Here is a 72,089-nt window from a genome sequence, read left to right as displayed (position 1 = left end):
CATTTTCTTTATGAAATGAAGCCTTGTGCACACCAAGAAAGTTGTCAGGTTGAAATGAGTGTGAACGCTCTAATCTACTCCAAACCGGGAACAGTGTTGTACTGTGCAACACAAGAACATACTGTAAAAATCAGTTGTAATTGGCTCACAATCAATATACTGAGGCACAAAACAATACATGTAGTCATCAAAGGTACCAGGATTATAATTTAGTACACCAGACGCGCGTTTCGTCTACATAAGACTCATCAGTGACGCTCATATAAAAAAAACACGCAAAAACGATAAACAAACAGCACTAAATAAGAAACTCTCAATTGCTGAAAGCTAGATTAAAGCAAATGACATTTAACAGAATTATCATTTTCTCTCAGACTAAGGAATCAATCAGTAGGCACCCAACGGATTTAATGCAAATGTGTCATAAACAGTCTGAGAAATGTATGTAGGATAACAATTTCTCATAACTAATACGGTAAATTAAGGTTGTAAGTTTTCCTATGGGCACCAAATGCAACCAAATGCACCCCTTTTTATAACACAAGTGTTATATTTTTGTTATGAATAACTGGTTTTTTTTTCACCAAACTCAATTAAAAACGTTTTAAAGCTTAATTTTCATTTTCGAGCACTAGTTCGTTACCGATACGGTAAAATTGTTAGTCCATTTTGATACCATCGATTCTGTGGAAATTGTTTCGGTATTGATAAAATTTAAAGCATATTCAAGTTATATAAAGATATGCTAAGGAAAACGCATAACCATAGGAAAATATCACAACGGACCAAACACATTCAGTATTTGTAAGTATGCCAATGATACGAGAATTATTGTAGAATGATTCATCTTGACGTATATTTCGGGTTTTTTTTAAATGTTTTACCTTTGTCCTATACCGGAGCATTTTATAGTCTGCTTAACCATGTTAACGGTATTGTTAAATGCTGTTTGATTGCATGCTATTGTTGATACATATCCTTTATCCGATTTTAATGTACATTCAAATTAGTGGAAATTTTTCGCTATTTTTGAATTATTTTTATTTGGTGCTTGATTATTGGTTTTTTTTTCTCTCTCTTGTTGATAATACTATTTTCATTGCAGAAACTATTGGAGGCAGGAAAACTTAATCCTCATAAAGTATTTCAATTAAACATGGCACCTGAAAAAGAAAAATGCGAATTAGTTAAAAAGAAAGAAGAATACAAGTGGTTTAACACGTACATTTCTACACTTTTAGCAGATATTTCAGAAAGATGGACTCCTTTGCTAGATGTTTTATTCGTAGATGAGGACAAACATAATAGTCAAGGTTGTTATTTACAGTAACATTCGAAGTGACTTCTCCTGTCTTTATCAATCGCTGGTTCTGATATCTACTATCTGTAACTTTTTCATTATTATTTGTATAATGTAAAGGAAAAGAATTAAGTAACATGGACTTTGTATTCGTAAAGTATATTTTGAAGCCCTTGGTTACGACTCTTTTTTTTTTAAATTTGGCAGTCAATTCAGTCGAACACTCGCAATAATTTTTGACATGTCAATACGTTTTTGACAATTTATTAATTTGCCATTTTTTTCATGTTTTTAAATATAACGAATATCTCATTCCTGAAGATTCAGTATTAATCTAGTAGCAATTGTTTCACAATTTGTTTCGTGTATACATTCAACTCTTCGTCATATCTATTTTCCTTTCATTCTTTAGTTTATTTTATACATATTCATGTATGTTTTATTTTAGCCTTAGAAATGAAAGTTCCAGTATTGCTTTTGGTAGTGGAAGGTGATATGCGAACTGTCCACCAAGTTAAAGCTACAGTTAAGAAGAATATACCAGTCCTGCTAATCAAAGGTTCTGGTAACGCAGCAGATTTAATATCGAATTATTTAGATGAACCACTTCAGAGGTGTGATTGTTATAGAGAGTTTTATAAGATATTCGTTAAAAAAGAAATTTATTAAAAAAGTGAACTCCAGTTTTTTTAGAACATTTATAATAAGGTTTAAAGACATTTGATATTTAATTGATATATACAAATCCTTTGTATTTTAAAGTTTTGCTTCAAATATTTCCTCGCTTTGCAACTAGTATTGTTTTTCGTACAATCAAACCTTGAAGTGATATTACGATAATTTAGTACGTGAAATGAAGATCATTTTGATTGTGGCGATTATAAATATAATAAGTTGACGCTTTGCGTAACGAATATCAATTTCTGCATATATATTTTTCAAACGAACTCAACAACCCAAGTTGAATTCGTACACATGTATTCAAGTGAAGATGCAGAATAAAAATTTCATGGTTTCCTACTTTGAACTCTGTCTTGTGTAATCACAGTTAAAAAATAAATTTCATGATATTTGCATCTACTTGGAAAATGAAATAGAAAAAAAAATGATACCTAAAAATCTATTTCAAATAAACTCAGTAAAACACATTCAAAGATTGGTTTGTTTATATGCCTTTCAGTGTTTCTATGTTACATAATTATTAATTATATTGATTGAAATGATTATAGCTTAATGTTGACTGATTAACCCTTGTTTTTGACATTTTTAACTACAAGTATTATGTGTTTGTCAATATAATGGAATATTATGCGAGTGTCATACAATTAAGAGGTTAAGCTATCAATAAAACCTGGTTAAATTCACCATTTTCTACAAAGAAAATGTCTATAACAAGTCACGAACATGACAGTATTCATTCGTTTGATGTGTCTGAGATTTTGATTTTGCCTCTTGCTTACTTACTTTTCGTTTTGATTTTCCTCGGAGTTCGGTATTTTTGTTATTTTACTATTTACAATCAACGTATATAACACTTTTGGAAAGGCCTGCGTATTTACTTCATGCATTATATGTATAATATACAAGAAATTGTATACTTATCTTGTTTGGGAAAGCTGAAGAAGTTATTTATAGTCAATGGAATATATAAATTTAACTAGAAAAAGGACTACATTAAATAAATTGCATTGCTTTTCAACTATCATTGAGACCAACTTATCAATATCGTCACAGAACAGCTTTGACATTTTTCATTACCATTTTAGCTTTATCTATATGAACCAATAACACCCCAAGATCATACATTGGTCACCATTTTTATTTCAGAGATCGTCTGCTAAACAAGAAGGCGCCTTTGCTATTCGGAACCTATTTTTTGAATGACCGCTTCATGAAATTAAAAAAAACGATGGAAACCATTGCAAAATTTGATCATCTGGTGAGTTTGTTTGTAGAAATGTGCATCTATTGTATAGGCTTTATAAAACACCGATGGAAAAAGCGTACTAGTATACTGTTGTAATGTTAGATATTTTCAGTTGTGGACACAGTTTTCAATCTTTCCCCTGCTTTTGAATTAGGCTTGCAACATACAACAAAACGCCATGTATTAAATTGATCTGCATCACTCAATAATCATATCTAGACATTTTCGGAGTACTTCTAAAGTTTTGATCAATTATGTCTTCTTTTTTCTGCCTTTAAACTGTGTGCATTTTGTATATTTTTATTTTGACATCTCTAGTATCGGCTTTCACTTCCGTATTCAAGGCATATTTCGAACTGTAAGTGAAATTAATCATGGTTTGATGAAGTGACGTAATTTAGAAATGAACTCTTTAAATAATGAGTTTTATATGTACGACTGTAGTATACGTAAAAATAAATGTTTAATTCTTCAGATCACGATATATGATGTTAACAACGACGAAGGTTTAAAGATGGAAGAAGCAGTAGTCGAAGCTATAATCAAGGGGTGGTCACTGCGGGATTTAAACAAGAAAAGTATCTTCTTGTCGTTTCACAATGAGAATAATGATTTTTGTTTACATTTTTTTTTATATATCATTTATCTTTTTTGCTTAACATCAAGAAGTGAATAAATACTTTATCCACAAAAAGTATACGTAAATGAAAACAAATGCAATATATATGGTTTTCTGAGCTTGTAGACCAGAACGAAAGGCGGTACATTTTGACTTTGAACGAGGAAAGAAAGTAAAACAATTAAATAATATTTATGAGATATACGTAAAATATGGACGAAAGATACCAGAGGAACAGTCAAACTCATACATCGATAATATACTGACAATGCCATGGCTGAAAATGAAAGAGACAAACAGACAAACAATAGTACACATGACCCAACAAAGAAAACTAAAGAATAAACAACACGAACCCCACCAAAAACTAGGAGTGATAAGTGAGCGAGAAAAAACCATTCCGAATATAACATAAAGAAAATATATAGGGCAACATACAGAATTTATCATATTTGAAGCTTTAAATCGCCCGGCTTCTTTAAAAGATGAGGAGAACATTATACATATACGTTTTAAATTTTCATTTACACTTCCTTCAAATAAAACAAAATAGAAAATTTGACATCGGATAAATACTGATGAAAATGCATTGCTTGACTCAAAGACATATTATAATCCTTTGACATATATGTTCAATCATGATTTGTTATATTAATGATGTAAAGAGCAGCTATAAGTATTATCAGCGGGTTTTTTTGACGGAAGAGGTTTAGTTTAAGAAAAGCTTAGTTGAAAGTCAAGCAATATTATTGTCAATTATAATCAGACTAATTTCAGTGCAATCGTAAGTTAAATTAATTTAAACAGATAAAATAAAATGAAAAGACAGATAAATTGGTTCTTTTAATTCATAGTATTGGGCTTTGAATTCCTTTCAGATGATAAAGTACATGTCGGAGAAAACGAAAAAGAATTTAATCCTGGTATGTATTGTTTTCATCGTTGATATCTTAGTGGCATTTTATAATATGAAAACGATAGTAGATATGGAACTCATTATAACAAGTAATCATAACTTGACTTGCGCATATATTATAGATTTATTTTGTTTAAGAATCATAATTGATAATAATGATTATAATACCATTTATTTTAATATATCACATACAAAGTAAAGTGCATTAACGTAAAGTCAAATACTGTAAAGCCATTAATTCTATATATACATTTCCTTTATGCGTCATTGTATACCAATGTTCTACAATGGAGAAACTAACAGTAGTAACCCCATATTTTTCGTCTTAAATTTATCTGCATATTGATAGATGTAATAGGACGTGACACGCAGTTAAATATTTTACTATGTATGAATTAGATTGCTGTAGTAGTTCTTTATTGCAGATGAGTTGTCTGTTGAATTTCTTATAGCTCAAGCCGGTAAGTGCATATCCAAATAGGTATAACCTCTGTTATGTTTTTAAAAAAATAGAAGATACCAAATATATTATCTACAATATATGTCTATTTAATAAAAATGCGTTTTCTAAATTGCATGTAACCACAAATGAAGATAAAGGCAAAATGTTAAGGGCCACCAGAGCAGCAATTATACAAGACCATAACGTTATTTGACTATCGTCAGGATATTTAAAACAATATCTCTGAATTATCATTGATATGGTTTTATCTATAAAAGAGAGACGAAAGATACCAAAGGGACAGTCAAACTCATAAATCTAAAACAAACTGACAACGCCATGGCTAAAAATGAAAAAGACAAACAGAAAAACAATAGTACACATGACACAACATAGAAAACTAAAGAATAAACAACACGAACCCCACCAAAAACTAGGGGTGATCTCAGGTGCTCCGGAAGGGTAAGCAGATCCTGCTCCACATGCGGCACCCGTCGTGTTGCTTATGTTATTACAAATCCGGTAAATAGTCTAATTCGGTAGGTCAAATTCATGAAAGGGAAGGGGATTGTAGTTACGACGTAAGGAACATATCCGATATCATTTTTGAAATGGTTATTCCATAACGGTCAACCAACTCGTGATGGCGTCCTTAAAATTGACGAATTGATGATTTCAACTTCACCATTCGGAACTCTTGATTTAATAGCTTCCTTGTGAGCAGTAACCCTCTATCAAGAAAATCATGATAGGAAATGCAAGCACGGGAATATTGTATCAATTGAGAGATATATACCCTGTATGCAGGTGCTGCTGGAATGTTGCTACTTAGAAATGGAAAGTTCCCAATTGGATAGCTGAAATCATCTCTTTTGTCGTAAAGTTTTGTCTTCAACCGACCCTCATTGTCAATTTCTAGATGTAAGTCAAGTAAATTAACTTTTTACCAAATTTAGAATTTTTGAACTTTGAGAAGCAAATAATCGTTAACTACTTTATTAAAATATTGTGTAAAAAAGTTGATTATGAGCTATGAGAGTCAAGTGGCTCGAGCATTTTTCTTTAAAAAAATCAAAGAAATATTTTTTACAATGGGTTAGCTTTCATTAGTCTTCACTATCCTATATATTAGCAACTTTTGGTTATATTTATAATTTAAAATCTTCATTGAAGGTGGAGCACGAATGCACAGTTAATCACATATATTGATGTGCCATTTGTATACAAGAGTGACATTCCTTTGTAGTATGTGCCAATTCGAAAAAAAGTTATAACAGGTTCATTTTTTTATAAATAGGTAAAGGTTTCTGATATTATTTTGAATAATTACAAAATGTTAAAATTCAATATATTTCAGTTTTTGTTATTTGTTATCAAACAAAACAAAAACATTGATGTACGAATATACTTTTATAAATGGAAAGGTTTGAAATTAGTACATACCAGTATAAAGAACCGTTCATCATTTTTGAAAAAGACTATAAATGGAATTCGAATTATTTGTCTCCCCTTCATGATAGATTGATTGGCAAGTTAACAAGAGTTATATAATATCAATCACAGAGAGGGACTAGCATGCAATTTTTAATTGAAGCCTATTTTAAAACGTTAAAACAATTTTCCTCTGTAAACGAATGTTACTTTATACAAATATAAGGACCTTGTTAGCTCAATCCACAAATTTTATAAGATATTATGAACTTTTCTTACAATAGATTAATATGCTAGATATTGTCAGTTATCTATATTATTGTGTACAAAAATCGAAAAGAGAGCAGCTACGTAAAGCATAAAATGTAGTGGTACACTAAAATCAACGAAAACAAAATGACAAACTGCCTAATTTCTTTGGGTTTTTTTTGTTCTGATTTTTTAATTTTGTATTTTGAGTTTGAATTTTAATTGTTGTTTTATTCAATAATATAATGAAAAGACCAACTATTGATGAATAAATAACTCAAGTTTTTTTTTCATAAAGTTATATATTTGTTTTGCAGACATGTTCCAACAGCCACAAGAACAGTACACAGACAAACCAAAAAAACATGAAGAACATCGAACACCAAATACTGTCACATTAAACATAGTAAATGACAAAAAAATAAGTAAGTACTTGATATATACATTATTCAACAATAAACCCTAATTGGTGTGCCTGAAATGAACTACTAAACAATACTTTTATGTATGTTTCGTCAGCTAACTACTTGTATATATTAGCGGCAATAAGTGAAATTAGGCATCACTATTCCATATTTGTTTAAACGGAAAAACAATGTTTAACAATGCAAAAATGATGGTTGAAACATGACCATATATATCTGTTAGCGGCAATAAGTGAAATTAGGCATTAAGCTTAAATCCTAGGCAATAAGCTAACGCCTAGGCATTAAGTTATTGCCTGAAATTTTCAGACATTAAGCGTATTTCCTAAACACATATGGAATAGTAGTTTCATTTGTTTCACCTTACATATAATAAATGTATTTTTATAATAGGAAAAAAATCTTCTTCATCATACATTGCATACGTTTATATTTAACGCATGAACGTTTATAAAAGTATCAATATAGAAAACAAATCTTTCCAAACAAGGGGTACATACTATTGATTTAAGATGACAAAGTTATTACATATATTGCAGATATTCAAAGTTTGATGAAAAGCTATCAACTGTCACTTTCACCTGGATCCTTGTCTTTGTACTTTTACATTGCATATCAGTTCATACAGGAAAAGAACTACGAAAACAAAGACAAAGTAAGAAATACAAATGTAAAGTAAGATATACGATCTGTTTCCATATGAAGTTTAGTCACACCCTCGACAAGATTGGAAGTATGAAACTGTTTTTAACAAATTAGACCAAACAGCAATTTATTATTCAGATATTTATGTAAATTTGATTTGCTAAGAAGCCACCCAAGTGCTATGGATAAGGTAATAAACATAGTTATCACAAAACAAAAACGTTCAGAAGTTTATTTTTTTAGAACATTAATTTTTTGCTCAACAACTTTGTACTTGTTTGGCTTTTACAAATATTTTGATATGAGCGTCACTGATGAGTCTTATGTCTTATGTAGACGAAACGCGCGTCTGGCGTATTTAAATATAATCCTGGTACCTTTTATAACTATTTGCTTATATAAGAATCAAATGCTTATATTTCATGATTTAGATTATTAAGTCACATTTCATACATGACATTCAATTTGTATGTCCTTTTTCTCTGTAAAGATTTTTTTTTTAAAATACATACAGAGATATGATGTATTATTTGTTCAGAAAGGGTTGTGAAGAAAAATTGTGAATGAAAAGATTTTTTATCAGCAAGAACCAGTTTGTCGTACATTTTAACCGCTTTACATGCCTTCGGAATTTCAAACAGTAAATACAACCGTTTTACAACACTTAATGACATATCAATAAAATACAGCATTTCATCTTTTTCACTTTTGTTTGAAGGATTTACAGTTACTCTTACTGGAAGCTATCATAGCAGATCGTGTCGATTATGTGTCAGCCATGCTACAGAATGGAGTCGAATTCAATTACAATCACTTTGAAACATTATATAATGAGGTTAGTGTAGCTTAAGGCATGTATTATTATGATCGTCAACTGTCATTAACGTATTTCTGAAATTACCAAGACGGTTGAGCAATAACGTTTAATGTTTAAATGTAAACACGTTATCAATTCCATTCGTCCCAAATGGTGTGTTTTTTTTCTGAAAGCCAAATTGTATAAAAACCAAATACGTTCAAGAGGTAAAACCCAAACAAAAAGACCTAAAAATTGCCAAATGTAAATCACAAATAAAAATCCTTAACAATATGAGTTAATTTCCTGTAATTTTACTCAAGGTTCGAATAAGGTAAACATAAAATTCAAGAATCCACAAGAAAAAGGTCACAAGGGAACTTCGTAGAAGGGTTTTATAAGTTTTTCGTATACTCACCTCTGGCGGGACTTGATGGTTCAAAATATTTACAAAACAATCCTAAAATTTAAATCACCTCATTAAAATTAAAGGGGTATAAGTTTTCCGGTTCTTTTCTTTTTATTGTATATAAATTATACATATATAGGCACATCTCGAGGGTTCATCGTCCCTTTGGAACACTTTTTAAGAGTTAAACTATTTTTTATAATTGTAAATTTTTTTTCACATCAAAAAGTCAAATCACAAAAATCTTTAACTGCTAGTAAAAAAGACAGTCTGCTGTTTGCTTTTACAATGACACACTTCTTTTTTTAAGAAATTTTCGAACAGATTAAACATAAAATTGTTTGATCTAAATAAATGAACTAGCAGAATATAAAGAGATGCGATATAAATGTAAATAAGACAATAATCAACTTGATCGAGAAGAAAATAAATGACATGGTCAACCGAAGACCAAATGACGTGGATGATCAAATGTAGTAATTGGGAGTTACGGATTGATAGAGATGACCAGGATATTGACGAACGAACGTACGAAAGCGTAACTTGACGAATCGTACGAAGCGGGAGCGGTAGTTTATACATATTAATGTATTAATCCAACATAAAATCGTCGAAGTGAAAGAAATTGCATGGGCCTTCATGTAGTATAAAGAAATGTTACCTGTATATTAGCTTACTCCAAGCATTAATAATTTAATGTTTGCTACAATAGAAAAAAGGTGCACTCGATATACAAGACTCTGTTTTAACATTTTCGGTCCTGAAAGTGTTTTGGAGGGGGTATAAAAGGGTGAAAGCATATATATCAAAGTTTATCATATTGATATAATTCATTTTTGATTTTGAATCTTGTTTTCTTTTCTGAAATTTATCTATATTCGTTAGCGTATGCCTCCAGACAGGCAAGATTAGGTTGATAACAAGGAACCCTGATCAAATAAAAGAAATTATTTTCGAAATATTTTGCATGTCTTAAAAAAGGGATGCTACAAATATAAATGTTAAAGTTAAGTACTAATATATTGATTCTTTTGATATTCCAATTGCAGTTGCATCTTTTATGGTTATTACATTTCCCGCTCATTTGATTAGTTTATTCATTATAATTGCAAATTTTTACGAACACAAATAAGTTTACAGACTGCTATTAATCAATATACCATATCATAGGATGTGCATACTGAAGAGGGTCCAATCTTTGAGTACTAAGGGATATAACACTAGAAAATTGGACCAGAGCATCCAACTCACGCACAAGATGGCCCTAAAGTACGTTTAAACTGGCTGCGTATCATATTATGGCATACAAAAAAATAGACAATATATATAATGAACTGCTATTGCTTCATGTGAAAATCGAAAATTTAGGACAAAGCTCTATTTTTTTTATTAACATGTACATGATGTAATTACCGGAATTTATAAGATATTGTGTACCTATTTTTCTACACTAAGTCAATAGGTATATTACTAAACAAAATCCTCCCATATTTTAAACGTCAAAAAATGACCTATGGACTTGTGAGGCTTATCATTGTGAAGAACCGAAATGCATTGTTTTCTCGTCGAAATTTGATGGACTGCAATATAATTCCTCCATGTAGCTAGGTGTGTAAAAGAGGATCGACCCACCCACCCACTTTTACGTGTATCTGAAATCAATTTTAATGAGTTACGATGCTAAGGTTTATATTATAAAGAGTAGAACTCCAAAGTGCAATAACACTTATAAAATAGTTTCCCAAAGTGACTTGTCTTTGGAACTTTGGCGTATCACATTTCAAAAGTCAGAGGTTGACAGGTATGATAAAAGACTACCATTTGATTTTTAGGGGTGGGTGTTTTTTTTTTGCTATGATGAAATTTGAACAAAGCAGGACATGAGTAGGGGGTAAAAAAAGAAAGGCCTATACAATGATCGACAATTCATATAAAAAAGTCAGGACAAAAATATATAAAAAGGCAGGCCCGAATAGAGTGAAAAATAAAAAGGACAGAGATTACACTAAACAAAATGCAGAGCAACATTTAACATACTAGCCTTCCAACCCCCCTCCTCCTTTTAATTTTTTTTTTTTGAACGGGTTATAAAACGATATACTTTTTATATATAAACTGATCGATGAGATTACATATAAAACTTGAATAGCCAATTAAAACGACAGATAAAGAAACAATCCCTCAACATTACATTTACATATTGTTTCAGAGCATCTAAATTATGCAATCTTATCTGTATGAGTATAGTAAAAATTGTCGGTGTACTCGAATACTCATGTGCGTGATGTACATTTCAATATGCGTTCAACAACTATATGATATCGTAACATACGTAACACTTTTGTACGTCTTTTATCGATAAATCATATAAACCATTGAAAATTAGTATATTTAATGCATTTCTCTCTATTATCGTGATTGCATCCGAAAATAATTCAAACATATTAAGCATTACATAGCAACACCTTTTTCTTTAAAGTACGTTTGAAAACATACAATTACCGCTCCTAATACGTTCGTTCGTCGAAATAGGTTCGTTCGTCAATATCCTGGTCATCTCTATTAGTACGGCTACACGGTATTATTGGCTATTGGCAAGCAAACAATTGAAGTCATACGAAAAAACTAATTGTTCAGGTCATCCAACTTCTTTCAACAAAGCGCATACAGTAAAACCAGTTTTAAAACGTTTATTAAAATATAAAGCACGTATCTACGAAACGTGATAACAAGTCATGACTGTTTATTGCTGCTTGATGCAGCATAGCTTTGTGTATTCAAGTTCTTTAAATCTTAAAGCTACCTTTTTTTCTAGCATAACGTAACAAATATAAAAATAGAAAGCTGTGGCGTGATTGCCAATAAGACAACTCTCCACAAAAGACACAATGAAATGTACGTTTACAACGATATGTCATCGTAATACATTTACCAATGAGCGAAACCAAACCTACGCAGTCAGCTTTATAAAGCCCCGAAATGACAAATGTAATACAATTCAAATGAGAAAAGTACTGCCCCCAATTATGTACAATATAAAACGTAAAACAAAATGACATTCAGCAATATACAACAGCCACTGAATTATAGGCTCCCGAATGGGACAGGAGCATACATGTACAAAATGTGGCGGGGTTTGTTGGTACCAAACATTCATTATAAACTTGTGTTGGTGTTCTTATAGTGCAACATAAACGCGCGTCGGGTGTACTAAATTATAATCATGGTAATTGTGATAACTATGAACAAACTATAAAATCGGATAAAAAGGCTTATTTCATCAGACCGACACAAAGAAGAAAATTATGTAACAAAAACACATACCTTCATTTCAGAGTCTTTAAAAAAATTAAATCAATATATATAATCTTGTGAAATGATAAATAATAAATGCTTAAAGTTTAAAGTGCCTTCCCTTGTAATGTTTATTTTTTACAGACATTGAAATGTGAAAACTGTCGAGCAAAAGACTGTCGCAAAATTCACTCCATTCACCACGTAAGTCATTTCTTAATGTACACGTCACTCTAAAGTATCTGTGGTGACCATGTGAGCAGACAGATATGATGCTAAATAGTATATTATTTCATAAGTAAAAATAGGGTTAGATTTTTCCGAGTATGATTAATTTGTAAGTATGTTTTGTCATGCTATTTCTTATTTCGTTTACATTTAATCTTTTCATGGTATTGTTTCTGACTGTAAATTCAGTTTACTAATACATTGTCTCATTTCTATCGAAAACAGTACTGCATGTATGATCTTAAAGTCTATTGTATATGGAATGTTGATTTATTTTTATCCGAATTTGGAGCTTTTATATTAATTTTTAGAATTAATAGATAACTTCAACATTGTACGAATATTGAAAACTAAACCCATTTTATGGTTTTATTTGTATAAATCTTTTTTATATGTTTACTAAGAAGTTAAATGCTCTCTAATTTGAAATGTTTGCCTCAAACTTGAGTTTTTTGCGGTTGTAACTTGATTCCATTCCGCTTTATCGAGAATGCCCTGTCATTAAAAAAATCTAAGGTTCGGTGACTATGTTGAAGACATCTACCCCATTGACCTTGAAACGTAGGATGCAAACAAGTAAAACAACAAAAATATCGAGCTCCTAAAAAAATTCCAAACGGAAATTCCTTGAGCAAATAGCAAAATCGATAGCTCAAACACATTAAACGAATGAAGAACAAGTTTCATATTATTGACTTGACTACAACTGATGCAGCTAATTCTGCCTCATATATAAAAATTAATAACACGGTCGGTTGAAATCAAAATTTAGCGACACAAGAGATTATTCCAGCTTTACAATTGTGAATTTCGATGTAGCGCATGCATATAGAGAATATATGTCCCAGTTAACACGTTATTCCAGCGATTGCATTTCTTATCTAGATAACCTTTTCAATGAATCATTAAAGCAATAGTTCCAAGTACTGAAAGCGCATTTATCTCTTTCGCAAATTTTATGTACGCCACTTAGATTTGGTTGATCTTAACGGGATATCTGTTTCAGAGATGACGACGAACATATTTATATTGTCCATATCCTGTCCTCCCTAACCAAACGTGAACATTTCTAGTAAAAAAAACGTGTTCTTGCGATTAGATATCGTTATTTAAAATACATAGATGTTTTAAATAAGCATATTACGAAAAACGAGCAACTAGTTTTCTATATGTTCAAAACGAAAATAAACATGTATATGTTGGTGTATACGTAGGAATTGTAATTGTAAGTAAATATTCTTGGTGGGGAAATTGACATGACTTGGTTTTTTTCTATAAAGAGAATAAGTGCAGGAGTTTGTGAACAAATCTGGTGTACATGCTACGGAAAACAGAAAGGTAGTACAGAGAACGGATCTACATATTGTAAAAGACATGTCGCGAGATCTCTAACAATCTGCGACAGTGGACGGCTTATGTGTCAACAGTTACTCAATTACGCCACAAGTAAGATATTATTTATTGCATGTACTAAAAGACCATTTGATTCTTCAAATAAGTTTAAGAGATATTCGGATTAAAATGAGTTGAAATTGTTTTAAAGGGAGGTCCATTAAAACTTCAATCGGATGGATGATAGATGCTATAAAGCTACAGAATAACTACTAGTAAACAATTGTCATATTACTACCTCTTTTCAGGCAAATTCATGAGCATTTTGACGATTGAACCTGATTTTATACCCAGTTTACCATACAACGTATATGATTATTATTTGTAGTGCTGTTATATTATAGAAAATAGGTAACCAACAGAATGATATTTGTTAGGTTAATTTGATTTTTATTGGGATACAGCAGCATAACGGTAACAAATACTAAATGAATGAATTTGTTGTTCACAGTACGGGAACAGAAGTCAAAATTTATCGTCACAAAAAATACTTATCAAAGGTGGTACCATTACAATTAGTGAGACAAAATATTACTCAAAATATGATTTGTTTTTTAGGCAAATCGTATTAACAGGTCAAAATAACATGAATGTACGATGACTTGAGAGTTACTGAAAGCAAGTTTAAAGCCAAACACAGTTAATAATAAAAATAAAATCATTCATCAAAGAATCACTTAAAACATATCCCAGTAATTTATTGTTCATCTCCATGGACAGTCAAAGAAGACATTAGTTGTGCAATACAAAATAAAAGTATCGACAGGGTTAAGAATGGTTAGGATTTAACATTAATATAAATATTTATCATGTTTCATAAGATACACAATCTCTAAAATGAACTTGTACTTATAGGTCCCATAAATAATTAAAAATTGTCTCTAGAAATGAGGTGGAGGAGGCTGTATTGGTGGTATATTTGAGATTCGCCCAACCTAAAAGGATATAGAAATGCGACCCAATCAGAAAAGGTTTAATTGTTAATCGAAAAAACTTTAGCAATATACCAGTATGTTAAATCAAAATATCTAGTTTATTTGACTTTTCTGATTTAACATCAGGTAAGAAAAGTAGTCCAGGAGAGATGTGCACTTGGTTCCAATTGAAAAGCAAACTACCTGCTTCAGCATACTGGTCACTTGTTCTCTAGTGGAGCATGTTTTATTTTCGAGCTATATAGGAACAAAATATACAACTTTATATTCCAAAATAATACATTTTTAGCGTATGGAATCATTTTCATGGCGGAAAGCATTACAGATTTTAACTACAATATAAGTTGTAAATGTGGCATGGCGATGTGAAGGGAAGAGAAATCGCATATATATCATATTCTAAAGAGTATTAACTTAAATGCTAAAAGTTTTATAGACATATGGAAAGGAACAATCAGTCATTGACAGGTCCAATTGACCTACAATGCTATCCATGTTTTTTCTAATTTCTCAAACTTTATTTTTTGCTGTTTCAGTAACAGAAAAAAATGAAAGAAATGAAGTTAATCTACTTGCGAGTTCAAAATAGTTTTCCGGTAAACTTAACTGGAAGTTTCCCATTTTGCTTTCGCACAGTAAAATACAAAATGAAACTCAAGTTTTCCTAAAACGTATGAAATAAATTGACATTTATATTTCTTATACCACTACGCCTATATTGTTTGTTCCAGTTTTCTTCTGTTCAAAACATTTAAATGGCATGTTTACCTTTTAAATATTTTTTACATTGTTCCCACATCGGTATAATGGAATTTGATTCGGGGCTTTCGGGGTTTTTTTTTTATACTTTTCGGGTTTTTTATTTGTAAATTTACGCTTTTCAGATTTGAAAGAAAATTCGAGATCTCAAATAGCAAGATGTAGATGTGAAATATGAATTGCCAACTGTTGGTAAATATGTTTCGATAAAGGTAACTCCCAAAATACATAATTAATGAGTTTGAACAATTTTATTTATTAACAGTAACAGGTGAAATCAGACCTGGGAAAGTACATCCACAAACACTTGACGATGAAGGTAATAATATATATAGAAATAAAACAGGGATTATCTTTCTTGATTTTCGAGTTTTCAATTTGAATTTTGAATTATGAATGATCTTTTTCGGTTTTCGTACATAGTTTATTAATTAAGCACTACTGAATATACATATACAAGATTAAGTTGTATAAGATAAGACAGTATTTCAAAGATACAAAAAAAACTCTGAACATATAAGCATGTATAATTTAAATAGCATTTTATTTACAAAGTTCATAAACTGAAAATTTTATTATTTTTTAAAACTCATCAATTTAACAAGTATTTAATACGATGCACAAGACGAGCATTAAATTTTCGTCTACATGAGACTAATCAGTGACATAAATTTTAAACCGTTCAAATTCGAAATTAATCGCATTGTTAACCTTAAAAGTAAGCAAAATAAGTCTGTAAAATGCCACGACATGGAATATGTGTTATTTTACTGCATTTATTTAACAGTAAAATGACAGATATTCCAAGTCGTGGCATTTTACAGACTTGACTCGACATGAATATATGTATTGTCAGTAATCCTGTCTGGAACTTATAAGGTGTTATCCCATTTACGATATTGAAGAAGAACAATAATTCTTGCTCTATTACTGTTGTGGACGTTTCATCTCCGCGTGTATTATCAGTCCATTTCTCAGCACTCTCAAATATGGCGATGATCATTGTGTTTTTAGTAAAGGATAAGTTCAATTTTGTCAGTGAATATAATAATAAAAGATCTTCAGACTTATCTTAATTTCATAGATACGATTAAAGTCACCAGTGTTTATCAATTTTGCAGGTATTTACTTATATCGTTTTGAATTTACTCAACAATATTGCAGGTTATTTTCATGATCTGTTGGCATGGGCTTTGTTCACAAACAGGGTAGAAATAGCAGGAGTGTTTTGGTCAAAGTGCAAAAACCAATTACGTAAGTTATATGTTCGTATTCTTTAAATATATATAAGAATATGTGGTATGAGTAAACCATTAAAGGTCAAAGTACAGTCTTTAAAGTGACCATTGGCTTACACCGAAAACCAAAACACAATACATAAAGAGCCCAAACAAATTACTAGTGTAAAATCATGCGAATGTAAAAACCAACGGTCAAATCTATATAAAAACGAGAAACAAACGAGAAACACTTATGAACCACATCACCAAACGACAACATCTGAACATCAGGTTCTACAGTTCATGTTGGGTATGGTACAAAATCAATTCATTATTAAACAAAATAGCATAAGGTTTCCATTTAGGTTCTTAAGCAATACAAAAATGCTAATTTGGTTAACAAAACAAAAGAAAATAGGTTAAGCTCTTTACCGTTCCAGAATGTTACAAATGTTTTGATGAATTTATAGACTTAAATTTAAAAAACTAAAACCAAGATGAAATCAGAAAACAGAAAACAACCAGTGTAGAGGTCCTTGTTTAGTGATAAGCAATATGACATTTGTTACACGCGCTGGTTTTTTTCTCACTTCCGATATATGAATTAGCAAAAAATATATTGATGAACAGTAAATAGAAATCGATGTAAAAGACAAGTTCATGTACAAAGTATTGTTTTGCATTTATTCAATCTAGTTTGTACTTTAATGATACAGACTTTATTGTCCTCTTCTTTTCCACAGACAAATGGTAAGAACATGTTTGCAGCTTCTTAGTTAAATAGTTGTTTGTTTTGGTTATGATTGCGATTGTGAAACAGTAATGATTGCTGTCTATTTTTATAATTTTACCTAGTATGTCTCTTTTGTTCTCGCATCGTTATTAATATATAATGCGACTGTCATACAAATGTGAGGTTTATCGCTTTAAAACCAGGTTCAATCCACCATCTTCTACATTTGAAAATGTCTGTACGAAGTCAGGAATATGACAGTTGTTGTCCATTTCTTTTGTGTATTTTACCGTTTTATTTTGCCGTTTCATAAGGGACTTTCCAATTTGAATTTTCCTCGGAGCTCAGTACTTTTGTGATTTTACTTTTTAACAGAAATTAGATGGGAGCTTTTTTATTATCATATGAATAAATAAATAAAAGACAGATAGGGAAATAAGAAAAACAATCGAAAGATCCTCTAAATGAAATAACCTTTTTAGGTCAAATTCAGTATTATAGTTTTGATATCAACGCATCCTTACACTATGCAGCATTTGCATGTGCTTAATTTTTTATCATCACATGTGGCATTTGTTCAATATAGAAAAACTATCATGTAGGTTACCACGAAAAGCAATTGAAATATAACATTAATCTTTAAACACAATGTTTTTGGTGTGATATAATGTTATATAACATGTAATACGATATAGAATGTATTTGAATTACAGTAACAGCGGTGATGGCTAGTAGTATACTGAAAAATATGGCGAACAAAGCAACATCAGCAAAGGACAGGCAACTCTACAAAGAACTCCTAGACCATTCAAGGTTGTTAAAATGTTTTCGAATGTATAACTATAACATTACCCTCAATATATCTTTACAACTATCAAATTAAATGCGTCCAAGTCGCCTATCTGCATTTTTTTTTATATACAATATAGATACCGGGTATAATTACCTTATATTTTATATTTTCTAATAGACATTCCGAGGCAATAAACTTTAAAAAGCTGAAAAGAGCCAGTCAATATATCAGATTTAAAACGTGACTTCAGTTTGAATTATTTAAAGTAAAAAAAATACATTGTACACGTTCATTCATATGAAGTTATCAATGCGGAACCTTCAAATTGCCTTTGAAGCTTTTGTTAAAAATGCACTATTTTCGAACTGACGAACTTCCAATTAATTTTGCTTCATATATGTTATCAGATAACCCTGTATTACACCTTGTTCACGTTTTTAGACGCCACTGTACTTTTTTTCAAGAAAAAATGAGTCCAAATCACAAGAAATCAAAGTGGTGGATGTGAATTATAAACAAACACTATAGTGTTTACCATTTGTCCCTTTAGCATAAGTTCATTTTAGATTTTGTATTAACTATTCCGTTCATGAAAATATTAGGTACTCTACTAGCATTTGCTTTGGGAATTTGAATGACACACAGTTGACCAGTAAATGCATTATCAGAGGACTGTGCAATTGAAACAAACTAAAAAGACTTCAAACGTAAATGTAATGAAAGTAACCACTCAGATTTAGCTACTTACAGGTTATGTTAAATTTATCTTCAACAGCTATCACTTAAATTATGCATTATTTGTACAATTTATTTCTAATTTACAAGATTGATCGTTTATATAAATATACAGCGTTAATTTCCATTGTTTAACGAGAGCGTACATTTTAAATGAATAAAATGAATGAAAACTACGGTTCCTAGTTTGTGCATTGTGATAAAAAGTTCGTATGTATAATTACTTTCATTTGCTTTCATTTGTTTCTTACTCTGTCTTGTATTGTTCTCGTCGTACTATTGCAAATATTCAATTTCATGACTGCATGTTTCTATCAGTTTACCATAGTGATATCACATGGTAAGGTTAGAAATTAATGGTGAACCCTAGTTTTAAGATCCGATTTTCGATTAACAGTGGTAAGGTAATCGTTGCAAAAAATCCTGCTCCATCTTTTGTGAAAGACGGTTTAACTTTGAATTGTTGCGAGGTTTATGTTCTATGTTGAAGCAGTTGTAATATAGTGACCTGAAATACAAGTACTGTTCTATTGAGTTTAGATACATGTCTTCCGTTTCTGTCCCTGACCTATGTTTGCTGTATTCGGCATGTGTAGTGCATCATGCCATTAGACATTGATACGTTATGAAATTTCGTGCAGGACTGCTTAGTGGTTGTTTTTTTTTTGGCATGGAACTCTTGACCAGACTATGACTTTTTGACTCTTGACCTATGCAGTGTGGGTGTATCATCATGATACAGTGTGTTCCTTTGTATATTACCCTGACCAGGAAGTATAATTCTAAATTGACCTTGCTTCTGAATATGTAGCATGAAGATGTATTGTCATAAGATGGTGAGTCTTGTGGCACGAGAAACTTTATATGATCTTGACCTTTGCCCTCATTGTACAACTTGTATATTCTGTTTGAAGTATATGGAGAATCGTCTGATTGCACTCATATCTAATATTTTTATATCGATATTAAATATTTAGATATATTTGTATATTTTTAATTGTAAGATCGGTTTTATGTATTGGAGTTTGAACTAGACTGTACACATTTTGTTAAGGGGCCATCTGAAGTCCGCCGCCGGGCGAGGGATTTTCTCACTTTGTTAAAAACCCATTGGTAACCTTTGACTGCTTTTTGCTTTTTTGTCATGGTACTGTCTCTTAAACACATTTCACATTTCCATTCTCAATTTTTGATATGAAGAATGTTTTGATCAAATGAAAACTAAATCTTTTTATTGCTGTGAAAATTAGAAAGAATATTTACTGCTCTAGTAGCACCATGTACTGCAAGTTGTGATAGATTGATAATTCAAAATGGTTCAATCATTTTACCTTGGATTTCATTTGATGGACATGTTGATATGGATAGTCTGTTTAAGCATCTTAAAAATCACATGAAGGTATACGCATATCAATAAACTGAACTCAGTGCGAAGAACCTTTAAAGTACACTTAGACAAAGAGCTCAATCTAATGAAACACTTTTTTATGCTGGTCACTGTCTGTTATCAAACTGCACCGCAATCCTAAAAAAAATATGCAAGTTAATTTTAATAGAAGTAGAGGCCAAAGGAAGTAAATCAACCGTTTACTGAAATAAATGTACAATATGTCTATGGGCCACATATGCCCCCCCTGATTGTGAAAAGAAAACACAAGTAAACTCCACATATAGAAACAGGATTCACGTAATTTTGACTGTTAAGTGACCATAAGCATTGTGTATAAGTTTCAAAACATTTGGTTGAGGCAAACTAAAGTTAAAGAACAGAAACAACAGATTAAGCATGATCTTTCCTATCTTTAGTCTACGTGTTGATATCTGTATCATTAGTACTAGTACCAACTTCTTATATCTAATAACTCTTGAACAGTAACACCACCCAATATCGAACTTGATAGAGCTGTGTTATGGGGTAATACGCATTACGTATAAGGTTTATAAAATTTGATTGAGTCAAACTTATTTAAAAGAACGAAAACGCAAATTCAGCATTTTCTATGTTTTTAAAGGAACATGATAACTCGTTGAAGGGTAAAAGTGACGCTACCAAGTTTCAAATTCATTTTTTTGTATGTGGAAATAACAATTGTCCCAGGTTAGGGAGATGGTGAAGACCACGCTAACATGTTCAACCCCGCCCTATTTAGTATGCATGTGCCAGTCGCAGGTCAGTGGCCTATACATTTGTCCATTGCTTTCCTCGTTTGAATTTCGTTTTATCGTGTTTTTTTCTATGTTGTGATGTTATAATAATGTTTCATACGGCTGTAAATGTTTGCACCTGTCCTAAGTCAGGAATCTGATGTACAGTAGTTATGGTTTGTTTGTGAAATTTATACGTTTTTCTCGTTACTCGTTTTTTTATTTAGATAAGACCGTTGGTTTTCTCCATTGAATTGTTTTACACTAGTAGTTTTTGGGCCCTTTATAGCTTGTGGTTCGGTGAGAGCCAAGGCTCCGTATGAAGGCCGTACATTGACCCTATAATGGTTTACTTTTATAAATTGTTATTTAGATATAGAGATTTGTCTCATTGGCACTCATACAACATCTTCTATACCTATTTGCTCATTGTTGAAAGCCGTATGGTGACATATAGTTGTTAATTTCTGTGTTTCCTGGTCTCTTGTGGAGAGTTCTTCTTTGGCACTCATGCCACATGAGGTGAAGGGTGGGGATCCTCCTAGCATGTTTAATCCGCCGCATTCTGTTTGTATGTACCTGTCCCAAGTCAGGAGACTCTAATTCATGAATTGTCGTTTGTTTATGTGTTACATATTTGTTTTTGTTCATTTTTTGTACATAATTTGTCCGTTTCTTTTCTCGGTGCTTTTTATAACTGACTATGCGGTACGGACTTTGCTCATTGTCGAATGCCGTAGGGTGACTTATAGCTGTTAATTTCTGTATCATTTAGTCTTTTGTGGAGTGTTCTTATTGGCACTCATGACACATCTTCTTTTTATTTTGTGTATAAGTTTTGTAGTATTTGGTTGAGGTTAAAAGTTAAAACAGCGGAACCCTTTTTTTTTTACGTTCGGGACGAACGGACTAGAGTAACTCCGCAGTTTATGTTCCTTTACTATGGTACCAACACAGAAGTTCTGACTAGTGTGCTGGTGCTACGCATTCCACCAGCACTGTCATTAACACATACACACACAATTTTATTATAAAAATATTCAATCTTCATTTTGATTTGATTCTTTTTGGCCTATAATGATTATATGCATGCCTTAATTTCACAAGTAGTATCAAATTTGACAAATTTATTGTACATATACATTTTTGTTATATTTTATAACTTATTTTTTCAATTAAACTTAAATTGATCATCACTTTCTTTTTATATGTCTTTTAAGATTCCGTTTTGAACAACACGATTTGTTACATATTATATACTTCACACGTATATCTATCAAATCTGATATTATTACAAAGCAGCTATTAAATAAAATGCATTCGAACTTTAAATGTGCATTTAAATATATATGCAAGTCGTCAACTGGTGAAGTGGCTAGATGCATATATCGTTGGCCAATTGAACGATTTTGTTGTTTTAAAACGTCTAGAAATATTAAAGGAAATAAATAAAAACAGAACGACTGAATTAAATAAAATAATGTTCGATATCATGAACCATTTCGATATATTTTTAAAATCTAAACGATGCTTTATTTTTATCTGGTTTAAAATAAATACCTTACAGCTTCTTTAACCGTCGATCCTTAAATGTTTAATGTTATAAAACAATTTTAGCGTCTTTGACCTACTTTACCTTTTTATTCGGATACTTGTGGTTATCTTCTTCAAGTTCAACGGGCACATTAGAATAATCTAGAAAAGAACCCAGATGGAACCAGGAATTCGGTTTGCTATAACCAAACAACCCGGATTTTGAACCAGTTACCATGGTTTCGAACCAAAGAACCAAGGTTCAGAACCAAACAACCCAGATGGAACCAGGGTTTAGAACCAGAGTGTCCGGATAGAACCTTATTGCATTCGGAATTCTCAGGACTTTTTATACCTTCAACGTATTTTCAAAATCATTTATTTATTTAGTATATTTACAAGTTTGATCGTTTATATCAATATACAATGTTATTTCCATTGTTTTATGCAATGCAGGTCTACATAAAACATTAATGCTGCAGCTGATTTAATTAGTTTATTTAAATAAATCATAAAAAAAACTTCGGTTTCTTAATAGTACAATCTGAATAAAATTCGGATCTGTCATAATTTTCAGTCGTATAGTTCTGGACAAAATATTCAATTTCATGATGTTTGATGTATAATGTGTCTCCCCTAGTTCCACATAGTGCTGTCCAATGGTAAGGTTTATGATGGTAAATCCCAGTCACAGGTATTTTAATGAACCGTGTCCCACATTCTTAAACATGCACATGTGAGGGTATAGTTACGTATAATTTCTATACCGTTTTCATTTATTGACATTACTCCACGGATTGATTCTCAGTAAACGTCATTTTCCCCCAAAAATAATCGGCTGAAACCTTTGCTAAAAACCATCTTAAACTTGCAGTGTTGTGATAGTTTTTGCTCTTTGTTAAAGGCCTTGTTGTGATTTTGAAATGAAGAACACAATTAAAGCGTATCGCTGTGATGTGAGATATATGCCCCGTGTTCATGATCTGATTTCTTGTCATGGATTGATTCCCTATCTGCATACATCTGCATGTGCCATGTCAGCAGTATGTAGCTCACGTTAAATATTTTAAATATTTTCTTTTTTTTTGTTTTCTGGTGGATATCTTTATTATTGAGAGATAATCATTTCTACTCCGGTAACATGAATTTCTGTATTCGTCCCATTATCATGTCATTGGTCTGTATTCTTTATTTTTGTTTAATTACTCTCTTTAAATTTCTTTAAACTTAACCACCCTATTAGCCTCATTTTTTTATATTGGGGTATTAAAGCGTATAGTATGCATTTACAGTTTAAGATGCCATAAATAAATTAATATAACATCTGACACTACAAATTCTGTTAATAAGATATTTATTTAGGCGCTCCATATAAATAACATGATAAGAATCAATCAAGGTCATATGGACAGGTTACTCTGACATTTTTTCTATAAATAGAGAATCAGGTGAAAGCTGCATAGTTTCTGATTATAGGACATTAATGACGGCCAGGTCAAAAATGTTCCATAATTAGTAAAGATTGAATCAAGTGCATTTGGTTACTATATATGCAATTATTCTAAAAATAGTAAAATCACGTGACGGCCGCGTGGAGTCGGCATGCACAAAGTGTGATAGATATTAATCGGAACCAAATTGCGTTCGGAAATTCTCTTGATTTTTTATTACTTTAACGTATTCCAATTCATTTATTTATTTAGTGTATTGATATAATATATAATATAATTTACAGTACTTTCTGGAAAACTTCTTGGAATCAGGAAACTTGAATTTAAACTTTTTGTGAACAAATCCTTCATGCTAATGTCAGTATTGAGTGGCAAAAGGCAGCAGATGCGCATTTAAACATCAATGCCTCTTCCGTAATGCTTGGAACAAAATATTTAAAATTGCAAAACCTAATATGTATTTGTAAAATAAGTATGAGTCAAACAATACATTTTTTTGCTAACGTAATTGCTAAAGGGCTTGTGATACCATTAGAGAAATAGAGTCCACCAGCAAAGATATCGACATCTGACCCCCATAAGAAAAAACATTTGAAAGGATATGTTAATCTTTTCTTGTTCTCCTATTAGATTATTTGAGGTAAGAGTAGTTCATATGCAGAGCTCATTGTATGACGAGATTGAATATGATGCTATGTCGCTGATGGAAAAGAAGGATGAAGTATGGGGAATACATGTTTCGCCAATGACATGTGCATATGAACACAATATGATAGAAGTTATTGGTCATCCATGCATTCAACGACATATCAACAGAATATGGTACAATGAACAGATATTTTCCTCTGTCGGTACTTCTGAGGCAGCAGCAAAGTTTCGGGACTGGTTTGGGGTAGGACTTCTTGTTTTTGTGTTGATAGTATTCTTTTACAAAAAATGTCAAATTATGATTTTTCTGTTGATGCTCTTGTAAATAATAGCTATCGAAATTATGAACTATACCTTAAATGATATTTCAGAAAACACAAAACATATAAACTTATTTTGAAACGAGATATCTTTTCATATTTGTATCGATATTGTCCTACTAAACATCCATATCTATATCATTATAATGACGCATTTTGAAATGAATAAAATGATTTATTTTTTTTCAGAATGTGTGTTTCTTAAATGGTCGTAAGCGATTTATCCAGGCATGGTTTTCTCCATTGATGAAGTTTGTAATTCATTATGTAAGCTAACTAATAATCATTCATATTTATATTTAGTTTTATTTACTGGTAATTAAAAACTCTTTTTGTTGAGAAAAATAGGAAGTCTCAATAAAAGTCCACAATACTTTGAAGTTGTTTGGTATTGATGATTTAAAACACACATTTTTTAACAGTTCATAAATTTTAAACAAATGAAAAGACTTAAGTGTTTACCTTTTTAGACGTATATTATAAATGTCCATGTTCCAAAAAGACTTATTTTGTTTATTCCTTTAAAAAACCAAATTCTTTAAAAGATTTAGTATAAGGATTTTTTTTCTGACGGCTCTTTCTTTTGCAAAAAAACAACCTCGGACGAGTTTCAATGGCATGCCTGGTTTAATTCATTGCATACAATATTGACAGTAGAAGGTCGTTATTTTCCCTGATCAAAATTCAAACAGTTTACTAAAACAATTATCTTTTTGATAGTTATTCTGCGTCTACTGTGCGATGTTGAAAATTGAGGTTTTAATAATTCAATTTTGAATCTTTAATAGAGTGAGAAACATACCTTTCCAGCTTTTTATTTTTTCTGAAATTCCAGAAAAAGGAACTATCGTGTACATTTTTCGTGCTCAATGCACATGCTGATTTTCATTATTTCAAATGAATAACTATTGTGTATCAATAAAAGGGAACATCTCCCTACTTTGTTTTGGGTAGTTTAGTTTAAACATATTTATTTATAGTGGATTGGGAAACAAGGATTGCAACTAATATTAGTCCCTTTCCACTTTGCGGGTGCGAGTGCTGCCTTGTAGCGGCATTAGCCTACTCTTTTTTGAAATCTACAAGGTTGTCTTAACACGGGTCAGCCATTTATCGTCCCCTTCCGACGGACTTTCGTCGTATTTTGGTTAATAAAACGACTAGCTTTTGTATAACGTTCCAAATCTCATTTTGTAAGGAAAAAGTCATATAATGCATATTGATGTCATTCTGGTCTTATATTATATTTAACACAGCTTGAGTTGTCAGGATTTGCTAAATAAAGAATGTGCACCTTGAAATAAGCATTACCTGTATCAAAATGAAAGAACGGGAAAAATTCGCATGTATGTTTATCATCCCTGAATTATACACTCTTGGTGAATAGTTTAGGCGAATAGAAGATGATTACATTGAATTTAAATAAAGGGAATTGCGTATTAAAACAGGAATTTCCGATATTTTACAGATTTTTCTGATGGCATTAATTATAGGGTTCAGTGCTTTTGTTCTTACTGACCTAAAAATAATATCCGGTATCAGTGATATTGGAATTTATGAATGGCTACTTTATTTGTGGCTATTCGCAGATCTTCAGGAGGAGTTTTGGTTTCCGGTGAGTATTATGGTTATTAATTTTTTAGTCGTCCAATGTAATTGTATAAATAATGTTATATAGCTAGACAGTTCAACAATGTTCACGGGTTTAAGGTATCATAACTCTGCAATAAAGTTTTTAGAGTATTTAGGAATCTACCTGTCTGATTCAAAATTTGTACTATATTTTATCATTCAATGCAAACATCTTTACGTGAAGGATTTTTCGTTCTTTTATCTTTTTGTCTTTACTTTTCACTTTAAGATTCTAATATACAAATATGAAAATAGGAATGATATGCCTGTACATCGATATTCATAAGTCGAGTGTCGATCCACCTTTGCATGTATATTATAACTGTAGTACGACATTTCTTTAAATTATGATAAATAGAGAGAATCTCCATATAGCAAATGATATGCAAGAGCAGATAGATTTATTGTCATTAAATTACGATTAAAACCAATGTTTTGCGTTATTGTCTATCATAGATATTTGAATATTTGCAAAGAAAATATGATTGACAAGTCAAAATCTACAGTTATATGAAATACTATATCGGTCATCACCTAATATGTTATATTTGCCGGAACTCTACACATCAAGGATATATCAACGCAACCGCGGAAGGTATACATATACATGTTTATTCACCAGTGCATGTATATGATCTATGCATTTTGAACATGGACCTGCTTTGTCTTTGAACACGTGAATATTAGCATTTTATCAGTGGTAAAGAAACATGTTTATCCCGAAGACGACTGCATTTGCACATCAACTGGAAATTCTTCCCGTCGGTAGAGAATTGGTATGGCGGATGGTGGTAACATCTAATTGGCTTGACAAATAAAAATTCAAGAATATTTTGGTAGAGCCTGCTCACGGCGAATAATCTTAGAAAACCATACGGAGATTGAAACACAAATGTATTATCTCCTACTTACATATATTTCTTCCGATATAGGTGAACCCAAACCATTGACCCCATCTCATCTTTTACGCAACGCGAATATTCAAAAACTTTATACAATCACAGCAAACACACTTTTTGAGAGAAAAAGACTTGCATTACACGACTGCGCAAAACGTTGGTCCAACGAATATCTTCCCAGATTATCATACAGCCTCAGGAAAACATAATGAATACGTTAAGATTGGTGATGTAATTCAAACAGAATATGAATCGCCACGACGTTTTTGAGATTATAATGTAGAGAAGACGTTATTAAATGACGTGATAAACTTATCTGGGAAACTAAAGTATGGACCTGTTAGAGGATTAGTTACCACACGACCTATCATATGTAATGTGAAGTTAGATAACCCATATTTCAGCCAATACTTACATTTCATATATCCCAGTGAACTTGAAATTAAGGATACTATTGATACTAGAAGGACTGCTTCATAGCTTGATCTTTTCCTCAATATTGACGCAGATGGATGACTTCACACGAAAATCAATGATAAACGGGACGATTTCAACATCCCATTTATCAATTTCCCATTTCTCAGCAGTAACATACCCTCTACTCCTTCGTATGGTATTTAAATATCACAATTGATACGTTATTCCCGGGCTTGTTCACACAATACGGATTTCATGTATAGGAGTGTGCTCCTTAAGCAGAAACTGCTCCAACAAAGTTATGAAGAGGACAGATTAAAATTGACGCTCCGTAAATTTTAACGGACACCATCACGAATTGGTGGATCCATACGATGTGTCTTTGACCAAACGAGCTAAGGACATTTTTACCACATGGGAGATTGTGGTTTGTTATTTCGTCGTCTTATCTTGTAATTACCAAAACGTGGTTTATTCCCGATTGTGACTGTTTTGCTGAGTGTGAATTTGCATTACTATAAGACGTGTTACGGTACTTATCTATCCCAAATTCATGTATTTAGTTTAAGTGTTTAAGTGTTTAATGTTATATTTGTAATTCTCATCGGATTTTGTCAAATGTAACGACGTCTTTTTTATTATATGCATGTGTTATGGTAAAGAAAATTAATCACCGCCTTCATTTATTAGATTTCATTTTGTTCAACGTAATCTGTACGATGCTTTACGTTTGAAGTTAGATTCAAAACAAACCGGACATATTTATGTTTTACATATTTCTATTTCGTTCATTTTTTTACATAAATAAGGCCGTTAGTTTTCTCGTTTGAATTGTTTTACATTATCTTATCGGGGCTTTTTATAGCTGACTGTGCGGTATGGGCGTTGCTCATTGTTGAAGGCCATACGGTAACCTATAGTTGTTAATGTTTGTGTCACTTTGGTCTTTTGTGGATAGTTGTCTCATTGGCAATCATACCACATCTTCTTTTTATATAGCTATATAACTAGTTAATTGCTACCTTAATTAGTTTGCTATTAATAAGTATTGAAATGTGCATTGTTATTAAATGTAATATTAGTATTTAGTTCAAATATATTCTTAAATCCATCCTATTCTATCTTATTCATTCAAATGTGACTTTATTTTTCTTTTTTTTGATGATCTGTTTTACAAATTCAAATGTGACGTCATTTTTTTTTGGTCATTTTTTACAATTTCAAATATGACGTCACTTGGCGTTGAGGTTTAAACATTATTCGGATGTGTCTTTTTTTTTGTGATGCACTTTGTCGGGTTATTAAATGTATTTCGGTTGTTTCCTGTAATTAGTCAATACTTCAGTTTTGTCATATATCTTTTGTATAGTCATTTTATAAAATTTACTGTTTGCAAAAATATAAATTATTCTAAAGAATAGGGATGTTCTGGTACCTAACAGAAAATCCTGGCCGTTTTTGGCCCAAATTTTTTGAACTTTTGGTCCTCAATGCTGTTCATCTTTGTACTTGTTTCAGCTTTCAAACTTTTGTATCTGGGCGTCACTAGTAAGTCGTGTGTGGACAAATGGCACTTCTGGCGTATTGAAATATTAAACTTGTTGCATTTTGTTAGCTATTATCCGTGTGATTTTTTGTCAATTGTGTTCTCCTATTTATTTATATTGTAGTCCTGTAATGTTGTGTTGTCATTTTAATGTTAAATTTCAAATGGACATAAGAAAGGGAGGTTTGGCATGCCACAAAATCAGGTTCAACCCACCATTTTTTCCTTTAAAAATGTCCTGTACCAAGTCAGGAATATGGCTATTGTTATATTATAGTTCGTTTCTCTGTGTGTTACATTTGAAAGTTGTGTTTCCGTTGTGTCGTTTTTTTTTTTTTTATGTTATATTTGTTATTCTCATAGGATTGTGTCTAATGCTTAGTCTGTTTCTGTGTATGTTACATTTTAATGTTGTGTCGTTGTTCTCCTCTTATATTTAATGCGTCCTCAACCCGATTTTGTTTTTTGTCCAAGGATTTATGAGTTTTAAACAGCGGTATACTACTGTTGCCTTTATTTATGTTCCTTAAAACTAGTTACTGATTAATAAAAGACTTTTAAGTAAATCTTGTTGAGGACAGTTAACGAAATGTATAATCTTACGAACACTTTCAATTTGATTTATTAATAGAACCATCATTGTTTCTATTATTTATCATTTCTTTTGAGACCCCCAAAATGTAATGGGTCAAGATACTTTAGAGCATTATTTTATTTAATTTGTCCCTCACTTTCGCGCCAGTAATACTATTGTAATGTAACAGATTGCTAAAGTTACGTATCTACGATTCATAGAATCAGAACAAGATATTTAAATGTTTTTACGTACGCAAACAAGATAAATTAAGCAAAATAGACGAATTTACTGATTTTCAATTTGAATTGAAAAATAGTCCTGTAGCTTCTTCTCCTTTACCTATTACAAATTATCACTTATCCTGAAATATTTATAGTCCGGATTTAAATGGCTCGTGAACAATTAATATCAGTTGGTGCTCCCAAAATTGTTAGAATGAGTATTGTTTAATTATTTTGTGCGATTCCACTTTTGTCTTCTTTTGGTTGGTATTGTATTTTTCATGAATATACGAACTTATTGCATCAGTTAACTTATTTGTTATTTACTAATCAACCTCCTCCTTTTTTCTGATTTTTGTAGTTTACATATTTCTTATTTATAAAAATTTGCTTGAACAATTGTCGCAGCTTTTAAATGGTCCTTTCGCGTGTACCAGGTGTACAGCATATTTAAACGAATGTATGTTCAAACAGTAACAAAAATCAAAGCCTACAATCAAAAGCAACTGTGGACTGATGATAGATGGCAACATATTTTGTAAATGAATATTTCCGAATGGACAGAAAGTATTTAAATAATGCCATTGTACTTATCTAATTTTTTTTCAGATTTTGATAAGACCACGTATGTTTAGACGTCGGAAGCATACATATTGGTTTAAAATGAAAAGATTTCTTTTCAATGTTTGGAATATTCTAACGTTTTTGTCACATGTAGTTTTAATTCAAGCAATATGGGTAAGATTTTTCACCTCATCCGTCTACCATAGGGCATCACTAAGACTTTACAGCCTTGGTTTGTTTTTGATGTATATGAGATTTCTACAGTGCATGATCGTACACAGTTACTTTGGACCTAAAATCATCATGATTGGTGAAATGGTAAGATGTTTAAATATACATTTATTTTCGTGGGTACCAATGAAAATTATATATTTTCGTTGATATTTGATGTTGTGGTTTTACAAAGTCTGTATACACGCCCATAGAACTGACTGCTCTGTTGAATATTCAAAAGTGGTTGTTCGCCTTCATAAAGTCCACGATAAAGTTGTTCCCACGAATTGTTACTGATTCTAATATGACGTGATTTTTTCGCTTTGTGGATAAACCAATGTTCTAAATCCAATAAAATTTGTTTGCACATGCGTACATTGACTTCTTTAGAATAATGAATTTTATCAAATTATCATGCACTAAATATATTTCTTAACTTTGAAACACTTTCAAACTCTTAAATTGTGTACATGATGTTACTAATTCATTTGTTATGACCGTAATGTGTTGTATTCCGAAATTGACTATTTGACCTAGATACGACAACCGTTCGTGCTGGCTGTTCAAACTCCTTCCTCTTAAAAATCACAGTGCCAGCCGTTTGCTTCTTTACAAACAAAAAGGGAGGTTCATGGAAGAGCTTACACAAACGCTTTTACAATATACTTATCGGACATAGAAATCACATTAATTGTCCTACTCATAATCGAAATAGTTGATTCAAGCTATACTTTATTGTAGTTTTAACATGGGTAGGCATTACATTCGTGTTATTTTAGCCATCACTATCGCTCGGGCAAAAATAATCACGAATATAATGCCTACCCATGTTAAAACTACAATAAAGTATAGCTTGCATAAATTATTTCTTAAGTATTCACAGTTTTAGTTTTTAGTTTAATAGTGTCTCTGAACATTCTTCTGACATGATGCTACAATCACATTTTAATTGAACAGTCTATATTTTTTTAAATTGTGATGGAATATTTTATGGGAACTTGTGTGATATTAATTAATAGCAGACAATGTTGCATACAAGTGTAAATATGTTTATATAATATACAGTTTATCGGTCTTTTAAATGAAAATATAAGAGGAGAAGATATAGGACACTCCAAATATATATGACAGATTTAAATTCTTATTGGAAACAGGCACATTATAATGACTACCAATGTCGTTTTCAGGAGTTAAAATGACTATGTCATAATTTTCAATGAAACCTAGCTTCCGGTTATTATATTTTCTCACAAATTACGGTTAAAGATATAATATATCATGAGTTTATTTTAATCAACAGTAATCTATGCAATTCGTTGAAAATATGTTATTTGTTTTGGCCATTTATCTTTATGAAAATTTATATTTGTCTTTTTGTATACATACTGGAAAGAAATATACCGATTTATATATATGAACTGTCATTTATTACAAAGAAACTTTATATAAAAAACGCATAATTATCGTATATCGAAATCATTTCATTTTTGTCAAGTTCAAATTCAGATATGTTTATTGGAATTAGCTTCTACTTATGTTTTTTTACTTAATTTTTGTAGCTTCTGGAGTTGTTTAAATTTGTCTGGATTTTGATAATATTCATGATGTGTACAGGTGTGTTGTATCATGCCAACATGTATCCCAGTCATTATGACATGTGGTCACCAAAAGGTGTGCAGTACTGGCGAATCTGGAAAATAATAGCATTGCCTTACTGGCAAATTTACGGAGAGCTTTTTTTGGAAGATCTTCAAGGTATGATTATATCAAAATATCAAGCATTGTTGTATGTGAAATAAAGATTGAAATATTGGTTTACCTATGTTCAAAGCTTAACAATTCATTCGGAATATACCAAACGAAAACCAAAACCGGAGTCATCACATGCAACAAAATATTAATAATCATACATACATGTTGGACGTGTACGGATTGATAATTTAGTCTTAGATGCATGCTTTTTTATTAGTTGTTAGTGCCTTTGAACTAGCTGTCAGATAACTGCGAGTACTCGCAGATATGTTACAAGTGTCTTTTAGTTGTGGGGATGTACAAGTACACGTTAACGTCCACTTGTATTTTGGTCTTTCTGATGAGTTAAGCCTTTTCCAACTAATTTTTATAGTTCGTTCTTTCTGTTGTACTGTTATACCACTGTCCTAGTTAATTGGAGAGTTGGGATCCCGCTTACATGTTTAACCCCGCCACATTATGTATGCATGTGCCTGTCCAAAATCAGGAGCCTGTAATTCAGTGATTATGTTTAACATATTTGTTTTACTTTTAATTTTTTTAATATAAAATAAAATAAGGCCGTTAGTTTTCTCGTTTGAATTGTTTTACATTGTCATTAAAAGGCCTTTTATAGCTGACTTTGCGGTATGAGCTTTGCTCATTGTTGACGGCCGTACGGTGACCTATAGTTGTTAATTTAAGTGTCATTTTAGTCTCTTGTGAACAGTTGTCCATTGGTAATCATAACACATCTTCTTTTTTATATATACAAGATTGTCATTGATAATCCCCGAGGGTATCACCATCCATGAACATACTGATTTTATGTTACAAAACAATCAAATCAAAATTAATACCAAAATATGCCATCTTTTATGATCTGACAACATTGCCATAATAACATCCCTTCGAAATAAGTCTGTTAGCTTTTGAGGTGAATGCCGACATTATTGTGCTTTGTAAAGAAGATTATCATAAAAGATTGGATGTGAAATATCTGAACGTATAAGATGTCGGCATGTTGATTTATAGTTACGAATGATATCCTTGATTGTACTTGAAAATGCTCTGAATAGTTTTTAACAGTACACACTATGTGTTTCTAAAATATGTTTCTTCATTACATTAACTAAAATTGAGAATGGAAATGGGGAATGTGTCAAAGAGACAACAACCCGACCAAATAAAAAAACAACAGCAGAAGGTCACCAACAGGTCTTCAATGTAGCGAGAAATTCCCGCACCCGGAGACTATTGATGTCAAAATAAGGAGGTGTGATATGATTTCCATTGGGACAACTATCAACTAAAGTTCAAATGAAGTTGATGTTAGCAATTTTAGGCATTCAATATATAACAAGAGGCTTCACAACGACAGCAAACCAGATTTATTAACATTTATTTGTGTCCTGGCAATATCACAAGAACCATTACTGATGATTAGTGAAGGTGAAAATCGTCAATATCAAATTTGACCTCCATTCCTGTCATCAGTATCAACATATTAAAATTTGAAAAGCTTAGATTGAATGGTTCGTGAGCAAATGCAACAACGTGAATGGAAACACAATTTTACGATCTTTCAAGAACCATAATTCCTGAACGGTAAAAGTCAAAATCATCATTATTGAACTTGACCTCCATTTAGTCATCAGTAACAACATATTAAAATTTGAAAAGCTTTGGTTGAATGGTTCATGAGAAAATGCACGGACACGACTGTAAACACCATTTTTCAATCTTTCAAGAACCATAACTCCTGAACGGTAAAAGTCAAAATCGTCATTATTGAACTTGACCTCCATTTAGTCATCAGTAACAACATATTAAAATTTGGGAAGCTTTGGTTGAACGGTTCATAAGTTAATGCACGGACAACATTTGATTGCCGCCCGACCGCCGAGCATCCCCAAATCAATAACCGACATTTTTGTCACAAAAATCCGGTTAAAAATCATCGGGATAAATTCGCTTGAAAACGGTTGAATATCGACGCTTCCTGAACAATATATCTGATTGTTGTCGTGAATAAAGAAAAAATTTTACCAAATTTTAATTAAAGTTTGAATTTCCATTCACGATTCATAGGATCTTGATCAGACTTTTGATAAATTTTAATCGGGAATGGTCCTGTCATGGACGGCAGTAAAAATCGTGAATGTGTGATCCCAGCTTAAGACGGGTTTTAGTCATTTAATTGATGAAATGAAAATACACATACAATTCAATTTCAATTCTTTATTACTTTTATATCAGTGCAATAAATACAAATACATTTTTATAGCACAACATGACATAATACATCAGTGAAGCAAATAAATATCAAGTATTGACCAATAACAGTTCGGTCATATGATTACATGTAGGTGCATGAACAAGAATTTACACAAATAACGCAAATTACCCAAGTCTTTTACATTTTCAGTGCCGGGAAAATGCACTAATTTGAACGACGATGGAAGTCTATAATAAGAAGGTTTAATAATCCTTAGGTCTCTATATCATTCACATTGTAAAACAAATGGAATTCATCTTCAATGATATTCAAAGTACAAAGAGTACACTTTCTATCTAACCTATTTACTCTATGATAACGGCCTACCTAAACAAACAAATTATGAGAAGACATTCTAAGGCGAGTTAAATACACTCTAAAATTCACATGTTTAAATGGATAATTATGTAAAGGTGTAATACCACCATTGATTTTTCCCTATTAGTCTTTGTTAAATTGGCACTTTTAAAAAAAATGTACAGTATTTACCTTTATTTCAACCAAAGAAATACTTTGCATGTGTAAAGTTTAATCCTTTCCAGTGATACAGTGAAAATTTCACACTACATTTCATTGCATATAAGAAAATAATCATCACCGGAAGTAAACAACCCAATTTTTACACTATTATTTACTGGTTACTTGCTTTGGTACCTATGTAACCTTAACGTTCCAAAATATTTTATAAGACCATCAAATAAAAAAAGAATGATGCATTCAGACATCCAACATAGATATTTACGACTCAGAAAAATTTAAGTGCATTGAAATGCAGGGTTAATTTTCTACAACTGTCAAATTCAAGGGAATATTTTTTTAGGCCTACTTTCGTATGCAACCGGATGTGGCGTACCATGATTTGGTGGTATTACACCTAAACATACATTATTGACAATATATACTGAACGACTTTAGAAACGCAACACTAGATTATTTTTGTGTTATTTTTAAATGAATGTGTCACCATCAAAAGCGATGACTGCCTGTCACAAACGCCAAAATCATTGTCAGAAAGGTCAACAAATTCTGTCTAACATGTTTTGGGTTCTGTTTTACACCTTCTGATTTTGCATTTGTTCAACCTATTAATTGGTTTTGGCAATCATAGGGTTAGAACTTGAGGGCTTTAAAGGATTTCTTTCAGTCGATACTTAGGCAATTCAGTTGATTAGAAACATTTATGGCATGAATCTGTACTCAATGGCACTCGACAATTTGATTAGCAGTTGACGTTGTGGCCGTTAACATGTCTGGCAAATGACGTTGCATAATCAAATTCTGTTGACGTTTCATTGTCACCTCACGTTGATCTGTTCATTGATGGCCAGCAACAAATCTTGCCTACCTGTATCGTTGTCGGAAGGACAGTAAGACGAGTTCTGAAGTCATACAGTATGGTTGTAGCACGATTATGTTTTCATGTTTGCAGTATTCTTAAGGGCTAATTTAGGTTTTTGTTTCTCAGTCTTGGCTAAATGGAGATGCAACATTTTTAAACTTATTTAAGTGAGGCAAAGGATTGAAAGAACTCTTTCACAAAGCAAAAAAAATGAAACAATCTTTCATGGGTTAAAAATTTCGCTTTAAGAAATTCGTGCGACTTAAAAATTCGGTATGTTCAATAACCACAGGTTAGTATTTTTTTTAAGGAAAAAGAAGAATGATAAGCATGAAAAGTAGTTGGGAGAGAATCAAACAAGATTTGGTTAAAAAAATCAACAAAATGAGTGTTGCGTTTCTAAAGTCGTTCAGTATATTTATATAAATAAACCTTAGATGAAACGTTCAGTTGATCATTCAAAGTCTGTTGTGCTTGATCATATATCCTTGTTTTTACAAATAATAATAAATTTGTATCAATAATCAAATTGTCTTGGTTATACCAGATTTCATTTAAACCTAAGTTAAATAATAAGTGGTGTAGTTGATAAATCCAACTGCTTCTAATATTACATAAATTATACAGTTGTTCCCTGTAGCAGTTTTTAAGAATACAGTTGCTTGTGGATAACCAGTACTTCACTATTTTGTACATTCTAGAATATATCAAAGGATATCTACCCAATTCAAAATAAACCATAACATTTGTTGTACACTGTTTGACACCTAACATATGTTTGCAAAAATCAAGTTGTTTTTTTCCAATATTTGGAGCTTTATGGAAGCCCCATATTTCACAACCATATAATATAATACTGCTAATGGAAGTATCAAATAAATTCAAATATGTAAAAACATTCAAATACAATGACGAAACCTCTGACTTTAAGCCAAATACAGTCTTTTACAAAACCTCCGTTTCTAAATACAATAAGTGTTGTTATGGCAATATTTATAGTCAAACCCCATGTACAAGTATATAATAATAATGTGTCTAACATATCTTGCAAGCCAATAACTGAATCAGAAAATAAAATCATGTCATCAGCGCACATAACTGTCCCATTTCAAAGTCATTTACATATGACGAAAATAGTATAGGAGAAAGAACTCCCCCTTGCATAAGACCAACTGAACTTGTAAACTGCTCAGAATAAAAACCATCCACTTTCACACATACTTTAACTGTAGAATAAATTGATTTTAAAACAGACAGTAATTTGCCTGTTATACCAACTCTTGATAGTGTTGACCATAAGTTAAGTCTGGTTACAGAGTCAAATGCCTATGTGTAGTCAACGAAACAGCAATATAAAGGAGTAGGTCCGGTAAGGACCGATTTTGGCCTCAAATTTCATTTTCATCTGACCAAAGATTTTGACCACTTTTTAAACACTTAAGTGTCTATTATATATGTTTCGATTAATTTATGTGAAAGTTTTTAACTTATTTCGTCATTAAAAACGATCCGATTCAAGCTCAAATATGAAAAATCTACCAAATATGCGAAAAAATGTCACTTTTCAGATGGTTTTTGTCAAAAACGAAAGTGGCCGCATCCGTGTTCATCCTCAACCTTTATATATGTTATGTATTATCATCAAATACAACTTCCATTTCAATATTTTGGATGAACATGAATGCGGCCACTTTCGTTTTACATGGAAACCGTCTAAAATTTAAGTAAAATGCTGGAATTGTTAAGATTTTAGTAATTTAGCATGAATTTATGGTGCTACATGTAGTACCCAATATATGTGCATTGTATTGTCAAAAAAAGCCCATATTTATGTAGCAGAACCATTTTACTATCCAATAAATAACTAAAAGTTTACATTTTAACAATTTTGTAAGACTGCCATATTTTGGGGTCAAAAAATGGTCTTACCAGACCTACTCCTTTTACGTTTTTTCTTGAAACGTGTTTTCCGAACGAGTGTCAACAAATAATAAATTGTATCAACAGTGCAGCTACCAGGGCGAAATCCAAATTGCGCATCTGTAATAATATCATTATTCTCAGACCATTTTATTAGTCTTGAATTTATAATAGATGTAAACAGTTTCGCTAAATTACTGAAAAAACTGATTCCACGATAGTTCGCTGGATCGGACGAGTCGCCTTTTAAAAAAAAAACAGGAATTAACACTGCGAGTGCCCAGGATTTCGGAAAATGTCCTAATGCTAATATCTTATTGAATATTTCCTCTAGGAATGGTAGCAGAATATCCTTAAATTCAATTAACAACTCGTTAAATGTATCATCAATACCATGACTTTTACCACGTTTAAGGTTAGAAATACACTTCAGAATTTCATCTTGTGTAATAATTCGATCAAGTTCATCATATGTTGTGTCGGAAACGGTCTCTGGAGGATCGACTGTCACATGTGACCAAATTTCTAAAAATGTTCGAAGAATTCTGAAAGTGACACATCAGAAGTTTGAGCTCTCTTCTTTTGAAACAGTTTATGATATTTCTTTGGGTCGCTTTTACGCAATGTAGCTATCAGTATCATATCACCCTCTTGACGCTTATTTTTTCGTTTTAGTTTATTTTCTAAACGCTTGTATTGTCTTTTAGACATAATTAACATTTGATGATTTTCAACATTTTTGTCTCTTTTAAATGCATACATAGAATATAGATAGATGAAGTTTTTTACACTCGTAGTTAAACCATGTTTTGTCATCTTTATATCGGGTCGTCTTACTACGGGTACGTTCACAAGTATTATTTGATTTATGTGAATTACAAAAGAATGGTGAACTAATGTCCATCAAATTGAAGGTAAACGATTCAACATAATTGTCAACACCCTCTTGGGATTTCTCAATATCAGAAAATACTATCTGGCTAAGTGAACCACTGTTTAAAGTTAAAGACTCATAACACTAATCTTTTAGCTCTTCCTTCCATCGGTAACTATTATATGAGTTCTTTGGTGTACCACTGTTACGCGTAGGCTCTTGTGAATCGTACAATTTGCACCGCAAGCGAACATGTAGAGGCGCGTGGTCACTAAAAGAAGTAAAGTTACAAACAATAAACTGGTATATAATGTTCAAACAATCATATGGAGCCAATAAGTAGTCCACAACGCTCATTCCCCGGGAACACCAAAATGTATAGTCATTAGCTTAGCCATCCTTATGCCGACCGTTCAAAATACGTAGACCAGTGCTTTTACACAGATTTAACAATTTTAACCCGAACTCATTAGTACTTTGATCTGGATTTCTTCTTACTGGTAGATTTGTGTCACTTAAATACCCAAATATATGGTTAAAACAATCAAAAATGGGGCCACATACGTACATTGTCATTTATTATAAAATCATTAACTATAGCAGTTCTTGCATTCATATCACCTAGTAAAAATACTTTTGAAGTTTCTGATGAATATTTTTCAACAGAATTTGACAAATCATAGAATAAATCACAATTATACATTTTATAATAACTTGAATAGGCAGAAGGCAAATATTATATACACATCCAATAAAAAAATCAAACCCACTAGTTGATATATCCATTGACACCTTGCGCCATATAATTGTATCGTTCTGAATATCAACTACTTCAACACATTTTGAAAAACAGTTTGTTATTAACAAAAATAGTCCACAGCCTTGTTTATATTTACTTTTTAGTAATGGGATAGGCTTACAAATATAACCAACTACAATACCATCAAATGACTTATCAATCCAACAATGAGACAAAATAACAATATCATATGTTTTAATGTAAGATAAAAAAAAAATGGCTCATTAAGTTTATCATGTAAACCACCATTAATGTTCCAATACAAAAAGTTAATAAAGGAGATGCTTCTCGATGTGTCTTAATCTGGACCTGTGTGCATATCTGCTAACACTTCAAAGCGGGATCCACTAGACGAGCCATCACTCACTGAAGATTTACTAGGTTTTATACTTGAAACACTCGGTGTTTGTTCGGCCACTGACAACCCTGGACCCGACGGTGTATACGACATTCTATCACCTGACTGATCACGACGTGTAATTTTGACTTGTTCGTTTGATTTGACGTCAGTCTGATAACCATCAATAAAAAGTTTATATTTATTTAACGAAACTCTTTTACCTGCCTCCTTTGCTTTTTTTATACACAGGAAATAATAGTTTACGTTTTTCATGTACATTATAGCTTTCAGAAAGTGTTCAGAAATTAAAATGGTTGACTCTTTTAATTTTCGAGAGTTTTGACGTACAGTGTCCCTTTGTTGACGTTTTAGTGAATTTTACAGTTATGTGGCGCGGCTTACACATATTTCGAGTCGACTTACTCACGAATGTCTTTCCCATCCTAAAGGCAGATGCTATTTATACAATATAACACTAATATTAAATCGCGGGATATATTGGTTGGGAGGAATAATAATTTCGATTACGGTACAGGTGGATAGGTAGTTTAAATATTTATAGTCGAAATTAAGTATTAAAGGGATAATTCGCGATTTTTAACTGTTCATCTTATTATGTTCATAATACCATAATAAACATATTCACCAAGTTTTATTTCGATACGAAAAGTAATAAAGAAGAAAATTGGGGAATTATTAATTTTAATTTTTCAAACTTCCTGACTTATGTGACGTAGTTTAAGTCTTTGAGCATGCCGGGAGTGAAATTAATCTCATTTAAGTCTTGTTCGCTAACCATCTATAACACTATTTAAAGCGCATCTATGGAACGCCACGACTGCCTTATGTTAATAATCAGCATTATACGCAGTGTTCACAGCATTATATGAAGTGATCACAGCATTATATGTAGTGCTCACAACATTATATGAAGTGATCACAGCATTATATGCAGTGCTCACAGCATTATATGCAGTGTTCACAACATTATATGAAGTGCTCACAACATTATATTAAGTGCTCACAACATTATATTAAGTGTTCACAACATTATACGTTTTTTGTTGTATGATGAGATTGATGTATGATGAGATTTATGAATGATGAGATCATTCGGTAAACTTCGTTTTTTTAGCGGAAATTACCGAATCCATAATTGGTAAATTACGGTAATGCCCAGCAAACAAATTTAAAAAGTTATTAAAATCATGTTATCATAAGGTAGCATACAATATTTAAAACTGATTGAAATAAGTAAGGAAAAGATGAAACTGAGAGGTGAATGATTGAAGTAGTTCTGTTCGTCGTAAGAAATACGAATGGCAAAATGTAAGTTAAATAATAAAAAGTTTATTTAATGAAATATCGAAGGAAAATTTGTATGATATATTCTCGAGTTCATTTCCTACTGAAGAAATTTAGCAAGGTGCCACTTTATAGTCCGTACTCAGTTTTAAAAAGCTTAATTACCTTTTAAATAAAACAGTCAGCTTTCTATAACACATAGGTGCCATATTACGCTAGCTTATATATGTCATGATAGAGTCATTTTTGGCATCGATTTTCAGAATTTGGCATTTTTACATGAATAAGTATCTAACAGATATGGAAAATGCAGTTTAAAGCATTTCACTGTAGGTGTTAAACATAACTTTACATCAATTATTCCATTTTTTACAAGCTTTTTAGCACGGCAAGTACTAAGATTGTCTTCTAAATATGATCAGCAGTCTTATATAGAAATTTAAACTTTCATAGAAAAATTAACCCTTTCAAGACCCTGTTTAACATTTTCATTTAAAGTTATCAGCTCTTATGAAAATTGAGTTTGTGGGGATGAATAAAACGTTTACTACGTTTGTTCGTCAGTTTGCACGGTACATACATGTATATATATAAAAGTGGTATGCTTGCCAATGAAACAACTTTCCACAAGAGACAAAATGACATCACAGAAATTATAAACAGCTAAACGGCCACAGTACGACCTTCAACAATGAGGAAAGCCCATACCGGATAGTCAGCTATAGAAGGCCCCGAAATGATAAACGAAAAATATTCCTAAGTTATGTACAAACAAACGATCGAAAAACTAACATGTATATAACACATTAATTAACAAACGACAACCACTGAAATAAAGGCTCCTCCTGACTTGGGACGGCCACATATATGCAAAATGTGGCGGGTTTTAACATGTTAGCGGGATGTTGGTATCCTCGCTCTAACCTGTGACAGTGGCGTAACAGAACAACATAAGAACGAACTATGAAAATCAGTTGTAAAAGGCTTGTTAGTTTTCTCGTTTGAATTGTTTTACATGGTCGTATCGGGGCCTTTTATAGCTGACTATGCGGTATGGGCTTTGCTCATTGTTGAAGGCCGTACAGTGACCTATAGTTGTTAATGTTTGTGTCATTTTGGTATTTTGTGGATAGTTGTCTCATTGGCAATCATACCACATCTTCTTTTTTATATTAACTCATTAGATGGGTACAAATATAAATACATATGATCTAACAAGAAAATAGAGTGAACGTGCATGTGGGCGGGTACTTGTATATCCCAACAATAAAAAGACACTATAAGTACTGATCTGAGAGTATATATAACTAATATAGTACCATGCTGTTGATTAAAAATAACATCACTCCAGACCCTTTTGTTTTCCACATAATTAATATTGCCAATAATTAAGAAGTTCCGGGTCGAATCGATACCAATAATATATTCACCTGTTAACTATTACATTATCTGTACGTTCCGCATCTGACAGGAGTACCACGAAACGCTGTATTTAAGATTTTGCTATATACACGCACAAGGATAATAGTTACGCTGAACGGTGCCCACTGGTCACCCTATAAATAGTACTCTTCTGTGTAGTAATATTGTAGTTCTAAAAATAGAAAGCTAAAAATAGACAATTCTTCTTTCTTTTTAGCAATACACCATATATCTAGAGCCTCTCATCGTCTGTATTATCTGTAAGTAAAATTAACATACTGAGCAATTGAGTACAATTAATAACACAAACTTCAGTTTAATTAAGTCAATTAAAGCAAAATATTTGTATCATCCATTTTGCATTATTTGTCATTTGTTATGACACGTTTTTTAAATGTTCGAATCACAGACTAGAAGGAAATCTTTTTTTTTTCAGAAGTCAACGGAAAATGTAGATAAGAGTGGTATGTATGCATTTAACGTATTGTATCAAACATTTAATATGATGGCAACATGCACTATGTTTATATAAAGCTGCAACTATTAATTATTTTGAACATTAAACTTGCAATCGTTTCTGGTAAAATGGCTACTTAGGCTTGATTGAACAAATCAATTTTCTGTTTCATGATTACCTTACACAAATATTTAATTTGATTACATGCGGTCATCTTAACCAGAAATGGGATTTGTTAACCTCTGTTGGCCTTAATATGCTAGAATGGGGTAACATCTGGTCACCTTATTCATATATAGGATTTGGTGACCTCTGGTCACCTTATGTAAATATTAGATTTGGTGATCTCTGGTCACCTTATGTTAATATTGGATTTGGTTACCTCTGGTCATCTTATGTAGATTTCAGATTTGGTTATCTCTGGTAATAAACATTTACATACAACTAGTTGATGTTTTTCATATCATTTGTAGAAAGTTTGAGACAATCAAAGAAAGAGACAAATGAAGAAGAACCGGTTTAATATACATTATTGGTTCAACAAGAATATAGAATATTATTACATTGAGTTTAATATGCCTATAAAACTTAACACAATGAACATTTTTTTGATGATCATCTACAAACAAATCTAAGAAAAATACTTGATCTTTCAAATATTGCCAAGGCCATGGACAGTTGATAATTTAGACAATTTCTACTTATCCTCATCAGACACTTTTGGAAAAATAAAATTGAATTTACTAATACAATTATCATATGTTTATCTTCTTTTTTCAGAAGTCGTCAGAAAATGTAGATGGGAGTGGTATGTATGCATTTAATTAATTGTATTAAACCTTTAATATAATGGAAACATACACAGTGTTTATATAATGCTGCAACTATTCAACTATTATTCTTTTTGAACTTAGTAATTGCAATCGTTTCTGGTAAAATGGCCATTCAGGCTTGATTGAACGAATAATTTTTTGTTTATTGATTACCTTACACAAATATTTATTTTGATTACATGTGGTCATCTTAACCAGAAATGGGATTTGATAACCTCTAGTGGCCTTAGCATGCTAGAATGGGGAAACTTCTGGCCCCCTTATTCAAATATTGGATTTGGTGACCTCTAGTCACCTTTTGATAATATTGGATTTGGTGACCTCTGGTCACCTTATGTTAATATTGGTTTTGGTTACTTCTTGTCACCTTTTTCATATATTAGATTTGGTGACCTCTGGTCCCCTAATGTTAATATTGGATTTGGTAATCTCTGGTCACCTTATGTTTATATTGGATTTGGTTATCTCTGGTCACCTTATGTTTGTATTGGATTTGGTTACCTCTGGTCACCTTATTTTTATTCTAGCTTTGGTTACCTCTGGTCACCTTATGTTGATAACAGATTTGGTGACTTCTGGTCACCTTTTGTTAATATTTGATTTGGTTATCTCTGGTCACCTTATGTTACAGAATATTATTACATGAAGTTTAATATGCCTATAAAACTTAACACAATGAACATTATCTTTCATGATCATCTACAAACAAATCTAAGGAAAATCCTTGATCTTTCAAATATTGCCAAGGCCATGGACAGTAGATAATTTAGTCAATTTCTACTTATCCTCATCAGACACTTTTGGATAAATGAAATTGAATTTACTTATACAATTATCATATGTTTATTAATTTTTTTTCAGAAGTCGTCAGAAAATGAAGACGGGAGTGGTATGTATGCATTTAATTTATTGTATTAAACCTTTAATATGATGGAAACATACACAGTGTTTATATAATGCTGCAACTATTCAACTATTATTCATTTTGAACTTAATAATTGCAATTGTTTCTGGTAAAATGGCCACTCAGGCTTGATTGAACGAATCATTTTTTGTTTATTGATTACCTTACACAAATATGTATTTTGATTACATGTGGTCATCTTAACCAGAAATGGGATTTGATAACCTCTAGTGGCCTTAGCATGCTAGAATGGGGAAACTTCTGGCCCCCTTTTTCATATATTGGATTTGGTGACCTCTGGTCACCTTTTGATAATATTGGATTTGGTGACCTCTGGTCACTTTGTGTTAATATTGGATTTGGTTACTTTTTGTGACCTTTTTCATATATTAGATTTGGTGACCTCTGGTCCCCTAATGTTAATATTGGATTTGGTAATCTCTGGTCACCTTATGTTTATATTGGATTTGGTTATATCTGGTCACCTTATGTTTGTATTGGAAAAAGTAAAATCACAAAAATACTGAACTCAGAGGAAAATCAATTTGGAAAGTCCATAATCACATGGCAAAATCAAAAAACAAAACGCATCAAAAACGAATGAACAAGAACTGTCATATTCCTGACTTGGTACAGGCATTTTCAAATGTAGAAAAATGGTGGATAAAACCTGGTTCTATAGCTACAATCTAATGTTTGTATTGGATTTGGTTACCTCTGGTCACCTTATGTTTATTCTAGCTTTGGTTACCTCTGGTCACCTTATGTTAATATTAGAGTTGGTGACTTCTGGTCACCTTATGTTAATATTTGATTTGGTTATCTCTGGTCACCTTATGTTATAGAATATTATTACATGAAGTTTAATATGCCTATAAAACTTAACACAATGAACATTATCTTTCATGATCATCTACAAACAAATCTAAGGAAAATCCTTGATCTTTCAAATATTGCCAAGGCCATGGACAATTGATAATTTAGTCAATTTCTACTTATCCTCATCAGACACTTTTGGATAAATGAAATTGAATTTACTTATACAATTATCATATGTTTAATTTTTTTTTCAGAAGTCGTCAGAAAATGTAGATGGGAGTGGTATGTACGCATTTAATTTATTGTATTAAACCTTTAACATGATGGAAACATACACAGTGTTTATATAATGCTGCAACTATTCAACTATTATTCATTTTGAACTTAATAATTGCAATCGTTTCTGGTAAAATGGCCACTCAGGCTTGATTGAACGAATCATTTTTTGTTTATTGATTACCTTACACAGATATTTATTTTGATTACATGTGGTCATCTTAACCAGAAATGGGATTTGATAACCTCTAGTGGCCTTAGCATGCTAGAATGGAGAAACTTCTGGCCCCCTTATTCATATATTGGATTTGGTGACCTCTGGTCACCTTGTGTTAATATTGGATTTGGTTACCTCTGGTCACCTTATTCATATATAAGATTTGGTGACCTCTGGTCACCTTATGTTAATATTGGATTTGGTTATCTCTGGTCACCTTATGTTAATATTGGATTTGATGATCTCTGGTGTCACCTTATGTTAATATTGGATTTGGTTATCTCTGGTCACCTTATGTTAATATTGGATTTGATGATCTCTGGTGTCACCTTATGTTAATATTGGATTTGGTTATCTCTGGTCACCTTCTGTTTATATTTGATTTGGTAACCTCTGGTCACCTTTTGTTAATTCTAGCTTTGGTTACCTCTAGTATTTTTGGTGACCTCTGGTCACCTTATGTTAATATTGGATTAGGTTACTTCTTGTCACCTTATTCATATATTAGATTTGGTGACCTCTCGTCACCTAATGTTAATATTAGATTTGATAATCTCTGGTCACCTTAATATGTTTATATTGGATTTGGTTATCTCTGGTCACCTTATGTTTATATTGGATTTGGTTATTTGGTCACCTTATGTTTATTCTAGCTTTGGTTACCTCTGGTCAGCGTATGTAAATATTAGATTTGGTGACCTCTGGTCACCTAATGTTAATATTGGATTTGGTAATCTCTGGTCACCTTAGTATGTTATATTGGATTTGGTTACCTCTGGTCACCTTATGTTTATATTGGATTTGGTTACCTCTGGTCACCTTATGTTTATTCTAGCTTTGGTTACCTCTGGTCACCTTATGTTTATATTAGATTTGGTGACTTCTGGTCACCTAATGTCAATATTGGATTTGGTAATCTCTGGTCACCTTAATATGTTTATATTGGATTTGGTTATCTCTGGTCACCTTTTGTTTATATTGGATTTTTTGTTTATATTGGATTTGGTTACCGATGGTCACTTCATGTTTATTCTGGCTTTGGTTACCTCTGGTCACCTTATGTTAATATTAGATTTGGTGACCTCTGGTCACCTTATGTTAATATTGGATTTGGTTACAAATGTATATCTAGTCACCTTATGTCATAGAATATTATCATATATTCAGTACAAAATACAGCTATTTTGTATATCTAATAAAGGTTCTTTTTTCCAGTCTGTATCACCTACCCTGTATCGCATACCCCGTATCGCATGGCTAAACCCGAATCGCATACCCCGTATCGCATGGTAAAACCCGTATCGCATACCTTTTTTTTTTTTTTTTTTTTTTAACTAAAGTCAGTTTTTTGGGGGTTTTTTTTGCTTAAGAATTTTTTTTCTAAAATAGGTAAGTTTTTGGAATTACGTCATTGTTTGGTATGTAACGTCACGTACATCAAGTTTTCATATTGTATGTGACGTCACGAATATCAAGTTTTTACAACATATTTTTTGGCACACTCAATGCAACTATAAAAAATACAAAACACTTAAATGTATACAATAATAAACAAAATATTTTCAAAACAGCAGATTGTAAGGTAACCTAGGTGCTTCGTATAAATAATTGAGCAGTTATTTTAAAGCTTTGAAACAAGACAAAAGCAGAACTGAAAGTAACCCAGTGCTATGGATCAGAAAACAGTTCATATACTATAATATTCTTCTGTTGAAATATATGATAAAGCGTATAATACATGGCAAAATCCGTATCACATGCCGTATCACCCTCGACCAATTTCAGCCCTCGGGCCTAAAGGCCCTCGGGCTGATATTGATGTCTCGGGATGATACGACATATGATACGGATTTTGCCATGTATTATTCTCTATTTATTACATGAAGTTTGATATGCCTATAAAACTTAACACAATGAAAATTATCTTTCATGATCATCTACAAACAAATCTAAGGAAAATCCTTGACCTTGAGTCATGATCAGTTTTTGAACTTTTGGATTTTCTGCTTGGAAACAGCGGTTGTTGCTTTCGCTTTCTTGTTGTTTTGGAAAAGTTGGTTGTCTTACAAATATGTTATGCCGTTGTGATTGCTTGTAAAATAGTCTTCTTTTTTTCACGTCAATTATCAGGAAATTATCATTGTTTACATATATATTGATTTCCTCATTTTTTCTTTTAATAGCCTGGTCGGTTGTTTCTTTGTCTTCCTTTAATTGTTGTCTTGTTTCATCAATTAGGGTAGACTCTATGTCAGGTGATGAAAATACCATTTTTTGCTACCATCACACAAATACAATGTATACCATGGCTATTGGCAAAACATGTACATTTAAATGAGGTCAAATAAACAACTTATACATTTCCCAATCTGGACAAAACCTCTAGATCTGCGCCTTACAGTGAGGTCGATGTTCCTTTTAGACGCAATCAATTCAGCTAAATGAACAAGCTTACACATTCCTAAAAAATAGGAGAGAATGGAACATAAATAACTGCATTGTACCTTTATGGTTTATTTTCAATTGTACAAACTTCAAACAAAACCACTAATGAACATTCAGTAAAGATTAACTTAAATTAAATTGCATTGTTTTAGAAAAATTGATGAGTCAAATGATTATTTGCACTTGTATAACCTGATGACGGTTATTAACGCCTTGTTGGAAGACAAAAACAACCAAACCCGAGGGGACTCTAATCCCAAAAGACATTCACAACAACAGTAAAAAAATAAAATAATAAACAACACGAATTCCACTAAAAACCTGAAGTAGAATTAAATGCTCCAGAAGGCTAAGCATTTGTGGGACCATATACGGCACCCGCGAAATTAATAATCTTGATTCCAACAATTCTTACTTGATGGTGTACTTTTAAACATTGTTGAACTGACTTCAGATAAAAAAAAAACATACCTCTTGTTGTTGCAGCTGGACGATTGCACACTACATTGACAATGTCCACATTATAAATCGTCCCAAATGCTGTCTGTGATGGAACAGTGCATTATGTGGATGAAGTCCATTGCACCGTTTGTTCAAATTCTGCCTTGAGCATATTCTCTGCTGTCAATTTACTTTTGTCTTCCCTTTGTCCTCCCATATTTTTCAGGCGACTAATTTTTGCGAGTTCATCTAGATAGCTAAAATAACGATGTTTTTTTTTTATTTGAAAACATAATTCAAAGATCTATTAATAAATTATTTCTTAAAAAATTGAATTCACAGTATTTAATATTCAATGTAATTGCATCTTTAATTAAAATTATCTTTCTAATTTCAGACGATTCAAGTGAACGATAAGAAGAACAGGATTGTGACAAATTTAAACTTACTTACTCATAAAACATATTTACATTTCCATGGAGTAGGATTATTAAGTCCTCACTCTGATATTGGCATACCCACCAAGGGAATGGTAATTAATGCCCAAGAAAAACCTAAAAAATGACAAAATGTTAATGACTTTGAATTTATGATTTATGTTTGAATGAACAAATAGAAGGTACATAAAATTTGAATGTGCATACATTTGAATGTTATTAGTAGCATTATATATTTCTTTTAATGTTTTCATACACATCAGGTTTTGCTAGACTACATTTTTCATTTTGTCTGCTTTTATGTAATTATCGACTTGCATTGACGATTATGATTCTTGTATTAAATTTGCATATCCCTATCATGAAAGAACGGCAATAATCTCTCCGTATAGTTAAAAAATTGTATAGTTTATATCATTTTAAGTCTTACGTTACCCACGAAGAAGTAGGATTTAGACAAAGTGTAACACTTTTTATACTTCAGGTCATAAAAACAGAGACAGTTCAGAAATTTATCCCCAAAATAAAATATAATTAGTTACTATTATCAAATAGATAATAATTAGATGATGCTTATAACGAGATAACCAATTCCAATAAAGATTTATTAATTACGCATTGTGACCAGAGGTTACCAAAGCCAATATTTTTGAACGGTGACCGGAGGTTACTAAAATTAATATCTGTGTATGCTGACCAAAGGTAACCCCATTCCACTAAAGGGTGACCAGTAGCAACTTAAGTTAATATATGTATACGATGCCCGGAGGTAATCTCATTCAATAATATGAAAGGGTTACCCAATTCGATATCTGTGTAGGGTGACCAGAGGTAACCACATTCAATATCTTTTAAGTTGACAAAAGATATTCATTATTTATGAATTGTAACCAAATGTAACATAAGCCAATTTATTGTAGGGTGACCAAAGGTAACCATTTTCAATATGTTGTGTAAAATGACCAGAGGTCACCATAGCCAATATTTATGTGGGTGACCAGAGGTTACCATGTTTAAAATATATGTAGGGTGACCAGAGGTAACCATAGTCAATATCTGTTTAGGGTGACCAGAGGTAACCTTATTCAATATCTGTGTAGGGGGACCAGAGGTAACCTTATTCAATATCTGTGTAGGGGGACCAGAGGTAACCATATTCACAATTTTGGTAGGGTGACCAGAGTCAATATATGTGTTGGGTGACCAGAGGTAACCATATTCAATATCTATGTATGGTTACAAGAGCTAACCACATTCAACATCTTGGTAGTGTGACCAGAGATTACCAAATTAAACATATAAGTAGGGTTAATAAAGGTACCTACATTCAATATTCATGAATTGTGTCTAAAGAAAAATATTTTTTTTATCTGTGGTCCGAGGTAACCACATTCCAAAAAAGCCAAGTGCTATATATATTTGTTGACAATGTTAGATATATGTGTACAGCGACCAAAAGTTACTATATCAATTATAAAAGTAGCGCAAAAAGCGTGAATCGAGATATCCGATGCTAACCAAATTCATTTTTTGTGAATTGTTATCATAGGTAACATTAGTCAATTTATTGAATGTTGACCAAAGGTAACCATTTTCAAGATATGTGTAGGATGACCAGAGGTAACCATAGCCAATATCTGTGTGGGTGACCAGAGGTAACCATTTTCAAAATATGTGTAGAGTGACCAGAGATAATCACATTCAATATCTTTTTAGGTGACCAAAGATAACCATATGCAATATCGTTGTAAGGTTTAGTTTAAACATATTTATTTATAGTGGATTGGGAAACAAGTTTTGCAACTTATATTAATCCCTTTCGACTTTGCGGGTGCGAGTGCTGCCTTGTAGCGGCATTAGCCTACTCTTTTTCGAAATCTACAAGGGTGTCTTTAACGTGCAAGAGATATGGCTCTCTCTTAACACGGGTCAGCCATTTATCGTCCCCTTCCGACGGACTTTCATCGTTTCCTTAAGACCATACTCGCAAATGATGTCAAGGGAGAGCCGAAAATTGAGTTCCTGAAATTTTCATCCCAAACGGGAATCGAACCAGGAACCTTTGTGTTAGTAGTTGTAAGGTGACCAGAGGTAACCTGATTCAAAAGGGTGACCAGAGGTAACCATATTCAAAATTTTGGTTGGGTGACCAGAGGTCACCATATTCAATATCTTTGTAGGGTGACCAGAGGTAACCATATTCAATATCTTTGTAGGGTGACCATAGTCAATATATGTATAGGATGACCAGAGGTAAGCACATTCGATATCTGTAATGGTTTACCAGAGGTTACCTTTTTCAATATTTGTGTAGATTAATCAGAGGCTACAACGTTCAATATATGAGTAGGGTGACCGACGTTTACAAAATTAAATATTTAAGTAGGCTAAATATAGGTAACCAAATTCAATATGTATGCACGGTGACTAGAGATAACCAAATTTTAAATTTGTGTATGATAAGAGGTAACCAAATTCAACATATGTGAAGGGTGACCAGAGGTAACCCCATTCAGTTTATGTGTAGGGTCACTTGAGGTTTTTAAAGTTCATATATGTATAGGGTGACCAGAGGTCAACAAATTCAATATTTTAGTAAAACATGTATAATTAATTATATAAAAACTCTTCCACAGTCATCAGTACACTTTCATTATTACCCGACTTACAAAAGAACTCACACGATAGGAGCGTTCAAGGCATCTTACTCACTCACATGATTAAGAAGATTCCTGTTGTTCCTTACTTTTAATGTTGTTGTAAATGTCTTTTGGTATATCTGTTTACTCCTTGGTTTTGATTGTTTTTGTCTTAGTAGGGTGACCAGAGATTACCAAAATCAAGACCTATGACAAACGGTAGTAAAAGCCAGTATATACGGTTTTTTTTACCTCACGTAACTCAATTAAAAGTATGTGAAAGGTGTCCAGATATTTATAACCGTGATCATTATCTGTGAAGAATGGCAAGTTTATAACTAATTCAAAAATCTGTGTAGGGTGAACAGAGGTTTCCATATTCAATATATGTGTTGGGTGACCAGAGGTAACAATATGCAATATCTTTGTAGGATGACTAGAGGTAACTTTATTCAATATCTGTGTAGAGTGACCAGAAATAACCATATTCAACGTTTTGGCAGGGTGACCAGAGGTCACCATATTCAATATCTATGTAAGGAGACCAGGCGTAACCATATTCAACATCATTGTATGGTGACTAGGGTTAACCATATTCAACATCTTGGTAGCGTCACCATATATTACCAAATTAAACATCTAAGTAGGGTTATTAAAGGTAACTTAATTCAATATTTATGCATAGTGTCTAAAGATAAAAAACTGAATATATGTGTAGGGTGACCAGAGGTCACCACCATTATTTATGCAAAAGGTGACAAGGATGTAAAAAAAATCAATATATGAGAAGGCTTGCCGGGGTGACCAGAAGTTACCAAATTCAATATCTTTTAATGTTTAAGAGAATTTAATACATGTGTTGGGTGACCACAGGTAACCAATTTCAATATACATGTATGTGTAGGGTGACCAGAGGTCACCACAGTTAATATCTGAAACGTGACAGGATGTAACAAAATTCAATATCTGTTTAGGGTGGCAAGGTTGATCATGACCAGAGGTTACAAAATTCAGTATCTTATTAATTGTAGGTAAATTCAACATATGTAAAGGGTGATCAGAGGTTACCACAATTAATTATAAAAAAAGTGACAAGATCTTACGAAATTCAATATCTGTGAAGGGTTGCCGGGGTGACCAGAAGTAACCAATTCAATATCTTATAATTTTTAAGGGAATTCAATACATGTGTTGGGTGACCACAGGTAACCAAATGCAATATATGTGTAGGGTGACCAGAGGTCACCACAATTAATTATAAAAAAGGTGACAAGATCTAACGAAATTCAATATCTGTGAACGGTTGCCGGGTTGACCAGAGGTAACCAATTCAATATCTTATAATTTTTAAGGGAATTCAATACATGTGTTGGGTGACCACAGGTAATCAAATGCAATATGATGTTTAGGGTGACCAGAGGTCAACACAGTTAATAATCTAAATTAAGGCAACAGTAGTATACCGCTGTTCAAAACTCATAAATCCATGGACAAAAAACAAAATCGGGGTAAAAAACTAAAACCGAGGGAAACGCATTAAATGTATGAGGAGGAGAACGACACAACACTGAAATGTAACACACACAGAAACGGACCAAGCATCAGACAAAATCCCACGAGAATAACAAATATAACATCAAAGTCAAATACATGAATTTGGGATAGACAAGTACCGTGACACGTCTTATCGCAATGTGAATTTACACTCAAAAATAAAAGAAAACAAACGACAAAATGTCAAAATGTAACACACACAGAAACGAACAATAATATAACAATGGCCATCTTCCTGACTTGGTACAGGACATTTTTAAAAGGGAAAAAAATGGTGGGTTGAACCTGGTTTTGTGGCATGCCTAACCTCGCACTTTAATGGCCATGTTGAATATAACATTGAAATAACAACATAATATTACAGGACTACAATCCAAATAAACAAGAGAACATATTAGACAAAGAAACACATGATTAATAGATAACAAAAAGCATCAGGTTTAAAATTGAATACGCCTCAAACGCGCCTCGTCCCCACAAGACTCACCAGTGACGTCCAGATATAAAAGATCGAAAGTGAAAAAAAGTACAAAGTTGTACAGCACTGGAGATCAAAAGTTAAAAAAGGTTGTGTCAAATACGGCTATGCTTTTACGCTTGGGATAAGAACATTCTTATTATTTAGAACAATTAATGCTATTGCAAACAGTAAGTTTTATCAAATGAATATAAAAGAGATATACATAATGAAACTGAAGTATTAACTAATTACAGAAAACTAAACCCGAATACATAATGCTAAGACCAACACAGAATAGACACACCCGACTCAGTCCAGGCCTCAACGCAATAAATCATGAAAACGTGACAGGATGTAACAACATTCAATATCTGTTTAGGGTGGCAAGGTTTACCAGAGATTACCAAAGTTCAGCATCTTATTATTTGTAGGTATATTCAATATATGTAAAGGGTGATCAGAGGTTACCAAATTCAATATATGTAAAGGGTGATCAGAGGTTACCAAATTCAATATATGTAAAGGGTGAACAGAGGTTACCAAATTCAATATATGTGTAGGGTGACCATGTCACTCGCTTTAAGATATTAATAGAGTAAAGGGTGAATCTTCTATGCATTTTCAATTGTTTCTTTTGAGTGAATCATTATGATTATTGATTATTCGGTATTTTCTTTACTTTTTGTATCTCTCTCAACAGTATCCTTTGAATTATGGTTATTCCGGAACTTTGCATTAAGCTAATATCCGTATTATATAGCAGCAATTATAAACTGTGTATCCCCTTAGTAACGTACTTTCACTTTAAACCGGAAATCATGTACTATTTTTTGTCGCGTATAGACTCAATTTTAACCGTTTCTGTTCAGGTGACCAGTGGGCACCGTTCAGCGTAACTATTATCCTTGTGCTATATACACGGGTCGTAATCACAGGGTTGAAACTACTTAATTCAATCATTGTCACATTGTTCCCGATTGTAGTACTTTAATCAGTATGACTTTCTAAGATGACAATACGAATAATAAAAATCTGGACTTAAAATAAGGCGTATAGGTACAGCAAGTACAGTTTTCAATTTGTTAGACGTAAAACAGCGAATCAAAGATTCAATTTTATTCATAACTCATAAAGGACAAAACTGTTGATTAGAAAATACTCCTTTCCAGAGACTTTTGTTTTCCAAACAAAATCAATAATACCAATATTAAATTGACAAGTTCCACGTCGACGGGTTCAAACAGAAAGATGTTAAAAGCAGAGAAAACTTCATCTTATAATCGGCATGACTTTATCAGATGACAATACCAATACTAAAATAAGGTTTACGCATAGTTATATTCTTTAATTCAGTCACAGACCCGCGATATCACGGATGTGTTCTAGTAAATATATATACATATTAAGTTGTGAATATGGTGAAACTAATCCTCAAAATAAGTTTAAAATGCCCTGGTGTGGAATAAACTTGGGTTAAATTGATCATACTTCTTAATTTACTTATTTCAATCCGTTTTTAATATTCTATACTGCCTTAATGATCACATATATAATAATAACTGTTTAAATTTGTTTGCTGGGCATTAATTTACCGTAATTTACCAATTATGGATTCGGTAATTTCCGCTAAAAAACGAAGTTTACCGAATGATCTCATCATTCATAAATCTCATCATACATCAATCTCATCATACATCAAAAACGTATAATGTTGTGAACACTTAATATAATGTTGTGAGCACTTAATATAATGTTGTGAGCACTTAATATAATGTTGTGAGCACTTAATATAATGTTGTGAGCACTTCATATAATGTTGTGAACACTGCATATAATGCTGTGAGCACTGCATATAATGCTGTGATCACTTCATATAATGTTGTGAGCACTACATATAATGCTGTGATCACTTCATATAATGCTGTGAACACTGCGTATAATGCTGATTATTAACATAAGGCAGTCGTGGCGTTCCATACGCATCGACGACTTTTTGTGTAGCTATTAACCAACGAAAAGTAAGTGATAGCCATGCAACTTTTAAAATTATATTGTAGGATTTATGTGTGGATTTTTTATACGAATTCTAGTAATTAAAGTAAATAATACAATAGAACATTTTTATGATTTTTTTCTTCAAACACTAATTTAAACAAACATATGAAACTGACACGATCGATAGTGTATTAAAAAATACATCTTTGTATTTTTGCGTCATTCCAGCAAACATTTTCACTTACTTGTACTGTGGAAATAAAATGTGTATTAATTTGTGACACTTAGTCACTTAGACACTTGGTGCGAAAGGTGTAAGATATACCTACTTAACAATTTATCTTTTACGATCTCGGACCAGAAATTCATAGATATATACACTGCGCTCTGATGCTCATTGCACCTATAAAGTCCTCAAAATCTATCATCAATCCTTACCGGAAAATATGGCTACTACACACATCAAAGGTGGATCTATAAGATTATAAAGAATCGGAAAAAACAAATTCCTGCTACTTTTGGTCTCATTATTCCGACTTACATACTAGTATATATCATACAAATAGCGTTGAGAGCAACTTGACTCTTTCTAAGGTCAAACACTTGGATAGACTGAGATCGGTTCATACATGCTTTACAAGTACCCTTGCTGAATCACAATACACATAATAGAAAGGAGTACATGCTTTATATAGTACACATCATTGACGGGTCCAGGGGGGCCGGGGTTGGGCCCCTTTTCCTGCCGATCAATGCATTTGAATGGGTAGATCCACCACTGCACAACATTGTACTCTAAAATGCTTATGTCATGCAAAAAAGAGAACATTAAGATAATTCGAGAAAACAGTTGTGTGTTCTCAGAAATAAAATATTGTTTTTCACAGGCGACAACAATGGTGTCAATGGAAACTGTACATTTGAAACTTCTGTATGGGAAGATCATCCGGGGACGTATGAACGTTGTGTTGATTACGATTGGGCGGTAATCGTCATTGCTGCCTTTTACATGCTGATCACGAACTTACTGTTGGTTAACCTGATTATTGCCTTGTTCACGTAAATATTACTCTTTATTGTTTTACTTCTAATTAATTATATATGATATAAAAAAGAAGATGTGGTATGATTGCCAACGAGACAACTATCCACAAAAGAATAAAATGACACAAACATTAACAACTATAGGTCACCGTACGGCCTTCAACAATGAGCAAAGCCCATACCGCATTGTCAGCTATAAAAGGCTCCGATAAGACAATGTAAAACAATTCAAACGAGAAAACTAACGGCCTTATTTATGTAAAAAAAATAAAGGAAACAAAAATATGTAACACATAAACAAACGACAACCGCTGAATTACAGGTACGCTGTTTCTGTAATACTTTTACTGGTGTATTATTAATGGGTCATGAGCGACGATATCGACCAAAAATAATATATGATTATTCGAGATGGCTTGTAAAACTAAAATTTGTTGGCTCAGCCGCATTATTGGCCACAGCTTTTCTATTATTATTAATTTTAATATTTACACAGAGATAGATTCAAAGATATATATTGTTAAACAAGATAGGTCTTACGATATGTATATTGTTCAACAAGATAGGTCTTACGATATATATTGTTAAACAAGATAGATCTTACTATATATATTGTTCAACAAGATATATTCAAAGATATGTATAACTGTTCAACTAGATGGATTCATAGATAACTCGTGTTTTGCATAGATCATTTCTTGCTTACCTCTGGCAATCTACAGATAATTAGATAGATTCATAGATAACTCATTTTTGCCATTGATTGTTTTTGTTTCAAATGCTCATAAAAGCGGAATTTTGAAATGATATTTTGGTATTAGCAGTCAGTTTGATTCAGTGTTGTCACAATAAATTGACAAAACATCACTGATGAATTATTACTTCCAAGTCTATATTTAAACCTCATTTGGATATTTAGGCCTGCGACCTGTGGTTTTACTTTTATTGGAAATTGGTTGCGCATGTGAAATGATTGCAACTTTTAACTTTGAAAATCATTAGTAAGAATTTCGCTAGTTGAATCAACCCACCAAAAATAAGTATTTTACAGAATGCGCATGTTAGCAGATGAATCTTTATGTTTAGATCTATGAAATTTGATTAAAAAAAACAAATAAGAAAATCGACATTGTACTGTTTCATGTGCTGACCTGTTCAGTTAGGATTCTACTTCGTCAAAATTATCTCCCTATTACGCCAGTTCATTTTCACAATCGTAGAAATGGAAGCCATGTAGGGATGACGCGCGGCCAATTTTGCTCTTTGAAACCGATAAATTTATCCACATTGCACTATTACGATCCTTATCTGTCAGTTGTATTTTAAAAGACAAATGTATCAACTAGCTAATGAGCATCAGTTAATGATCTTGTCTGCATTGATTCAACTTAAAAATATTGTCTGATCGGTTGTCAGGTGGAATTTCGAAAATTCATAAACATTTAAACAAAAATCTAATTAAATATTTCGTGGAGGGCAGACTAGATTTTTTTTAGTGGTTGAAGACAATAAACCCTAGTTATCACACACAAGAAATCATAATTTTTCAAAGATATGCATTTTCATCATCCAACTTGAAAGACTGTCGTCAAGTACTGTCAGTAAAAAAAATAGCTATTCGAACACACCTTCTCTGTTTTTGTGATTCATTAAATAGGTATTTCACTTGACCCATATATTTCATCTTTAAGTACTGTGACTTTTGTATGTAATAAAGTCAACCTGAAGCTTTGATAAATAAAAATGATAGAATCTGAAGCGAGACGATGTATGAGATAGTGTTGCTTTGTACGATAGCAAGACAAAATATTCAACTCAAACACGCCCTACCATAAAAAGGTGCACTCGATTTTCTCTTTTCGATACATTTTTTACCCTTTTTTGGAATTTTTTCTTGAGTCACATAATGGAAAGGCAGACACGAAAATTGCTGAACTGAGAGATTGATACGTTTTCCGTCCGTGGTAATTTTGTTTTTAATCGGAGGTTATGCATTTTCTACATCCAACTTGAAAGATACGCATGTCGTCGACTTGATATCTAATTGTTGTACTAATAACTATGTAGTTACTGTAGATAAATTGAAAACTTATGCAAATGGTGTTTTTAAAATAAAACACTTCGTAATTCAGAAGAAAATTATAATTTTGTTCGTTTCTATTAACTTTTAATTTGTTTGCCACTATAGTAAACATTACAGTAGGCATTTATCGCCTTCTCTAACAAAGAGCTTCGATTCTTTTGTTCTATTTCAACCTGGTTTCCGACTGTGTTTGTAAATGTAATTTATGTTTACCTTTTTGATTAACGTGGGTCACATGTCATCAACAATTTACTAGGATCATAGCGATAGTTTATAAATGGTGTCTAGTCAATAGTACACACGAAATGTTGGTATTCTTATATCATTCAATACATTGTGTATTATTTTTTCCTCTTTACGTAAACATACCAGCGATTGTTTAGTGGTTTGGAGAACTGTGATGTAGTGGTTAATGCATCGGACTACTATTATATACACAAAGGTTCCTTATTCGATCATTGTTTCGGGTGAAAATATCAGGGACTGAATTTTTGGCTCTCCCTAGACGCCATTTGAAAGTGTAATGTTGAGAAAACGATGATAGTCAGTCAGAAGGGTACGATAAATGGCTGACCCGTGTTTAGAGAGAGACATACGTCTTGCACGTAAAATACATCTCTGTAGATTTCGTAAAAGAGCAGGCTAATGCCACTATAAGACAGCACTCGCACCCGCAAAGTGGAAAGGGAGTAGGATATGGTACTACACAAAATGTAAAGAGAAAATATTTTTGCTTTATTGAGTATTTCCAAAAGAGTAAATCACTGTTTATATCGACATGTTATTTTTTTCAGTTCTCGTTTTGAAGAAGTGCAAAAGGACTCTGACAAACTGTCGAAATTCTGGAGATACTCAGTAATAACGCAATATAGAAACCGACATCCTGTTCCATTGAATCTGTTATTTCTACCATGGAGAATATGGAGAAACTGTTGCAAACAGCAGTGTGATTGTAGGAAAGAAGGTATGTTATATGTGATTCCTATTGTCATTTCATTCACACACAAAAACACCAAAAACACAATCGCTTAATAAACAATATGACGTTACGCACGGTATATACTACTTATAATTGAACAGATATATCATGTTATGGAGGGGTATTTTTCACAAATACCCCTCCATAGCATGATACAATGTATATCTGTTCAATAATAAGTAGTAAAACGTCTTGCCAAAGAAACAGTTCAATTTCGACTGATGTGATTCATTTGTTGCAATCGGAACAACTCGGCCTTTCTGGTTGCACGAAGAAATAACGCTAAATTGTACTGGTAGCGAGAATGACCGAGTAGTTACGATTGTCATTTTTTGGTAACCGCATTATTTGTTTGATAATTTGACCGTACAAGGAGATTTCATAATTAAACCACGTCCCCTACTGGTTCAAATTATGACCTTTATTCCCTGAAAGATTTTTAAAACTATTATAGTTTTGTTGAAAAAAGGAGATACTACATTTGTAACCGTACATAGTAAGCAAATATTTATGAAAAAGGACCAATGTGAATTTGAGTTTAGAGACCTGAATATATCACTGATATGTATATTTAGCATCGCAGCGATATAGCCTTTTTGTGCTAATGCGGCGTAAAGCAACCAACAATCAATCAATGTATATTTAGCTTACTCGGCCGTGGTGGTGATTTATGAAAACATATTACAAAAAGATATATATGAAGCTAATTTGAAACAGACATGTTAAATGCCAAATTAACGACATAAGCTTAAAAAATGCTGCATCCGGTATGAAACTGGTATTTTACTTCACTTTGTTTTCATGAGATTGAAATACTTTCAGATGTTAAAACAGTGAATCAAGAAACACAGAATCTACATGCTGTAAAATGTCTGTACATTGAGTCCACGAAGACGAAGTAGGAACTAACGTTTTATGACAAACAAATAGATGTAAAGGGAATAACATTGATATGTAAACCGTTGTACAAATGTTAGAACACGAATTTAAAAACCTGAATAGTTTTTCTTTAGAAGTTAATCCCTGCATATATAAATAAGAGGAGTGTATCGGAATACCTTTTACAGCCGATTGCATTGAGAGTGTAGGTAAAGGTAATATATTTGATTAGCTTGCTTGCGAGCTTAACTGCGAAGTCATTATTAGTTAAGGTATACTACCTTCCTTTTGAAGTAGTAAGTAGTCTAGTCTTACAGACATATATATTGTTTATCTGTCAGACTAAGTCTATACTTTAAGGAGGGTAGTGTATCTAACATAATATTGGTTTCACGATTCATCTAACAAGCAAGCTAACCAAACATATATCTTTTCCCTACACACTCACTGCAATCGGCTGAAACTTCCACTCCCATTCTACGGCTATCTGTTGGTAGAGAAAACATTTCACATGTTCACATGTTCACTTTTCCTTTTTTTTATTAACTTTTCATTTAGTAATTTCATTCAAATTCTATGACATTATGTATCTTCGAACATTAAGTTTACTAATATAATAGATGCAGTTTTAAATCAATGGTTGGCATTTAAGCGCATTGAGAAGGCATTTTAGTAAAAAAAAAATCAGACGTTTTAGCGCGAAAGTATAATCCATTTTAGCGCAAGATGTGTAACCATTTTAGCGAAAATTAAATTTAACCCATTTTCATTAAGAAACGACTGTCATAATCTTTTCCTTCTATGAAAAAAAAGCATAAAAAAATTGGTGCACACTGACTTGACAACCTGCGTAGCGGGTTATTTTAAAGTGGGCTCCAATTTTTTGGTTATTTCGTAAAAGGGGTACGGTTTTTGTATATTTTGTATTTATCAGTGTGTAATTTTGAATCAGGTGTTTTATTTTTAAATTTCATTGAGTGATTTTTATAAACAGTGTGTGATTTTTTTTTCCAGTATTTCCGTGTGTATTTTGTTAGAAATAAAGCATATACATAGTTTTTACAAGAAGTGATTACCCTTAAATGTCATACATGTAACGATACCATTGTCATAAATATATAAAGCTTCTGCAGAAAATAAAGAAATTATACTCTTAGGAGATTTTAATATAAACTATTCACAAATAAATCATACAGTTGTCGGAAATCAAAAATGGAAGGACTGTATTAATTTGTATGGTTTACAACAAATTGTACATAAACCGACAAGAGTAACAAATAAATGTGAAACTACCATAGACCATATATATACGACCGATGTAGACCATATTATAGAAGTAAATGTGCCTAGTTATGCTGTCAGTGATCATTATCCTGTTTGTGTAACAAGAAAACTTAACCCAAAAATATCAAAAATGGAGCACTTGTCCATAGAATATAGATCATTTAAACAATTTGATAAAAATAAATTTATTGAAAATTTAACAAATACTCCTTTTCATCTTATTGAATCGATTGGAGATGTTGATGAAGCAGCTAATTATTGGTACAATCTATTTCTAAGCACTCTAGAGAAACATGCTCCTAAGAAAATTAAAAGGGTAAAAAATATCCAACAACCAGAGTGGTGGACTTCTGATATAAATAGCGCTAGACACCAAAGAGATCATTTTCACAGAATTAATGATATATGTAATTATAAGATTTGGCGTAATAAGGTTACATTTTTAGTAGAACAGGCAAAGAAAAAGTATTTTCAAAATGCTATTTCAAATTGTAAAGATAGTAAAACTATTTGGAAGTATGTCAAAAGTCTTAATCCTAAAAAAATACATAATAATATCACGCATTTAGAATATAAAAATAATGTAATTCAAAATGATGTTGATATAGCAAATACATTTAATTTGCATTTCACAAATATTGCTGAAGATTTAGTTGATAACAAATTATGTAATAGTGATGATAGTGCCAATTTTGATGCACTCAATAAATTTGTAAAATCAAAGTTACAAAGGGGTAGTGAAAAATTCATTATACCAGAAATGAGTATTTTAGATGTAAATATGTATTTAAAAAAACTTGACAAGTCGAAAGCAACTGGTTTAGATGATGTCGGACCAAATATTTTGAGTATGTGCAGCGATGTCATAGCACCAGCTTTGACATATATATTTAATCTAAGTATCAAATGTGGTAAATTTCCAAGTATTTTTAAAACTGCAAGAGTATGCCCAATTTTTAAAAGTGGCGATGCCTGTAATCCTGATAATTATAGACCAATAGCAGTTTTGCCTTGTCTCTCTAAAATCATAGAACGACATATAGCTAATAGTTTGTATATATTTTTGAATAGCAATGACCTTCTTAATACTACACAGTCAGGTTTCAGACCTAAGTATTCGTGTACTACTGCACTTACTAAATTAGTAGATGAATGGTTAGCAAATATAGATAATGGAGAGATAAACGGAGTTATATTTTTAGATTTAAAGAAAGCTTTTGATCTGGTTAATCATATAATTTTATTGAAAAAACTTGAATATTATAATGTTTCAAATAGTACACTAGACTGGTTTAAGTCATACTTGTCTGACCGAAGCCAACAAGTTAAGGTCAATAACGTCATGTCTAATACTAAATGCATAAAAACTGGTGTACCACAAGGTTCTATCCTGGGCCCTCTGTTATTTATTTTATATATCAATGATTTACCACTTAATATAGAACATTCATTAATAGATTTATATGCAGATGATTCTACATTACATTGTAGAGGTAATGATGTAATTCAGATAGCTTCTAACCTTCAAAATGATATTCATGTTATTGAAAACTGGTGTTTGCAAAATTGTATGAAATTAAATGCCAAAAAGTGTAAATCAATGATTATTGGTTCAAAACAAAGGCTTTGTTTAACTGGAAACAGTTTAGATATAAATATTTCAAATGAACAAATAGAAAATGTAGATTGTGAAAAACTACTTGGTTTATATATTGACAAAAACTTAAATTGGAATCAGCAAATAGATAAAATGTCAATTACTATATCAAATAGAATCAACTTATTACAAAAGATAAGAAAATATTTACCTATGCATATACGTATTATCTATTTTAATGCTTATATTCTGCCATTATTTGATTATTGTTGCAATATATGGGGAAGTTGTTGTGAAAGTAAAATAAATAAACTTAATAAATTATTAAAGAAATCTGCTAGGGTTATAGTAGAAGCTGACATAATGACATCATCCAGTTTATTGTTTAAAAGTTTACACTGGTTAAATGTGGAAAAACGAATTCAATACCAAAAGGCAATACTTGTATTTAAATCAGTTAATGGCATGGTTCCTAACTATTTAGAAGAAAATTTTCATTTTACCAATAATCAAAACTATAACTTACGTTCAGCTGATGAAAAACTATTAAATCTTCCAAAACCAAAAACAAATTTTTTAAAGAAAACATTTACATATTCAGGTTCTCAAATATGGAACAGTTTACCAAATGAAATCAAAATGAGTGATACACTTGTATCTTTTAAAACAAAATGTTACAAATTTTTCATCAATTGTGCAAATTAATATGCATTTTCATTATTATTTCAATACAATTGTATATTGTGTATAATATAACTTTAGTATACTGTTTGTATTTATAACTATGTTATTATTATTTTGAGGACTCTCAGGAAGATTAGTTTTAACTAATGGGATCATCCTCTTAAAATAAAGATTATTTATTTTATTTATTTATTTATGTCACATATTTTTGATTTGGAGATACATCATGGTTTGTCCTTTTCTTCAGTGTTTTTCGTTTCATGTTTGTTGTTAGAAGCGTTATTACATTATACTGACGTATTTGAATATTTTTATAAATAAAGTAAGTTATAACGATTATGTGTTAGTTAATATCTTTTTTGAGGCTGTAGTCTACTATTTTATAGTAGAATAAGTATTCAGTGAAGTGATCGAAAACAAACAAAGGCAGATGCCCAACCAAGAAACAGTACAAGAAACTATAGATTTTTATTCTTTCAATTTAGCTAATAAATCAGGAGTTGTGTATATGATCAAAAACCAGACGAAAGAGAAAATTAAATAAGAACGCGTGTTGTGTTCAAATGTACCTTTCAAGCACGGGAAACTTTTGAAGGTCTTCATACTACAGCAATAGACTGTGTCAATAAAATAATAACGTATTATTTATTATCCTTTATTTTACCACACAAATTTTCTTTACTCCTGTTATTTTAAATGAAATAAAAGAAATTGTAATTTATCTAGAATATGATATTTCGTAGTTTAGTTGTCCGTTATATATATATGCGAAAAGGAAAAGGATCACTCAAATATTTGTTGCACCTTATATTTGTTGGGGTTCGTGTTGTTTATTCTTTGGTTTTCTATGTTGTGTCATGTGTACTATTGTTTGTCTGTTTGTCTTTTTCCTTTTAGCCATGGCGTTGTCAGTTTGTTTTAGATATATGAGTTTGACTGTCCCTTTGGTATCTTTCGTCCCTCTTTTATACATTTTAATCTATATTTGTGTTCCTTCGAATCAAAATCGTTTTTTTACTTATACTTTTTTCTCTACTTGTTCAGAGTTATCTCTCTTTATCCGTTGCGTATTTAAGAAAATTTTGGTTGAATGTCAATAAAAGTGAAAGTTTAAAAAAAAAAAAAATACATCTACGTAATTTTGCTATCTGGTGGGTAGTTGTCTAATTGTCAATCGTAAAATATCTTAAAAAAATATTTTATTTTATTTATTTATTCTATTATTGCAGATCGATCATTTATCGATTGGTTTTTTGTGTGTAATGTTCACAAAAAAGTATATATATATCATACAAAAAAATAAGGAAATGTGGGTTGATAGCCAATGATACACGTTTACCTACGAAGCATAGACCCGCACTCGTTCCAAATATGACAGACATAAACAAACATCAACTATAGATTAACAGGCTCCTGACTTATGACAGACAAATAATTACGAATGTGGCAGGGTTAAACACCTGGGACAGTTGTGTAACAGCAAAACATAGAATACGTAGTTGCAAATGTCTAACCTCAATAGATCAGCACGAAGCACACAAAAAAACTAACATAAAAAAGAGAAACATGTATAGCACCGATAAAAGAGTACTCACAGTAACTGAGAGCTAGTTTAGGGCCAATTACAACTTATAAACAAAATTTAATCTTGTCTTCCTTCAAAACTTGTGAATAAATCAAAACGGAAAACAAGCAACATTTTTTTATTCTCGTTATCTTTTTTAGATATGAGCCAAATAACTTCAAGATAGATAACTCGTACAAAATTTCGTTTTGAAAGGGCATGTCACATTTTCATTTAAAATTAAGAAATTATTGGGACCGTTTAATTGTTTGTAATTTGTCACTAACAAACTTTTGTCCATGGTTGATCATAACTTGATATTTCTGCTACAAGATATAAAAAATAAGCTAAAACAACATTTTGTAAACGTAAAGCACTTGGAAAATATTTGGTTGTTTACATAATGTCCAAAGGAAAGTTACATGCTGTTCAGGACGAGCATACAAGATTCAACCAGGATGAGAAAAAGGAGGGTATTTGGGTTACTAGGATTTCTAAATAAGGCTATGTTATATCAAGGTTATAAATACATTTTGTAGTATAACCCACTTTCTCTATAACCTTCGGAAAGCTATTGTTCAAGGAACTGTAACTTGAAGAAACATGGTACAAGAAAGACACGAGGTTACGGAAAAATCTTTTAATTTCGACTGGACTCAGCTGCATATTTCTCATCCCACACAATTTAGATGTCGCAATTTTCAATGTGAGTCGCGTTCATAAATCTTTACAACAGTTCTTTTATTGATAGAAAAATCGTACCTTATCTAAACACGATTTTAAATCAAAATTGCATCTGGAGTAACTGCTAGCTAAGAAAGAAAGTTTACCACAGTATCATAACACATTACGTCTTTCTCCACTTTTCATAAACTCGGAAGGGAAGCGATAAATGTAACATGATTCTGTATCACAACTAGATAAAGTAACCTAGGTTCCTTTTAATAATAAAGAGAAATTGTTATCTTTCTAACAGTTTAATTTCAAATATTCATAAAGAAACTTATTTGGTGTGAAATATATATTTTGTGTTTGGATTCATTTGTTGTTATTTGCTTATGTCCAGTGACAATAAGTTCATGGTTTTTCATGACTAGAGTAAATTGACAATGACTTCAACTCGTAGAGATTTGTATACACACTAGATGAGTTATTTAGGATAAATGGCTTAGTATACTAGAATTATCACGATAGATCTATACACCCTCTCCACAATATGCATCGAATTAACTTTCCATTTCCAACAATTATCGCAACTTCTCTAATTCAATACATTCCACGTAAAATCAACCGAACCTATGATTTGCATTATAGTTCAAGGGCTGAGTACTTGTGGTACTATTTCTATACATCAAGCAACCCTGTGAGTTTGCATCTCAAAGATACACCGTGTATCATCAGTACAGCGGATAACCATGCGGGGCGTGATCGTTTTTTACCAGACACACTTGGTTAGTACCTATATCCGCGGTACCGTTGATACCACTTCGAAAACACTAAAGAATGTATATTTAATCTTTGTCCCAATAAAAATTTCATAATAGAAACCAGGGGGCCTCGGTGGCCGAGTGGTCTAAGTAGTTACTACTGTAATCACTAGCCAGTTAACACAGAGGTTGTGAGTTCGAACCCTGCTCATGCTGTTGCATTCGACTCCAATCTTAATGGAATAGCATTGTCAGTTTTCCTATCGAACGTCGGAGGTTTTCTCCGGGCTTCCTCAACCAATAAAAATTGGCCGCCACAAAATAGCATGATGCGGTGCTTTAAAGTGCCGTTAAAACACTACAAATCAAATCTTAATAGAAACCAATCGGTTGATCCTCACGCTTAGTAACATTGTAGTGATGGAATAGTAAATCTGGTTCATCTTTCCAACAGAGTGAGTCTGCTGCTTTATTCTTATAGTTGACGTGTTATTTTCCAAATTATAACTTGGTTTTAACTTTTTTTATTACTGATAGGTGTGTTTAAAAGTAATAAAATTACAGCACTCGTCTTCCTTTTAAATCCTTGTCTTTGAATTTAAGCAAAGTAAAATAAAAGTGCATGATTCATTACTCTAAACTCTGCTTAACATCATTGAACAAAGGTATTTATTATGGATAACAACCCCTTTTCTTTCTTTTACTTTGATTTTGTTTTTTTTTTTTCTTTTTGTTGAGCTGCTTTCTGTGATTATTTGTCTTCAAAGTTTTATGATATGATTATTTTTTGCACGCTTTCTAAACATGTATATTCTGCTCTTTTAAAATGAATTTAACAAAATTTTGTTTTAATTGGCCTTTTGAAAAGGTCACAATGGGGACCATTCAAAACAATGATTTTAAAAAGATGTGCATACTATATGTCGAACAACGCTGATACGTTAGACATAACACTTGAGTCAATCAAAAGATTGAGCTAAAACGTCTACGCTAGATTCGTTCATTAGACGAAATATTCTAGATAAGGGAAATCTACTTGCTGCACCTCTCCTTTATTCTTGTATATAAAAATAATTTTGAAACAAAAGGTTGTATCAACTATTTCGATTAGACGAAGAAATATTGTCAATTGCTGGGCAAAAAAAAACGACGAAAATCCAAAATAATCCACCAGATTCTACGAGGAAAATCAAACACTGGGTTACACGATCTCCCACAAACTCTGGAGTAAGCGGAGGTGCCAGCTAATCCACGGCTTATGAATCCTAAAATGTTCGGTAAACCGGAAGTAGAACATCGAGGAAACTGTAACCTGTCACAGGGTAACGATAAGCCACTTGATTTGTTTCTTATACCGATATTATACCAAGACAATTTGCCTAATTTTTAATACGAAGAAGCTTGTTACGGGCAAACAGGAAGTAAAAGTTCGAAAGGTCTGAACAAAATATTAATAATATAGCATTATCAAATAAAGCTATGTGTTCTGGATTTTCTATCTGTGTTGAAGACCCATTGATGGCTTTTGGGCTGTTTTCCGCCGTTTGATCGTTTTGTTGTCTCTTTGGCACTTCCACATTTCCATTTTCAAGTTTATGACTACATTGTAACAGTTGGTGAGAAAATGTGACACTAAATGTATTAGGCTCGTATGAATGGACGGACAAATTTAAATCCGTATACCATTTTCCTTTTGAAATATTTCATTAGGTCCTAGGGAATAATTTAATCGTTTATTCAAACATTAAAATTGAGACGAAATGCACCCACAGGGACGGATTTAGGCGGGGGCGTGGAGGGCGTGCCCCCCCCCCCCTAAAATTTGCAAAGCATGGATTTACTCCAACATATTTAAGTATCAGAAGAGACCATTACATCTTTCTTAACATTCAAAGTATATAAAACAGTCAGTTTAACAGAATCAACGTGATTACTAATCAACTGACCTACGCTTTATTAAATTTAAAGTTCTATAAATTATTTCAAAGGAAAGCTGCGTTTGATGACAAATACAATAGGTTTTTTTTAGAAGTTAAAGTAAAAACTAATGTTGCATTGTATTTCCGGTTTTTATAATAAATTTCTTTGATAATCGAAGTTCCAAAACATCCCTTACTCACTTTCACAATGTCATCATGACACGGTCAAGAAACTATCGGCAGATGAGATTCTTTCATAATGGTCCGAGAACACAATTAATTCGTAGTGCATTTCTTTTAGAACATGAATGAAAATAAAAAAAATTCTACCTGCGCTTTCTTAAAGAAACTTTAACAGTGTGTTGTACCACAGGCGCTTGGGTCTATGATACAGATTTTTTTTTTTTTTTTTTTTTTTTAGTAAAATATTCAATTTTCTATATTTATAATACATATCTATCACTTCTGTGCATGTCTCACCTAGTTTCGAGTGATTTAAACGACCCAAAGAAAATACCAAATTTTACTATCCATACTAAGAAATTTTGATTCTTAGTATGGATAGTAAAATTTGGTATTTTCTCTGGGTCGTTTAAATCACTCGAAACTAGGTGAGACATGCACAGAAGTGATAGATATGTATTATAAATATAAAAAATTGAATATTTTAATAAAAAAAAAAAAAAAAAAAAATCTGTATCATAGACCCAAGCGCCTGTGAATAAAACATGTAAATATAAAATAAGATTTTTAAGAAATAAAAACATTACAAGCACTGCAACCATGACAAATTGCTATTTAACGAAAAAGTAACCTAAACTGTTTCCCGTCACTTGTCGTCTGCTAAACTTAATGTTTCAGGAGGAAGAAAGATTGTAAAAGAAAAACATTATCTTTAAAGATTCGTACGACTTTCTTCCTTATAACTTTTCTCCATACAAGGTTTTTGTCTAAACTTAGGTTTGTCGTCTGCATCAAAGTGAATAGGAAATCAAAGCCAACTGCTGGTCTTTGGTCGCCATGCATTATACAAGATGAAAGAATCACTTCAAACGAATAATACGTTGTCGAGTAATTAAAGCTTCATTTACTCTCTTCTTTTAATGTTTTATTCTTTTTTATCTAATACCACAAAAGTATTTGTGACAAAGAAAAGTGGTTTTCATATCAACATGGCATTAGTTTCCAATAATGATTTTTTTTTATAAGTCTGGAAGAATATTGCAAAAAGATATTTTGCAATTAAAATGATATGTGTACTCTTTTCTTATGTCACGTTGTGTCTACCGTGATCTTTCCTATGCACTATTAATAATTGAATTTTGGAACCAAACCGTGCTTCCTCATAAACAAAACTGAAAATAATTTAGTTTTATTGAATAAGTGATATGAAATTATGAGCAATGTATATGATGAATTTTTAGAGTAGAAATCAAACAACGAGTCTCTAAATTGTGTATGTCCAACAAACAAACATAATTGGTCAAGGCTGGCATAAAACAGCGATTATAATTAAGTTGGAAGCCAAAAGTGATGAAACTAAAAATATAACTGTGAGATCTGAGACAAGGTAGATCTGAGACAAGCAATCTTGTTGAATAATTAGTAATGCTATAGAGCATTTGTCAAATTACCCCTTTGTTTGCATATTTGATTTACAAAATTGCTCAAATCTTGAATAATTTTTACCACGACCCATCGACCTCCCTACCCCCCCCCCCCCCCCATCT

General features: G+C 32.0%; 1 protein-coding gene and 2 long non-coding RNA genes across 3 annotated transcripts in view; all 3 read left to right on the top strand.

The window, feature by feature from the left end:
- LOC134722849 (transient receptor potential cation channel subfamily M member 3-like) overlaps positions 1 to 1,969 on the top strand; it is a 7,789-nt gene extending 5,820 nt beyond the window's left edge. Inside the window, exons 4-5 of the mRNA XM_063586480.1 lie at positions 1,106 to 1,313; positions 1,749 to 1,969. Coding sequence (XP_063442550.1) covers positions 1,106 to 1,313; positions 1,749 to 1,969 — 429 coding nt within the window. The remainder of the gene's footprint in view (positions 1 to 1,105; positions 1,314 to 1,748) is intronic.
- A 14,960-nt stretch (positions 1,970 to 16,929) lies between these two features.
- LOC134723589 (uncharacterized) lies at positions 16,930 to 25,122 on the top strand. Its single transcript, XR_010108124.1, has 3 exons — positions 16,930 to 17,021; positions 18,434 to 18,533; positions 25,008 to 25,122. It is a non-coding gene; the product is annotated as an uncharacterized LOC134723589 (long non-coding RNA).
- An 18,489-nt stretch (positions 25,123 to 43,611) lies between these two features.
- LOC134723588 (uncharacterized) lies at positions 43,612 to 50,818 on the top strand. The gene is made up of 5 exons (XR_010108123.1): positions 43,612 to 43,682; positions 43,859 to 43,886; positions 44,660 to 44,687; positions 46,690 to 46,717; positions 50,212 to 50,818. It is a non-coding gene; the product is annotated as an uncharacterized LOC134723588 (long non-coding RNA).
- The last annotated feature ends 21,271 nt before the right edge of the window (positions 50,819 to 72,089 follow it).

The sequence above is a fragment of the Mytilus trossulus genome, chromosome 6 (genome assembly GCF_036588685.1).
Source record: "Mytilus trossulus isolate FHL-02 chromosome 6, PNRI_Mtr1.1.1.hap1, whole genome shotgun sequence".
Taxonomy (NCBI): Eukaryota; Metazoa; Mollusca; class Bivalvia; order Mytilida; family Mytilidae; genus Mytilus; species Mytilus trossulus.
Note: the sequence above shows the minus strand (reverse complement) of the source record. Positions and strands in the feature narration are given on the sequence as shown.